The sequence below is a fragment of the Oncorhynchus keta genome, chromosome 13 (assembly GCF_023373465.1).
Source record: "Oncorhynchus keta strain PuntledgeMale-10-30-2019 chromosome 13, Oket_V2, whole genome shotgun sequence".
Taxonomy (NCBI): Eukaryota; Metazoa; Chordata; class Actinopteri; order Salmoniformes; family Salmonidae; genus Oncorhynchus; species Oncorhynchus keta.
This window is the reverse complement of record NC_068433.1, coordinates 41,241,008-41,312,927: the sequence shown is the minus strand read 5'-3', so window position 1 is coordinate 41,312,927 and position 71,920 is coordinate 41,241,008. Positions and strand designations below refer to the sequence as shown.

Sequence of the window (71,920 nt, the reverse complement as noted above, 5' to 3'; positions counted from 1 at the left end):
AGCGATCAATGGGTCTGGGGCTATAACTGCTTCTTGACACATTGCCCGCTTACCCAAAACAAACAGGAGGAAACATCGTGCACCTGGTGACCTTATAAGCGTGCATTGCACCCGGCTGACCACAGGAGTCGCTAGAGCGCAATGGGACATGAACATCCCTGCTGGCCAAACCCTCCCCTAACCCGGACGATGCTGGGTCAATTGTACGTCGCCTAATGAGTCTCCAGGTCACGACCGGCTGCGACAGAGCCTGGACTCGAACCAGGATCTCTAGTGGCACAGCTAGCACTGCCTTAGACCACTGCACCACTCGGGAGACATTGGCTGTCTTTTTGATTGGACTAATATAAATTGTAATCTCATTGATCAACGTCTCAATCAAATATTACCCAATTGTCCACGCAGAAATGACATTGTGTGCCCAGTGGGATGACACTATACGTCTTCTTATTTGTAAGATTTGTACGACCACTACTCCATTCATAATGGTCTGTAACCTAATGTTACGTAACACATCATACATACTAAACAGAGTGTCACATATTTACATACAGAATAATATGAATTTCCCTGACACCACTTTGACCTAAAGCCCATCCTCCATCCTCCTCATTCACAGTAGCCCCTCTCTGTGTGTCATTACACAATTCAATACACTTTATTATCCCCGGGGGAAAAATGCATTGACCACACAATTCTGCTGTACATAGAAATAGATCCACAGAAAGGTATCGTAGGCTCCACATAATTGCCCATTACCTGAAACAGTGTGCACACATCATGCATCAGCACACGTCAAACCCGTTTTGGATATCTGGAATTAGCCACCGACAACAACAACAAGCCCTTTACCAAAAGAGAGTTATCACCCTAGCCTGGCTGACGCAACCCACGTGACCCAGAGCAGGGAGAGCTGTGACATGCTAGTCTGCAAAGGATTGGTTCGCTCAAATGTTGGTTTTTTTCCCCCTCTGGGATTGAGACCTCTTTGTTTGGATTGGAAAATCCAACCGTTGTAATGGGAGGGGGACGGCGCTCTGGGCCTGTGTGTGGCTGTGCCTATGGTTGTTTGAGTGAGTATGACACAGAGTTGAGCCAACCAGTAAAAGCCCCCTTCATTATCGACGCATTGTACCCACAACTTCAAAGAGCCATTCCTCACTTTGAAGTCAGGAGGACTTTGAGAGTTAGGTGTTAGCCAGACTGTTATCACTCGGGCTCATTAGAAGATTTAGACTGACAGAACGGAAGAGCTTCTACAAAGCTCCGTAGATAAACAGACCGTTTTTGTTCCCCAACTAAGTACACATTTTCATTCGTTCAGACAGAGTGGTGACGTATAAAGAGGTCTGATTAAAAGCCCAAAGCCAGCAGTGTATAGCAGAGAGAGATAGAGAACATCCCCACTGCCTTGTCTGCCAGCTCTCAGAAAAGCTCCTCCACTCTACCCTGACAAGCCTAAAATGATAACATAACCCTCTTTTAAATAAGCCCACGGTCGCAATCGTCTATTGTTATTCCCAGTATTTCAGGAACCATTGTACTAAATGAAAGCCCACTAAAAGATACAGCTCTACTTCCACATTATTGCTATATTAGTCTGCTCCATAGAAACATGTTACCATAGAAACCATGTTATCTGTAGTAGTTAATCCCACGGGATGGCCAGTGGTGTCACACAGCAATGTTGAGTGGTGATAGACACTTGAAAAGTGACCATTTCAATACGGCCTACTTCACGCCTATCAGATAAACAACCACTCTGGTCCTTACTAGAGGCATATCTGAAATGACACCCTATTCCTTATGCAGTGCACCACATTTGAACAGAGCCACCTAGGGAAAAGTGTACTATTTGAGACAACATTTATGTCATGGTGTGTGTCTCTGTGTGTCTCTGAGTCTGAATGTCTTTCTATGTCTGTGGGTTTCTCTGTGTGATGTGATGTCCCTCTGTGTGTAAATACGTGTTTAATGTTGCTATGTTTCTCTGTATGTTGGCCACTGTGTTTCTGTTTCTTGTTATGTGACTCTATGACTCGCTCTCTGTCTCTCTTGGGTCCGGTTGGGATTTTTTTTTGGCCACGAACAATGTGGCCGCTGCTGGGATCCGCTGACAGGCCTGACCAGGGCCGCTCTGCTCTCTGAGCTCACATGCTGTTTGTGGCTCTAGTCTATCTCTCTGAGCAGCGCCTCCCAAAAAAAGCACTGTGCATCATGGTCCAACGCTTTGTTGCACCCCACTGATCCCCCTCTTAAGGCCTCTGCAGCAGCTGGAGAGATTAGAAGAGAGGAGAACAGGACACACACACTCACACACACACCACCGACACAGACACCCCAGCTTGGCCCCTTGCACACACCACTGGTACTGTTCTCACTGAAGCAGTAGAGAACAAACAGATCAGGCCGAGACTGAACTTGACAGGACCCACACCTCCAGAAAGACTCCATTCTGACCGGAAACCTATCCCAGAAAGATCCCACCCTGATCGGACTCGTACGGCACGCATAGCCCCATCTACCTGGAGCCCCGTCCAGAGGCCACCCTCTTCAGCAATGAACAGTTTTGGGTACCGTCGGGAGTTGAGTAAGTATGAGGATGTGGATGAGGATGAACTACTGGCTTCTCTCAGCCCAGAGGAGCTAGCAGAGCTGGAGATGGAGCTGGCAGACATAGACCCTGATGCCAACGTGCCCATCGGCCTGAGACAGAGAGACCAGACGGAGAAGACCCCCACTGGCACCTTCAGTAGAGACTCTCTGTTGAAGTACTGGGAGAATGAGACCAAGAGGATACTGGAGGATGAGAGAGGGGAAGCCAGCAGCCCCAAACAGGTCAGTGATCAGGAGAGAGTCTGAACTCAGCTAGCTTGCAACTCTCAGATCTTTATGGATAACCTTAAATTACATTTGACCAATTAAGTAGCTTAATTATTCAATAATGATCACTATCTGGTATAATGGAGAACCAGTTAGGACCTTCACACAAAAACAATACAAATCTTACGTCCCGTTTAGGTCTAACTTTAGACATAATACAGTTAAAAGAGAACATGGCTATGGTGTCGGAGTCAGATTAATGAGAGATTTACACCTTATGTCTAAACAGGATGACGATGATGATGCCGAAAAGAGTGAGGAAGAATGCGTGACAGAAACCAACAGCGAAGCAGAGGAGAAGGATGACGAGAACAAGAAAGAAAATAAAGATTATGAAGAGGAAGAGGAGGAAGAAGAAGAGGAGGAGGAGAGTGAGGAAGAGGAAGCTGCAACAGAGGATGAGGAGGATGAAGAGGAGGATGAAGAGGAGCCAGAAGAGAAGAGGCCTAAAGCAGCGACCCCAAAGGATTCTGGTCCTCCATCACCGCTGTCAGTCGTCATCTCCTCCCCTAGCCTCCTGAGACCCTCAAGGGTGGAGCCTATGAGACTAACCCCGCCCCCACCTCCAATTGACCCCAACGCCGACGGTAACCCAATAGTTGTCGACGAGGCCCTGGAAAGAGTCCTTAATAACGACCCTGAGCTCAAAGAGATCAACCTCAACAACATTGAGGACATCTCACAGGACACTCTAATCCAGTTCGCTGAGGCACTGCGCTCCAACACACACGTGCGTGTCTTTAGCCTGGCCAACACGCATGCCGACGACCCCGTGGCGCTGGCCATTGCCAAGACGCTGTACGAAAACACCTCCATCATCAGCCTGAACATCGAGTCCAACTATGTGACAGGGAAAGGTGTTCTGGCCATGGTCCAGGCTCTGCCTAGCAATAGCACCTTGACTGAGCTACGCTTCCATAACCAGAGACACATGTGTGGAGGACAGGTCAGTCAGTTTGGACTTGGTATTCAGTCTTGATGCTGCTGCTCGACACACATTTTCACACAATGGTAAAAGCACAACCTCACGATCCCAACCCCCCTCTCTTTCTCTCTCTGTCTGTCTGTCTCTCAGGTGGAGATGGAGATGGTGAAGGTTCTGAGGGAGAACCACACCCTGATCAAGCTGGGTTACCAGTTCCACCTGCCAGGCCCCCGGATGAGCATGACAGGCATCCTGACCCGTAACATGGACCATCAGAGACAGAAACGCCTGCAGGAGCAGAGACAGAACCAGCAGGCGGGGCCAGAGGGGGCCGTTAACCCCCGTACGACCGCTCTCTTGAAGGCCACTCCGGGTTCTTCGCCCTATGGTTCCCCGCGGGTGTCTCCTTGGCAATCCCCCAAACTCCCCAAGAAACAGACCCCTCCTGCTCCCCCGCCGCCTCCTCCACCTCCTCCCCCACCCCCCCCAATGCCCTGCCAGCCCCCGGCAGAGAAGAAGAAGCCGACTAGGAAGATAGCGGAGGTGATCAGGCTCCACGAGGAGGTCGTTAAGAAGCAAGGGAAAGGGAAGGGGAAGAAGGGGAAGAAAGGACTGAAAGAGACCAACAGTATCTTGAAGGAGCTGAAGAACGCTCTGCGGCCAGTGGCAGAGACCAGAGACCAGGAGCACAGCAGGCCACCCACTCCACTGCGCTCCTCACACGACCAGCTCATGGATTCCATCCGCAACGCTAGTGTCCGCTCCCTCAGAAAGGTGAGATTGTGTGCATGTGCGTGCATGTACATGCACAGCCAATGAGAGTTAACAAGAGTTTAAGGGTTAAGGTGGTGATGGTGAGACACCACCTATGAGTGTTCATAGTCTCATACATCATCAATTGGGCCCAGAGTTCTTTTCTGGTCAGGTCACATGGCTAGGAAAAAAAATTGGCCCTTACCAACGTGGAGTCTATTCCAGCTGTATCCGGGGCGGGGTATTCCTGGACCGACACTGTATGCTCCAATTCTTCACCACCAGCCCAATAGCCCTGGAAACTAATTAACATGTATCCATCTGGAAAAGTGTTCCTTTCTGTGACATAGCCAGCAGACTGAGACACTATGTCATCTTGGAAAAAGTCAAAGACAACTCATATAAAATGTCTGAGAGAAAGAATCTGGTCTAAACAGTCAAAGATAAATAAGGTTGCTTTGAGAACCTTGGGTGCGTTCTTACCGTCAAAGGGAACACATACCGCCGAGGTCAGTCCGATTTAGACAGGTGACAGAGGAACATCGCTATCTGAGTCATATCCTGTGGTTGACATGTTATTTTACGATGGACGCTGATCATATGACACCTTTCCATCGTCAAGCGCTGTGTTATGTCTGAACAAAGCCAAACACAACACAAGCCATGGTTGAAGTCCCTAACACAGGCTGAGAGAGAGAGAGAGAGAGAGAGAGAGAGAGAGAGAAGGAGAAAGGAGCGGGAGAGCAGTCTCGTCTCTAATGTTTCTGTGGGCCCATTAATGTGTGGTAGCTGCTTGTTATGTTGTTACTGTGGCGAATCCTGGTTGCCCTCAGAAGGCTAGGGTCTAGAGTCTGTGAATGCCTGCCACTTAACTAGAGTTATAAATAGGACTGTTGTACAGCTGCTATGATAAGGGAAACGGGAGAGGCCTCACAGTGCCAGAACGAACTCTGGCAACAGAGTAAATAAGTGCAGAGTCATTTTTGTGATATTTGTGGGCAAAAATGTTCGATACTGCTGCTGCATTTCTGACATTTTGTGATGAGTTTTGCCCAATTTATCATGAAAATGCACTGACGGGGAAAACATTTGTTGACATGTGGCTGAACTTTATGCTGTAAAAGTGTGGTGATTGGTTGAATTTTTTGTGAGAACTTTTTTTATAGTGTGGTGATCGGACAGTTTCGTGCAGTTATATTAGATGATTTGCCTGATATATGCGGTAATAGTGTGGTGATTGATCAAATTTGCAAGCCCTTGCATAATATGTAGGGTATTGTTGATTTTGCAAACAATGTGGCAATTGCAGAATCACAAAATGGAATCTTTTGTTTTCGAGGAACCTAGCATAAGAAAAGTCCTGTTTTATTTAACAGAAATCGGTGTTGTTTTTTTAATTGCAGGTGGAAGTTCCACAGAGGAAGTTTGTCTTTGTCCCTGATGAAGAGACTAGCTGATCTGAAGACACAGGGAACACCCTGAGACTACTGAGGACACATAAACATTCAGATTGAACTGGGATTTCCTCAGAGAGGATACTGGAAATTAACATTGTAATAGCACCTTTACTTTTGGAGTAAAAAAAAATCTGAAATTCATGTTATATTAAATGTAGTTACGGTGTATGCTTTGCAGAAAGGCATTTGGTTGTCTACATTTTTGGGATGATTCATGTATAAATTGTTGTCTAAATTGTTTACTGAGGTAACCTTTGTATAATTGTAAATATTGTATTTGGTGTGTGAGGAATATACTGTATGAATAAAACATGAAGATAAAAGCGACAACACAATTAAGTTTGATGGTGTTTTATTACTGCTTAAACCATGTTACTGTCCAAAAGGCATTGTGACTGTCCAAAAAATTATCTTCAAAATGTAATGTTCAAAAGTTACTGTCCTAAGGCTTTTGTATAAAAGGTTCTGAGGGCCTCCCTTTGCCCTCAGAACAGCCTCAATTCGTTGGGATGGACTCTACAAGGTCGAAAGCGTTCCACAGGGATGCTGGCCCTTGTTAACCCAAATGCTTCCCACTGTTGTGTCAAGTTGGCTGGATGTCCTTTGGGTGGTAGACCATACACAACCCATCTCAATTGTCTCAAGACTTAAAAATCTATCTTTATCCTGTCTCCTCCCCTTCATCTACACTGACTGAAGTGGATTTAACAGGTGACATCAATAAGGGATCAAAGCTTTCACCTGGATTCAGCTGGTCAGTCTATGTCACTGAAAGAGCAGATGTTCTTAATGTTTTTTTTAATACTCTGTGTATGTAGGAGAGGAACACTTAATACTTCCCCTGTGCATTTGTGTGTCTTGGAAGAGTTCTCTGGTATGGTCCTAAATCCACCCCACATATGTTAAAAGCAAACACAACACTGAAATGCTTTTGGCAGCAGCAACAACTGTCCTTGACTAACCATCCTAGCTTCCCACATGGGATTGGGAACTCCGCAAAAACTGACTTGGAGGGAAACAATATTCACCACTTAGACAACACTGGGACTAGCCAATGAGCTTCAGCAGTTTTCGGTATTATCATCAGGTACTGTATATCTGATCTTTCCCTAATGTGTAAACTGGAAGAAAAAACACGCATGGAATCTGATATCTTGAGTTCAGATACGACCACATCCATATGTGGATCTCAATCCTGATAAAATTGTAGTGCTCCATATGCGACCTCAGTCGACCATGGAATTAGAATCATTTAATAAGATCTCAATGGTTTGGACTCTTTTTTTTGCCTCTGAAGTGTTTTTGTTTTTTTACACGACCAGCCATTATCACAAAACTACCCAGGATCACTTGTTTCCATCCACAGTTTTTGTGAGAGTAAAGTCATACCATATAAATAAAAAAAATCACAATAGGTGTGACGTTTTGGTACAATTTTATAAAAATGCAGATATTTGTGTCGGGAAAATTTATTGTGAAATAAATGGCGGTTGAAAAGCCTATACGCGCAAGAATCGTGATATAATAACCATCATATCGAGATAAACAATTCACAGGGTGGAGAAAGTGTACTGCACGGTGATCTTGATGCTCCTTTCCAATAAAAATCGAGGGTCTTATTCTGGTGATGATTTATGAATGACTTCCGTTTGACAAATATTCTCGTTTTTACCTATAATCCACAATGTAGACTAGTCTACACGTACTGTATCTGCGAGCTGTTGGCTAGACTACATGTTGTGTGCACAATGTCATCACGCAATGATTTTTATCCACAACAAGTCTATTTGATGGAAAATTCGAAATGTGTGTTTATGCAGATTTTTTTTGAATATTCGCATGAAAATCTCTCGCCAGTTGGACGAAAACCTAGCTAGTGCCAGGAAATGAGCACTGCATCTGTATGCTACTTCAGAGGCTTTGCACATCAGCGTGAATGTGCAAATCTGACATGGGTAACATATAAAACTGTGTGGAGAGTCAGAAAAACAGATGTGTACAGCCAATGACAGGGTGTAAAATAACTTAATAAAGTGTCTACCGAAAGGTCATTGGAGTTATTTTTCTAATCCCACTGCCCGGCAAACTGTATTCTCATTAATTTAAAACAAAAGCAAAAGCATTCACTCTCTTTCCATCCTTCTATCCAATCATTCCAGCGTAATCTCTTCTACATACACACTACAAAATAATCCATGAGTTATGTCATGTGGACGCGGTCCGACCTCGCAGTTTCACGTGTGGGTTTGGCCAACATGATGAGTACTGGGAACTGAGAGACAAATGGGGCCATAGGCCACACTGAAACCAAGTTAACAGCTGTTAATACTGTCTTTTCCCACTACTTGGTCCAACCCTCCCATCACGCTTCTACAGGCCTCCAGCAAACATGAATGTACTCAGATTTAGTGGCTGTGGTGGACTTTTGGCAAATGTCCACATGTTCCCATTAAGCCGTGTGGTTCCCATGCCACCTGTGCTACAGTAAATCCCCTTGTTGCTATATGTCCATGCTCTGTTTCCAGTGTATTGTCACCAAGGGTGCCCAGCTCACTGCTCAGGTGTAATTCCCATACAATGCTGGGGGTCTGGAACTGTGGAATTTGTATTATTATTTTATTTCACCTTTATTTAACCAGGTAGGCAAGTTGAGAACAAGTTCTCATTTACAATTGCGACCTGGCCAAGATAAAGCAAAGCAGTTCGACACATACTACAACACAGAGTTACACATGGAGTAAAACAAACATGCAGTCAACAATACAGCAGAAACAAGTCTATATATGATGTGAGAAAATTGACTGAGATAAGGGAGGTAAAGGCAAAAAAAAAAGGCCATGGTGGAAAAGTAAATACAATACAGCAAGTAAAATACTTGGATGGTAGATTTGCAGTGGAAGAAAGTGCAAAGTAGAAATAAAAATAATGGGGTGCAAAAGGAGCAAAATAAATAAATAAAATAAATACAGTAGGGAAAGAGGTACAGTGGGGCAAAAAAGTATTTAGTCAGCCACCAATTGTGCAAGTTCTCCCACTTAAAAAGATGAGGCCTGTAACTTTCATCATAGGTACACTTCAACTATGTTAGACAAAATGAGAAAAAAAATCCAGAAAATCACATTGTAGGAGTTTTTATGAATTTATTTGCAAATTATGGTGGAAAATAAGTTTGGTTAGAAAATACTTTTTTGCCCCACTGTATACCTGCTGGAGCGCGTGCTACAGGTGGGTGATGCTATGGTGACCAGCAAGCTGAGATAAGGGGGGACTTTACCCAGCAGGGTCTTGTAGATGACATGGAGCCAGTGGGTTTGGTGACGAGTATGAAGCGAGGGCCAGCCAACGAGAGCGTACAGGTCGCAATGGTGGGTAGTATAAGGGGCGTTGGTGACAAAACAGATGGCACTGTGATAGACTGCATCCTATTTGTTGAGTAGGGTATTGGAGGCTATTTTGTAAATGACATCGCCGAAGTCGAGGATTGGTAGGATGGTCAGTTTTACAAGGGTATGTTTGGCAGCATGAGTGAAGGATGCTTTGTTGCGAAATAGGAAGCCAATTATAGATTTAACTTTGGATTGGAGACGTTTGATGGGGTCTGGAAGGAGAGTTCACAGTCTAACCAGACACCTAGGTATTAGTAGTTGTCCACGTATTCTAAGTCAGAGCCGTCCAGAGTAGTGATGTTGGACAGGCGGGCAGGTGCAGGCAGCGATCGGTTGAAGAGCATGCATTTAGTTTGACTTGTATTTAAGAGCAATTGGAGGCCACGGAAGGAGAGTTGTATGGCATAGAAGCTTGCCTGGAGGGTTGTTTACACAGTATCCAAAGAAGGGCCAGAAGTATACTGAATGGTGTCGTCTGCGTAGAGGTGGATCAGATACTCACCAGCAGCAAGAGCGACGTCATTGATGTATACAGAGAAGAGAGTCGGTCCAAGAATTGAACCCTGAGGCACCCCCATAGAGACTGCCAGAGGTTCGGACGACAGACCCTCCGATTTGACACACTGAACTCTATCAGTGAAGTAGTTGGTGAACCAGGCGAGGCAATCATTTGAGAAACCAAGGCTGTCAAGTCTGCCGATGAGGATGTGGTGATTGACAGAGTCAAAAGCCTTGGCCAGATCAATGAATAAGGCTGCACAGTAATCTTTCTTATCGATGGCGGTTAAGATATCGTTTAGGTCCTTGATCGTGGCTGAGGTGCACCCATGACCAGCTCTGAAACCAGATTGCATAGCAGAGGGTACGGTGAGATTCGAAATGGTCGGTAATCTGTTTGTTGACTTGGCTTTCGAAGACCTTAAAGGCAGGGTAGGATAGATAAAGGTCTGTAGCAGTTTGGGTCAAGAGTGTCCCCCCCTTTGAAGAGGGGGATGACCGCAGCTGCTTTCCAATCTTTGGGAAACTCAGACGACACAAAAGAGAGGTTGAACAGGCTAGTAGTATGGGTGGCAACAATTTCGGCAGATAATTGTAGAAAGGGTCCAGATTGTCTAGCCCGGCTGATTTGTAGGGGTCCAGATTTTGCAGCTCTTTCAGAACATCAGCTGACTGGATTTTGGAGAAGGAGAAATGGGGAAGGCTTGGGCGAGTTACTGTGTGGGGTGCTGTGCTGTTGACCGGGGTAGGGGTAGCCAGGTGGAAAGCATGGCCAGCCGTAAAAAATGCTTATTGAAATTCTCAATTATAGTGGATTTATCAGTGGTGACAGTGTTTCCTATCTTCAATGCAGTGGGCAGCTGGGAGGTGTTCTTATTCTCCATGGACTTTACAGTGTCCCATAACTTTGAGTTATTGTTGCAGGAAACAAATTTCTGCTTGAAAAAGCTAGCCTTGGCTTTTCTAACTGCCTGTGTATATTGGTTTCCAACTTCCCTGAAAAGCTGCATATCACGGGGGCTGTTCGATGCTAATGCAGAACGCCATAGGATGTTTTTGTGTTGGTTAAGGGAAGTCAGGTTTTTTTATATTTTTTTTATTATTTCACCTTTATTTAACCAGGTAGGCTAGTTGAGAACAAGTTCTCATTTGCAACTGCGACCTGGCCAAGATAAAGCATAGCAGTGTGAACAGACAACACAGAGTTACACATGGAGTAAACAATTAACAAGTCAATAACACAGTAGAAAAAAAAGGGGAGTCTATATACAATGTGTGCAAAAGGCATGAGGAGGTAGGCGAATAATTACAATTTTGCAGATTAACACTGGAGTGATAAATGATCAGATGGTCATGTACAGGTAGAGATATTGGTGTGCAAAAGAGCAGAAAAGTAAATAAATAAAAACAGTATGGGGATGAGGTAGGTGAAAATGGGTGGGCTATTTACCAATAGACTATGTACAGCTGCAGAGATCGGTTAGCTGCTCAGATAGCTGATGTTTGAAGTTGGTGAGGGAGATAAGTCTCCAACTTCAGCGATTTTTGCAATTCGTTCCAGTCACAGGCAGTAGAGTACTGGAACATAGGCGGCCAAATGAGGTGTTGGCTTTAGGGATGATCAGTGAGATACACCTGCTGGAGCGCGTGCTATGGATGGGTGTTGCCATCGTGACCAGTGAACTGAGATAAGGCGGAGCTTTACCTAGCATGGACTTGTAGATGACCTGGAGCCAGTGGGTCTGGCGCCGAATATGTAGCGAGGGCCAGCCGACTAGAGCATACAAGTCGCAGTGGTGGGTGGTATAAGGTGCTTTGTGACAAAACGGATGGCACTGTGATAAACTGCATCCAGTTTGCTGAGTAGAGTGTTGGAAGCCATTTTGTAGATGACATCGCCAAAGTCGAGGATCGGTAGGATAGTCAGTTTTACTCGGGTAAGCTCGGCGGCGTGAGTGAAGGAGGCTTTGTTGCGGAATAGAAAGCAGACTCTTGATTTGATTTTCGCTTGGAGATGATATGAGTCTGGAAGGAGAGTTTGCAGTCTAGCCAGACACCTAGGTACTTATAGATGTCCACATATTCAAGGTCGGAACCATCCAGGGTGGTGATGCTAGTCGGGCATGCGGGTGCAGGCAGCGATCGGTTGAAAAGCATGCATTTGGTTTTACTAGCGTTTAAGAGCAGTTGGAGGCCACGGAAGGAGTGTTGTATGGCAGGTCTGGTGAGAACCAAGGGCTATGGTTCTGTTCCTGGTTCTAAATTTATTGAATGGGGCATGCTTATTTAAGATGGTGAGGAAGGCATTCTTTTAAATAACCAGGCATCCTCTACTGACGGGATGAGATCAATATCCTTCCAGGTCGATTAGAAAGGCCTGCTCGCTGAAGTGTTTCAGGGAGCGTTTGACAGTGATGTGTGGAGGTCGTTTGACCGCTGACCCATTACAGATGCAGGCAATGAGGCAGTGATCTTGGTTGAAGACAGCAGAGGTGTATTTAGAGGGCAAGTTGGTTAGGATGATATCTATAAGGGTGCCTGTGTTTACAGCTTTGGGGAGGTACCTGGTAGGTTCATTGATAATTTGTGTGAGATTGAGGGCATCAAGCTTAGATTGTAGGATGGCTGGGGTGTTAAGCATGTTCCAGTTTAGGTAGCCTAGCAGCACGAGCTCTGAAGATAGATGGGGGGAAATCAGTTCACATATGGTGTCCAGAGCACAGCTGGGGGCAGAGGGTGGTCTATAGCAGGCGGCAACGGTGAGAGACTTGTTTTAGAGAGGTGGATTTTTAAAAGTACAAGTTCAAATTGTTTGGGTACAGACCTGGATAGTAGGAAAGAACTCTGCAGGCTATCTTTGCAGTAGATTGCAACACCACCCCCTTTGGCAGTTCTATCTTGTCTGAAAATGTTGTAGTTAGGGATGAACATTTAAGATTTTTTGGGGTCTTCCTAAGCCAGGATTCAGACACGGCTAGAACATCCGGGTGGGTAGAGTGTGCTAAAGCAGTGAATAAAACAAACTTAGGGAGGAGGCTTTAATGTTAACATGCATGAAACCAAGGCTATTATGGTTACAGAAGTCATAAAAGAGAGCGCCTGGGGAATAGGAGTGGAGCTAGGCACTGCAGGGCCTGGATTCACCTCTACATCACCAGAGGAAAAGAGGAGGAGTAGGATAAGGGTACGGCTAAAAGCAATGAGAATTGGTCATCTAGAACGTCTGGGGGGCGATGGGGGGGGGGCGATGAAATAGCTTCAAGGTATAATGTACAGACAAAGGTATGGTAGGATGTGAATACAGTGGAGGTAAACCTAGGTATTGAGTGATGAGGAGAGATATTGTCTCTAAAAAAAGGGTTGAAACCAGGAGATGTCATCGCATGTGTGGGTGGTGGAACTAATAGGTTGGATAAGGTATAGTGAACAAGACTAGAGGCTCTACAGTGAAATAAGCCAATAAACACTAACCAGAACAGCAATGGACAAGGCATATTGACATTGAGAGGCATGCTTAGTCGTGTGATCAAAAGGGTCCAGTGAGTAGTGAGGGGTAACGGCGATTCAGACAGCTAGCCGGGCCATCGGTAGCAAGCTAGCATATGGAGGTCTGCGTTTAGCCACCTCGTGCATTTCCGTCGGTAGGATTAGTGGGGTTCCGTGTGGTAGAGGGGATCAATCCAAGTCGCCAAAAAATATATAGTTATAGAGGCGGAAGAAAAAATAAAATGTCCGATAGATCTATTCAGATAGCAGCCGATAAGACAGCTAACGATTAGCGGGGCGTAGATGGGCGTTCAGGTAACGTCGCAACGGAGGAGCCAGCTGGAAATGTGACATGCCTGCTATAATCGCTTTCGTAAACCCTTCATAGGGGACAGGCTTACCAAGTGCACAAAGGAGCGTGGACACAGAACATATTCTCTGCTGCACCCCCTCCATCTTTGGCATAGCTACACTCACCTAGAACAGATTGCAATAACAACCAACTACTTTTAAAATCTAAATATTAACGCAGGCAGTCTTATTTCAGTCTGTGTGAGCAGACATACCAGGGGGATATTCGGGTATTCAGACATGCCTTAGAACATCACCGGACAGTCAGAAATATTAAGTGTAGATCAGACTCTATATCAGTAGCATATAGATTCAGGTCTTCCATATTCATTCATCTCAATATGTACTGTTCAAAGACCCCATGTGAAGATGGCCAGCTCATCAAATCAGTCATACTAAGCTGCTGGTGATGAGAGCTCTGGTCATCACTCACTACTGATGGAAGGGATGCCAGTGGGCTCAGTGCGCGCACACACACACACACACACACACACACACACACACACACACACACACATCAAAATAGGTAAACACTCAGAAGTTGCTCTCCATCAAACAACCTTAGGCCCAAACAAGCACTTATTGTAAAAAGGTGCATATCCTACACGTCTGTTCATATTTAAACATACTCACATCCATCCCACAGAAAACAGGAGAGCATCTCTGTAAATTATTAACATTTATTTGAGTGTACAATTTAATAGTCCATTATTCTTCCAACCTAATTTCTGAAGGTTTGATGTCCATATATCTTGGTTCCTGAACGCAGTTTCACTCATCGTGAAAACAGACAGAGCGATACTGTAAAGAACAGCATTGGTTCCCTTCCAATGAGAAAGCAGTATCCCCCTGTGTAGAGTCAGGTTAGTGTCAATAGTAGATGTGTTAGTGTAGTTCACTGGTTCTGAGGGACAGTTTGTTAGAGAAACAGATCATCATGGGACACTCGGCTGCAAAATCAGATGTCATTAAATTGACAGACTAATTCATCCTCAAGCGTTGCATCTGCACTGACCCGATTCAAACAAATAAACTGTAGGAGACGGATTGCTACTATAAATTAAAATAAAAAAAAAACATTTGTAATCAATAATGTATTGTAACTATGATGAAAAACCAAAAAACAGAGAAGACAGCTGTGTGTGTGTACTACTCTAGTGTACAGGTTGACAGTGTTGGATTATTTAAGTGATAGCCTTTCAAGCATAACGTTGCAGATACAGCCATGATACTGCTCTGTATTCACGTACTGAGCCTCTTTCAATTCGTGCAAAAATACAAAACTGAGTAGATTTACAATTTGACAGAAAATGGGGCAAAATATTCCAACAGAGCTGATTTCATAAGAAAATAAGAGTGCTAAACTAGGATTTTTGAATAAGTAAAAATAAAGTAAGAGAAGGGTATGAAAATAGTGTTCTCGATTTTTAACAACTAAAATTATTAAGGGCTCTGACAGTTTGTTCATTTGTTCTCTCCAGTCACTGACTGACTTCTTAGATCAAGAGAAACTTGATGTAAAAAGTTTAAATCCAGGAGAGAAGAGAGAGAAGAAAACTTTACAGAAAGATAACATGACAAACCTTTACATATTAAATGAGGTATTGCACAGAATAATCTAGAAAATAAAAAAAAGGCAACAAAAATATACAGCAAATTGATAAAACATTTACATTATAATTTGAATAAGATTTAGAAAAACAATTTAGGAACAATGTAGTGTTGTCATAATCATCCGCGAGGGGGAGGGTCACTAGTCGTCCCACTCATCATCATCCTCAAAGTCTTCTTCCTCGTCATCATCGTCATCATCATCTAGGGAGAGAAAGACAAACACATACAAAACACATTGGTATGAATATAACAGCAAACTCTTATCTCGTGTGTGTGTGTGTGTGTGTGTGTGTGTGTGTGTGTGTGTGTGTGTGTGTGTGTGTGTGTGTGTGTGTGTGTACCTGATGAGTGTATGGCTTTGCTCCTCTTCTGCATCACCTCCATCAGAGCGCCTACGATGCCGGCTGAAGGGGTGGCGGGTCCTCCTGACCCTGGTTCGTCAGTCACCTGGAACATACACAGGAATACACACCAGTGAACACTCTCCAGTATAGGGGACTGTGCGTTTAGTATGTCTAGAGGATAGGGGGAAGTGTGAAGGGCTAGCCTTAAAGGCGCTGCATGGTCAAGCCAACGTCTGCATTGGCCGTACAGCAGTTGCTGCGATACGGCCTCTGTAGAAGCCAGTGCATTCACACTGATTGTGCTTGCGCTTCGCAGAGCTGTTGTGAAGGAAGTTGTCAATCAGGTCAATGTGGAACAATATGGAGCCCTCTGCATTGTTACAAAATTTGGCAAGGTGCACTGCGATGCGGTATGGAGCTCGATTTGGCCTCTACAAGACTCGAGGCTCCACAATTGCATCGCACCCGCAGTACGGAGCTTCCGGATAGCAATGCTAGAGCAATCATAAAATTGGGTTTTAGGGGTTGAGGTTAGGAGCCAGGGTATAAGGACCAGGGGCATAGAGGTTAGGGCAGGGTTCTTCAACCAGGTTTGGCCAATGGACAAGTTTTTTCTGAACCAGTAGTCGGCAGGCCAGAACATAACTAGTACATAATATTAACACCAGTTAATTTGCCTACACTACAATTTGAGCAACATTAACACATCTGATTAGTACATAATACATTCAGTGACAAAATAATCATTTAGATCGGATTACACAAAAATCACCATGTCTCTATTAATGATTTTTGTTGTCTATTTCTCTGTGCGTTGATTGGTGAGGGAAAAACACATCCACGTAGCCTACAGTATTTTTTTTTTAACATCAACATTTGTTCAGAACAATTAGCATGATCGCAAAAACTATCAAAGCTGGATAATGAAAATATACGTTTCAGGCTAGAATGTACAGAGATAAATGTCATCTTTCTAGCTTTTCCCCAATGTCAAGCCAGTGTGTCTTATTTGCAATGAAAATGTCACTGTTTGCAAAAAATGTAATCTCAGACATTATGAATCTAAGCATAGCACTTTCAAAGTGGCCTTCCCGCCCCAGACAGAGGACCGACGCAGAAACACTAAAGCGTTAACTGGGTGGCATTCTCAGAGGAACACAGCACAATCAAGAAACTCACATTTTATGTGCCAACAATGTGTGGCTGGACATACACCTGCGAGTCCTCATTTTCCTCTATGAACGCGGTATAGACTCACGCCAGGAACCGGCTTTCACATAAGTCGATTGAGGACCGCCTGCGCATCACAATCGCATCCATCTCACCCGACATCCACAAGATCGTGTCCCAGGGGAAATGCAACTTTTCCCACTGATTAAACAACTTAGTGGCATATATGACTGTATTTAATAAATAGTAACATTGTGAGTGCTTATTCAGGGATATTTAGGTAACGCTGACAGTATTTTCTAATTGTTCTGTCATTACAGGAGCAGGCTACCCCTATACCGACATTCAGACAGGTCGCCTTTCTTTCAATTATTGTCTTATGTAGGACGCTTCATTTTTGGACAGTTGCAATTGTAAGTAGGCCCTAATTTTAAAAATCCCACTTCTATTTTTCTTGTGAAAAAGCTGTTGAGTCTCAGCCTACGACAGCCAGTTAAGTTATTTTATATAGGCCTCGGCTCTTAAGAAATAGACTCCAATTAAACCCGCTTGTTGTTTGTAAAGTCAAATTAAAATGAAGATCATTGTTGAAATTAATTACTCGACTGGTGTAGTTTCTCAATCTGTTGCTGTGCAACACTTGCATAACAAGTTAGCTATATTTCCAGCACCAGGCGCTGTTCATCTCCTATTGATTGCACTGCGGTTGCAGTTTAAAATTTCAGCACCACAAAATAGTCCACTGCATGCTTTATTATTATTTGAATGTCTCCTGCATTCTCTCTCCCCATGAATGAAGTTAAAATGTAACTTTTGCATTATTTAGGCAAGTTAACTGCCTTCTTGGGACATTGCATTTGGGAGTTTTTGCACCTCGGGTCCGACATTTTTATTTTAAGATGAAACAAATTTTCCTAATTAAATTGGGGGGCTTTGGGGTGACAAATCATTTTGCTGACGGGACAGATTTGGCCCACGGGCCGGCAATTGGGGAACAATGGGTTAGGGAGTAATGTATAAGGAGGTAATGTCCACTCACAGCCTTTAGCTGTTTGCCCTGTCGTATCTGTTCGAGGAGACCGCCTCGGCTGGTGTTGGTGGAAACGGGCTCCACCTTCTTCAGCGGAGCCCCCTCCCTGATCTGGCTCAACAGGGCTGAGGGCTTACCAGCACCCCTACCATCAGCTTCCGGAAGCATGGGTGGGGGAGGAGGGCCGGGAGGTGGCGGGGGAGGAGGAGGAGGTGCTCCGGAACCAATACCTGCTGAGGTGAAGGAGGGAGGTGGGGGAGGAGGTGGGGCATGGGGAGCCAGGGGAGGAGGGGGCAGAAGGCCTCTAGTTGGGGGTGGGGGTGGAGCTCCCATGCCTGTTCTGGAGGGTGGGGGAGGTGGTGGTGCTGAGGTGGGCGCTCTGGAGGGGGGTGGAGGGGGAGGTGCGCCCCTGCCTCTGACCGGTGGGGGCGGGGGTGGGGGGCTGGAGGTCTGGTGTGGGGGAGGGGGTGGGGGTCCGCCTCTGGAAGGAGGGGGTGGAGGGGCTGGACCAGAAAGAGACATAATTTTAGCATGGCATCTACTATTGTACACACTTCACAACATGCTTTAGATTCTAGAAGAACCTCAGAGGAAAGGCAGAAAATAAATACAGCTCAATTGCGGCTAAGACACCATGCAGTAATGACTGTAGCCACTAGGGACAGCTATGCTTCAAGTAATTCTTCTCAACTAACCCAGAAAGTCAGACAAAAGCTTTGTGGTGGGATAAAAGAGTATAGCATTGACTAACATGTGACTCTACAGTCAAGAAAAGGAAAACGTCTCTTCAGCACACTGCAATCGGACTCCTGGTCTGGCCTGTCAAGGTCCATACATGTTAGATCATGCCCAGGGGCGCACAGCTATGGGCTCATATCCACAAAGCATCTGCGAGTAAAAGTGCTGATCTAGGATCTTTCCATATAATTGATTCATTATGATCTTTAAGACAAAACAGAGCCTCGATCAGCATTCTCACTCAGATGCTTCGTGGACACAGACCCTGGTCTTCAAGGGCCTCAGTCCTGAGGAACTCGAGGGCCTGAGGAGTTGTGCACCCCTGTGATAGACCAGGGATTCCCAAACTCGGTCCTGGGGCCCCCCTGGGTGTACCTTTTCGGTTCTTGCCCTAACACTACACAGCTTGATGAGTTGGTGATTTGAATCAGCTGTGTAGTGCTAGGGCAACAAACAAAAAAATAGGTGCACCAAGGAATGAGTTTGGGAAACTCTGTGTTAGACTATTTTGTCCTACAGAGGTCAGAGTTAGTCTATCAGACAGCTCCCAGTCAGACTAATGCCACAACAGCACCATGCAGAGATAAACCAACCTACCACACCACCTTGGAGGTGGAGGACCTGAGGAACACACACTGAACATTAGACTCTAGAGCACTAAACAATCTATATGGACACTACATAGGCTACAAGATAACTTGTTTTTGTAAGTCACCGTGACCAACTATCAATACTCTTCTGACAAACAAACAACCCAAAGGCCCTTAGTTCCCCCCCCACACACACACACACCTTGTCTGCGGAGCTCTATCTTGATTGCCTCCACTCCTCCCTTCTTCTCGATGAAGTCATAGATGACCTTGGAAGTCTCCTTGTCCTTCAGCTGGGCCTCAGAGATGCCACACATGTCAAACAGGTTCTTTAGCTCCGGGTCTAGGTTGTTCACCTGGAGGAGAGAAGAGAACACTGGATTACAGGAAATAGGAGTTCTAACGTTCTATCAGTTAGAACTCCACTCAGTTTTAACCTCAATGAGTTAGAACTAGGGATGCACGAGAAACAGATTTTTTAAAAATACAATAATTTAATAAAAAAAATGTAAATTGTTAAGCATATCGGAATTGGCAGATATTCGCTAAAAATGCCAACGTCGGCATCGGCTCGATGTATAGTTTAACGCCGACGTGCATACCTGTATAACGTAGGTAGATGACGTAATGACACCACGAAAAATACAGCGCTACACGTGCAACGCAGCACATTTACTAACCTGGCCCACAATGTCTGCTTGTGTGGATCTATTTAAGTTTCAAAGGAAGATAACAAAAAGGAAACATTTGTGCTGCTATTATTTATTATATTATTTCCAGAGGGGAAAAAGTGAAATCTTTCAATACCACAAACCTAATTACTCATTTGAAAGTCCATCACCACCAGACGTTCAGTGACTACTAAGTGCACAACTAAACAATTTCAAGAAAATCTCAGCGAGAGACTCAAAAAGGCGAAATTCAATAACGACAGAATTCATTGCCCGTGGCAATCAACCGTTCTCTGTTGTGGACGATGTTGGCTTTCGCCGACTGGTCGAGCACCTCGAGCCCCGCTACACACTACCAAGTAGGCGCTATTTTTCAGATGTAGCCCTACCGGAGTTACACAGAAACGTTGAAAAACGCACATCCACGGGCTACTTGCTATGGACGCCACTGCTATTAACTTCACAACTTGACATTTGGACCAGCGACGTCAGCCCCATGAGCATGTCGAGTCTGACAGCACAGTGAGTCGACGAGGATTCCGTACTGTGGAAAGGACAGACAGAGCTGACACTTCACTGCTCGACATGTACAATAAAATCCTGGTTGAGAATGAAACGACTGAACAACAAAACAGCACAGCAAGTAAGTGAAAGAAATGGATTTTGATTGTTTCACTGGTAATAGGGACATGCGTAAATGCCAACAAAATAACACTTTGGTCAGTGTGTGCGTTTCAACTATTTAAGTGTACTGGAATGCTTAAAAGGCTGATAAAACATTAACTATCCGTTATCGGGATCGGGTTTCTTGGCAAGGGAAGTATTGGATATCGGTCAAAAATGGCATCTGTGCATCTCTAGGTAAAACCTCACTGGGATAAAACATTACTCAGTTAGAACCACATTATGTCAGAGCTGGCGGTCTCATGTTCTGAGATAAACTGTTCTGATGTTGGCACCCCTATTGTAAAACAGCCCCTGCATCACCACCTGGTGGCTGAGGGGAACTGTGCCAGGTTGGCACTGTCCGTTGGCTAACCGGTGGAGTGGATTGAAGGCTGTGAGATTATATTCCCACAGAACTAGATTACACAGGTTTATATCATATCTACTTTAAACCACTACTCTAGCTCTCTGGGCAGAGACACAAACAGCTTAGTTAGTTTGTTTACCTCTATATAATTCAGGTTGTCTTCTAATATAATAATAATAATAATAATAATAATATATCTTCTTTATGTAATGAATTGCAGCTGTAAATAAATTAAATATTGCAGGGTTCTTTCCTGTTTCTGTCGAAACATGTTAAAACATCCTCTCTCATCTCTCGCTCTCCACTTAAGTCCTTGAAAGTATTAAAGCTCAGAAAACGCAAAATCATTGAAATGTTAATTTCAGAAATTTCAACAAATCCTCCGTTTCCCCGTCTGCTCTGTCCGATGTGCATGTAGAACACCACGCAATAATTACTTATCCTTTTTTTTGGAAATGAATGGATGGATTATGCAGAAACAGGTTGATAACGTGAAATCTCCTTGTGTAACACTGGGCTGGCAGTAACTTCTGCAGTGGGCAGAGATGGAGAGATGCGTCATAATATTTAATATTTAGTTCTGAGGAGAATCATGTCCGACGAGCACTACCTCAGAACAAGTTCTGAGCCTGAGGACTGGTAAGGGGGACGAAAACGCAACAACCCCCACCCCCCCACTTCCTTCCCTCCCCTCTTTCTCCCAGTAATACACATCCTCTGAGAGAAACCATCCCACTGTCCAGGCCTACTGGTTTGAGTTAGCAAGAAAGGCATTTCACTGTACTTGTTCATGTGACATTAAAACATCCCATACATTATACGACAGAGGCGAGGTAGACCACCGTGTGAGAAGAGGCAGATCACAGGTCAGATAGGATCTTCCCATACCATTAGAAGTAGGGGGTGAGTCTAATAGCCAGAGGCTACAGTATAGACAACAATATCTCTTCCTCAGTCAGAACCCAGTCAGTCAGTCATACTCACATCGAAGCCTGTGTTGGGGTCCCAGCCGACATGGCCAACGTGCCTAGAAGGAAACACATGATCAGAGAGAGAGAGGAGTACAGAGCCTGAGGGAATGATCCAATCAGTATATAGTAGCCTAACCCTACACTCAGGGGATGAGAGGACACACAGAGGAAGTGTAAACTCTAAAGTCGCCTAACTAGAAAAGGTAACTCCAAGCAAACTTTCGCTAAGAGCAGCCGTTTACCTGGTTAAACAAAAGGTGAGCCATGTGTCGGCAGAAATGTATGTCCAAGTCAAGACACGGCACATGCCACACTGGTAGCCTATTCGCAGGTGCTTTTTCAAAGCCTATGACAGATACACCAGAGTGTCATTTACTCAATATTAGGAGTTGAGAAAAATCAATAGAAACAAGATACTTCTAATTCAAAATGTGTTTATTCTGTTGTTGCTAGCGATATTCATTAAAAAAAACCATTGGAAAATAAATATCCACACAAAAAAACAATGACATATACAGTACCTACTCGCTCAAGGCTTTTTCTTTCATTTTTGCTATTTTCTACATTGTAGAATAACAGTGAAGACGTCAAAACTATGAAACAACACATATGGAATCATGTAGAAAACAAGTGTAAAAAAAAAAAAAAATACATCTAAATATTTTATATTTGAGATTCTTCAAAGTTTGCCTTGATGACAACTTTGCGCACTCTTGGCATTCTCTCAACCAGCTTCATAAGGATAATCACTTGAAATTAATTTCAATTAACAGGTGTGCCTTCAAAAAAAAGTTACTTTTTGAAATGGCTTTCCTTCTTAATGCGTTTGAGCCAATCAGTTGTGTTGTGACATGGTGGGGGTGGTATACAGAAGATGGCCCTATTTGGTAAAAGACCAAGTCCATAAAACGGCAAGAAGAGGTGAAATAAGCAAAGAGCAACAGTCCATTCCGAGAAGACATGAAGGTCAGTCAATACGGAATATTTCAAGAACTTAAAGTTTCTTCAAGTGCTGTCACAAAAAACATTAAGCACTATGACTTAACTGTCTCAGGACCGCCAAAGAAAAGGAAAACCCAGAGTTACCTCTGCTGTAGAGGATAAGTTCATTAGATCTCAGATTGCAGCCCAAATAAATGCTTCAGAGTTCAAGTAACAGACATCTCAACATCAACTGTTCAGAGGAGACAGGCTTTCATGGTTGAATTGCTGCAAAGAAACCACTACTAAAGGACACCAATAAGAGACTTGCGTGGGCCAAGAAACACGAGCAACGGACACCCAAACTCAACCCAATTGAGATGGTTTGGTAATGGGTTAGACCACAGAGAGAAGGAAAAGCAGCCAACAAGTGCTCAGCATATGTGGGAACTCCTTCAAGACTGTTGGAAAAGCATTCCTCATGAAGCTGGTTGGGAGATTGCCAAGAGTGTGCCAAGAGTGTGCAAAGCTGTCATCAAGGCAAAGGGTGGCTACTTTGAAGAATCTCATACATATTTTGATTTGTTTAACACTTTTTTTGGTTACTAGATGACTCCATGTATGTCATTTCATAGTTTTGATATATTCACTATTATTCTACAATGTAGAAAACAGTAAAAGGAAAAACCTTTGTATTTTTACAAGGACAGTGCACATTAATCAACGTTTCATTAAAAGTGCCGGTTTTAGCCAGCCGGCTAATTTTCAACCGCAGTCCCTGGGCAGGTAATGATGAGTAGGTGTCCAAACATTTGACTGCTACTGTATAAATGCATTTATTTTTGCGGATCCCCTGCAATACCTGGGTGCGGACCCCTGGTTAAATACCCCTGGTTTACACTACTTCAGTAACTCAGTAGCATAGTATTGACTACCAGTGTCCAATTCCTAAAAACACAGGACAGATTATCCTCACATCCATCAATCATGCCAGATACATTTTACATGTGATTAGAAATATGTCCAGGATTAAAAAGTCCCATCAACTCTTAGCCTGCACATTAACACATTGCAGTATGGCTAGAGGTTCTCCTCTATACATTAGCTGTGCAATACCCCCCAGTTGACCCAAATGGGCCACATCCTAACTTGACAGCACAGTCAGTAACTAGAAGTGCCAAATATTTAATCTCATGATGGATTCAACCCACACTGAGGGCTTGTGAAAGAGACCCTTACTTCTCAGATGTCACAAATAAGAGCGGAATTTAAAAACACACAACTAAACAGAATAGAACAGAACGGAAAGGAATAAATTGGAAAGAATACTTACTGGAAGTTGCTGGGTGTTCCGATGTCCGCCTTGGTCAGCTTCTTGCCCTTCTTTCCCTTCACCTTCTTCTCCTTCTTGTTGTTGTTGTTGACGCTGCTGCTCACCATGTTGAGCTGAGAGTTGTGGCCGTGGAACCGTGGCGTACTGCTGATCTCTGGATTCTTGATGTCCACCGTGGCCATGGGCAGGGCAGGGCCTAAGGAGGAACAGAAGAGTCAGAACTACAGTACCCACAATGCTACAGTCCAGGAGAGTCTAGGTCTGGGGGAGAGAGACCCGAGTGTCAGAACTAGGTAGTTTAACATACCGATTACAAAATACTTTTGATGTACATTTCATTAATGAGGCCTACTTCCATCATTGACGCGTCCTCCAACAATTAGTTCAATGAGAGGGCACACAGGGTGAGACAGTGGCTTGCCTTTAAACACCTGGACATCAACGTCACAACGCACTACCTGCTACTGTGATCAAATTACAATTTCAGTAAGCACTCCTCGTGTAAAACCATCTCTCTAAAGCCTCCCAGTAGGCTTAGGGCAGTTGGGGTCAGAGAGCTGTCTGCTGGTGGGACCACAGAGATAGACCAACGCACAGCAAACAAGAAAAACAAAGCCACCACTACAACACTGCCTGGATGAGATTCGTGTGGAATCCTCACACTGAATACTATTTACCACTGCCTGCGGCTCACACGTCCTGTGACACCCACATAGTGGTCAATCCAAACTGAATTCTATGGGACATGAGTGTCCTGACTCCCTAGCCACCTACCTCTGTGGCTGGAGTCCCCACGGGGGCTCTTTCTGACCGAGGGTGAGACTGAGGGACTACAGTCACAGGGAGTTCCGTCCCCCTTCCTCCACCCTCTGTCCCGCTTACACTCTCCGGCCGCCGCCATGTTGACGTCCAGCAGCATCTTACCCACCACGCCACAAGCGTGGTCCCCGTGGCGTAGCGAGAGGCGGGTAGCGAGGTCCGAGGGGGGCGCATATAGTTCCTCCTGGGGAAGGATCAGGCAGTGGAGGGTGGAGAGACACCCTCCCGGAAGCATTGCCCCTCCTCCCCCCTCAGATAGGTCCTCAGAGGGAGAGGACAAGAAGGTGGTACAGAACATCATCTTAGAGCAATGGCAGAAGCATGGGGGCAAGACTACGTGGTGCTTAGTCCTGGGCTATAGCTCAGAGAGCCACTGATCCAAAGATCTACAGAATCAGAGAGACATCCCGAGCTATAGAACTAGAGAACCAACTCCAGGCGTTTCCAAAAAACAGATCCAGAGAACCAGGTGGAGGAGTAACCAGAGAGGAGACTGAGCAGGGTATGAACAGATAGTCTGCCTGGCTCTGCCTGCGGTCTAAGACCCTCCGGCTGAGTGAGGTGGATAGGGGTTGGGCAAATGCCACAGCTACAGCTGGCCCCGCCTCCAAACAGAGTGCTCTCTCCTCACCCTCGCAACAGGGAGCACTGCCAGGTCCCAGCTCTACGAGCCACTCTTTCCCATACTCTCTCATCCCCTCCCTTCTGCCTTCCTCCCCTCTCCACCAGCGGGCCAATCCACACCCCCAACTCCAGCCCACCTCTAATCCCAGCAAATCACAGTGCTGCTGGATTTTACATAACCATTAATGCCCACTGCTAATCCACCATAATCCCTGAGATTCTCTTAAACATGATGAATCTACATCAGAGAGAGAGGCTGGCTGGCTGGGAGACGGGACTCAGAGACAGCATGGAGAAAGAAGGAGAGATAGTGAGAAAAAGAGAGCGATAAGGCAACAGAAACTAACATTCTGGGTGAACGCGGTTAATTCCTAATCGGCAGGGTCATTCTCACCTGTCATTATTGCAGACACCGAGACACCACAAACAAACCGCTGTATGGCCACAGGCAGAACACACCATGCCTGCTCGGCCAGAATGTTGTCTGTATGGGCACAGCCCAAGCCATGCCAGTCTGATCAAATCTGTTTACAGGTCACAAAAGGCAAAAATGTCACCAATTCAGCCCCCCCCACAACAACTCCTTCCGTTCCATGGCCAGTGCTGTGAGTGGACTGGGGTAGTGTGAGAGTTGTGAAGTAACTAACGTTAGCAGCTGAATTAAATCCTCTTAGCCTGATTAAGCAGACCAGGAGTTGATTGGGGTGGCACGGTCTGCCCCCCCCAGTAAGACCAGTACAACACTATGGGGAGCCAGGCACAGAGCAAACTAGCTTTGAAGTCCAATAGAATGCACCGCTGATAAGCGATTCCAAGGAGTGCTATGAAAAGTGTGACACTAATGTCCCATCACAGCAAATCAACTTAACCAGTTACCGAGAGCATCTCTGAAAGAGCTTTTGACTGTTATAGTATCTGTAGAGTAAGGAAAGCTCTGGTACTAAATGACATAAATTCAAGAAAAATGCCAATGAACTGTATCACCCCCAGCGTGGCTGGATACTGATGAGAAGAATGACACACCTCTTATACTCTACAAGGTTATATATACAGTTTAAGTGGGAAGTTTACATACACCTTAGCCAAATACATTTAAACTCAGTTGCACAATTCCTGACATTACATCCTAGTAAAAAGTCCCTGTTTTAGGTCAGTTAGAATCACCACTTTATTTTAAGAATGTGAAATGTCAGAATAATAGTAGAGAGAAATATTTATTTCAGCTTTTATTTCTTTCATCACATTCCCAGTGGGTCAGAAGTTGACATACAATTGATTAGTATTTGGTAGCATTGCCTTTAAATTGTTTAACTTGGGTCGAATGTTTTGGATAGCCTTCCACAAGCTTCCCGCAATAAGTTGGGTGAATTTTGGCCCATTCCTCCAGACAGAGCTGATGTAACCGAGTCAGGTTTGTAGGCCTCCTTGCTCGTACATGCCTTTTCCAGGTCTACCCACAAATGTTCTATAGGATTGAGGTCAGGGCTTTGTGATGGCCACTCCACTACCTTGACTTTGTTGTCCTTAAGACTTTTTGCCACAACTTTAGAAGTATGCTTGGGGTCATTATCCATTTGGAAGACCCAGTTGCGACCGAGCTTTAACTTCCTGACTGATGTGGATATATTGAAGCAACATCAAGACATAATTCTCTTTCCTCATGATGCTATCTATTTTGTGAAGTGCACCAGTCCCTCCTGCAGGAAAGCACCCCCACAACATGATGCTGCCACCCCCGTGCTTCAGGGTTGGGATGGTGTTCTTTGGCTTGCAAGCCTCCCATTTTTTCCTCCAAACATAACGATGGTCATTTTGGCCAAACAGTTCTATTTCATCAGACCAGAGGATATTTCTCCAAAAAGTCTGATATTTGTCCCCATGTGCAGTTGCAAACCGTAGTCTGGCTTTTTTATGGCGGTTTTGGAGCAGTGGCTTCTTCCTTGCTGAGCGGCGGTTCAGGTTATGTCAATATAGGACTCGTTTTATTGTGGATATAAATACTTTTGTACCGGTTTCCTCCAGCATCTTCACAAGGTCCTTCGCTGTTGTTCTGGGATTGATTTGCACATTTCGCAAAAAGTACATTCATCTCTAGGAGACAGAAGGTGTCTCCTTCCTGAGCGATATGACGGCTGCGTGGTACCATGGTGTTTATACTTGCGTACTATTGTTTGTACAGATGAATGTGGTACCTTCAGGCATTTGGAGGTATGCTCCCAAGGATGAACCAGACTTGTGTAGGTCTATTTCTTTTGATTTTCCCATGATGTCAAGTAAAGAGGCACTGAGTTTGAAGGTAGGCCTTGAAACACATCCACCGGTACACCTCCAATTGACTCAAATGATGTCAATTAGCCAATCAGAAGCTTCTAAAGCCATGACATTTTTTTAAATTTTCAAGTTGTTTAAAGGCACAGTCAACTTAGTGTATGTAAACTTCTGACCCGCTGGAATTGTGATACAGTGAATTATAAATGAAATAATCTGTCTGTAAACAATTGTTAGAAAAATTACTTACGTCATGCACAAAGCAAATGTCCTTACCGACATGCCAAAACTATAGTTTGTTAACAAGATACTTGTGGAGTGGTTGACAAACAAGTTTGAATGACTCCAACCTGAGGGTATGTAAACCTCCGACTTCCAACTGTAGCCACTTATCTATAGAATGTGTAGGTTGGCTGTTTATTCATATGGCCTGGTTTGGAGTGTGTGATGGAGTGCGAGTGGTGTCACAGGAATAGAATTTTAAGATTGAGGGATCTGCTCAACATCCCTGTAGAACTGGCTTTCTGGAGTGTGTATGCAGGTTACCTAAGCATGTCTGGGAAAGAGGATTTATGGTAGAGCATGGCGCTTGTAACGCCAGGGTAGTGGGTTCGATCCCCGGGACCACCCATACGTAGAATGTATGCACACATGACTGTAAGTCGCTTTGGATAAAAGCGTCTGCTAAATGGCATATATTATTATTATTATGTACATAGAAATTGCTTCTCACCACTGATGCCACAGTCAGATTTACAGTACTTCCATACCCCTTATGGTTAAGATTAAGACTGGGGCGGTAGGGTAGGTAATCTGTTAGTTAGGGGCTTGGGAGAGGTGTTCTCTCTGAGACAACCTGCTTTCAGTGGATTATCCAATGGCTTTACACGTGAACCACTCAATCAAAGCCACGTGGGGACGAGTGTGTTTGTTTACGTGCATGTATATTTTAAGTCAAATCATTTAAGGGTTATTTGATTAAAAACTTAGTGTCTACGTCGATTTCTGGTTAACATCAAAATGATTTTCAAAAAAAAAAAAAAAAAAAAGACTCATGAAGGACCTACCATTTTGACCTACCATTTTGACGTCTGTTTTTCTGTAAAACAAAATATATAGAATTAAACTCCTGTATAGTGCTGTGTGTTAGTGAAAGGTAAGGGATTGGTATGGAGTTACAGGTGAGTACGGATCAAAGAGGAACTCTTCTGTAAGCGGGGGGGTCGGACAGATGGAGTTAGTTTATAAGCAGCATGGATGCGCGTGTGTGTGTGTGGGTTTTGATTGTCAAGCGTACGTGTGCGAGTGATTTACCAGAACGATCACAGACTGACTGACAAGACAGAGCTTAAATCTAAAAAGAGGATCATCCACACAGAAACTGCATCGACTCTTGCTGGTTTGGGACAGAGGACAAACAGTCCTGAACTTGTCATTATAGCAAGCTGGTCTCCATGAGCACTTCAAAAAGAGGCACGGAAGAGCACTCTTGCCCCTGGACAATGATCTTAGCTGATCGGGCACAAGTTTATGTTAGGATTTAGTAGAGGGTGAAGCTGATTCAAGATCTGCTCCCCTTCTACTGGAGCTAAAGCCCTTAACTGTGGGCCAGAGAGAGCGAGAGCTGCCAATTGAACAATCAGGAAGGAGATGGCATAGAAAAGAAGGAGAGATCCATATCTCAAAATTGAGAGGATCTATCCAAACATTAGCAGACCAAGCTAAGGTCAGAGAGGAGAGGAGATGGATCTCTGATATATTAAAACCGAGGTCAGTAGAATCAAAGATGGCATCGGTAGGTAGTAGTCACCAGATTTTCTCTGTCGTCTCCCAAGCAGGTCCTCGACGGCTCCCCGGAAAAGCTTGGCCTCCTCCTCGTTGGCGAAGTTCAGTCCCATCTGGCACGACTACACACACACACACACACACACACACACACAGGAAGTGGAATGTCATAAGAACGAACAACACTGCAGGCTTCAAAAGACAGCACACACAGGTTTTTGCCATAAAGAAAAGGACCATGACATGTGAAAGGACTTGGCTGGAGCAAAGCACATCAAGTACATAGAGAAAGAGATAACTCACGTCTCCTGCGAATGTGAAGAAGTAAGATTTGGGAAAAGTGATCGAGAAGTTGTTGTAGAGCTCCTGCTCTAACATGCTTCTACCCTCCTGTGGCGAGAGAGAGAGAGTGTGTGGATGTAATTATTATTATATACATTGGTTTTAAATCTATGTTGTGTCACACACATCAGATAGGTGTAGTGAAAATGTGTTGTTTTACAGTGTGAACTAAACCCACCTTCATGTCGAAAACCCTGATGAAGTAGGATCGTGCTGGGTTGTCTTTGACCAGACAGGCCACACCACAGCACTTCTTGGTCCAGGCTGAGTTCCTGTCTGCTGAGTATACCTGCACCACCGCTGAACACAGCGACTGCAGGGGAGACAAAGGCACAAGGTGTTAATACAACCGAATGCATTCAACTGAAATGTGTCTTCAGTGTTTAACCCAACCCTTGTGAATCAGAGAGGTGCGGGGGGGGGGCTGCCATAATCGACATCCACTTCTTCGGAGCCCGGGGAACAGTGGGTTAAATGCCTTGCTCAGGGGAAGAACATATTTTTACCTTGTCAGCTCGGGGAATTGATCCAGCAACCTTTCAGTTACTGGCCCAACCCCCACGAACAGTAAGTCGCTCTGGATAAGAGTCGCCTAAATGACTAAAATGTCAAATGGATGTAACAGGGATTTAACTGAGACTCAGACTCTCAGTCTATATTTTACAGTGAAGCAGTGTTGGCCAGGTCTCCCTTTAAAAATATGTATTTGACCTCAATGGAATCAACTTCCTGCTTTAAAAAAGGTAGACTCAAGGATGCAAGTATACACAATAACAGGGCAACTTCCTCAACAACTAAGAGGGTTGAAGCGCGAGGCTAAACTTCTCTGCTGTTTTGGTCCTGTAGAGATCACGCAGTAACAGTGTGAAGCGCACCCGTGCATGTGCGCAGATGCTCTGACCGCGCAACATTTTGCATCGCGCTCATCTCAATATCTGCGGATCTGCTCAGGGCAACCTCATCTCGCCAAGTCGAACTTTAAATAAAAAGGTTAGAAAATAATGTATGCGCAGAAACACTACTACAGAGGTGTGACAGCCCTGGCAGAGTTTAGACTACTGCAGCGCAGTTCATTTCTCAGCAGGACTAAAGTCACCCTGTCCTCGTGTGCCAGTACTGTCCTCTGTATTGCTTACTGACATCTCAGCAGTCTCCTCACGCAGGACGGTAAAGTAGCCTGTCAGGCTGCCAAAAAAGTGGTGAATATACTCTTGTCATTTACTTATAGTAATGTGAGGACAGGAAGGATGGCCTGTCATAACATGTCTTTATTGTTGGCAGCAGTGTGTCTCACCGTAACAGCCTCTACGCCCTTCTCTATAGGACCGAGCTGTCACACCGCTGACTGACTCCGACAGCAGACATGTCAGTAATGCATCTAGACCTCAAAGCTCTAGTCCAGGGCAGCCCAACCCTCTTCCTGGAGTTCTACTGTCCAACCCTAATTTAGCATATCTGAGTAGAATCAGGTGTGTTAAATTAGGGTTGGACTGAAAACCCACAGGACGGTAGATCTCCAGGAAGAGGGTTGGGCAGCCCTGTACTAGGAGGAGGCGGCCATCTCAGGGAACAGAGTGGTTACCAAGTGAAGCTGCTGCAGCAATGCAAACAATGTCCGCAGCTCTTTGAAGATAACTTGTCATAAAGATAAAGGGCCAGCTCAAACAGAGCTAACTGGAGAGTTATTGCCAAGTATCTCATGGTCTTAGACGGATGTGGCCAGGCCTTCCTTCCATGCCCATTATATGTGATCCTGCTGGGTCAGACAGGCCTGCAGCAGGACCCTCTGACTCAGCAGGGCTGGATGTCAGGCTCCACTACACAGACTCAAGATCAGGGCCCGGTTTCCCGATACCGATGGAACGACGCATCGTAAACCTACAACAGCCGAAAGCCAAAAACACCACACGGCAAGAATGTTCGCTAAGTACATCGTTAGACAAATGACAAAGCCCAGTGGTCACCAACCTTCTCTGAGTCAAGATCACTTTGAGTCAACATGCATGCCGAGATCTACCGCTCTGATTTTTTACTAACATGACTTAAAAATGTAAGCCTATGCAACATTAACCAATTAAAAACAGTACTGTAGCAATGAGGTTTGTGCAGCAGGCTATCGGCCCAATACATTATCACTGCATATTGGCTTTGCTTGAATTTACCTGCCAGTGCATTGTTGTTCGGGACATTTAAAAAATATATATTTCCACATTTGTGGCAGGCTATATGATCACACTGGTAATAAATAGATCCATTGTTGTATTACTTGTGAGGCACATTTGAATAATTTGCTTTTAAACTTTACTGGGCTGGTGGTGCCTGCACCTGGTGGTCAGTCTCAGAGAGAGAGCAGCAGACTGAGGGTCCGTCTCTCAACATCCCTCCGCTCTCCCTTTCCTCCACTGACACAAACCAAAAAGGGACAGTCTTCAAGCCGATGACGAAACTCAAGTCGCACCGCATTATTTCTGCCTCATGCACAAATTCATGTTGTTACTCCTATTAACAGAGAAAAGTGAAATATTCCTTGATATTAAAAAAGGCCCAAGCCGCTAATAACAACGCAAGCCTATATATACACACTTTCCTACTAATTCATTGCTGCTGCACTGCTTGTCGCAGCGCTGAGTGGAAATAGGAAGAACGCGGAATATGGGTTATAAAAGTGTTGACTACAAAGTGTTGACAGTTCGGAGTAAGAACTTAAACATGAACTCACTCATAAAAACAGCATCTCTTTGCTGTATTCGTTGACAGTCTCTCTCTAGTCACAGTTTTAAACGTTTTGAAATCTCACCGTATCAATTTTGCCGTAGCTTTCTTTTATGCCTGCTAAATTACTGCAGACTCGGTCATCTGAGCAATCGGATTGGCCAGCAATGGCATAGAGCTCTTGATTTCCTCTCCAGGCCCACCGGGAAGGCAGAGTTTGTACCTTCAGACACATGAAATGGCAACAGTTTGCCTACCTGGCACGCAGGACAGCTGAATTGGCTGCACCTACCACCAACAGCCCGGAACTAATAAAACATTTTTAAAAACCCTGTGTTCTTTTTTTCACAAAAATATTTGGCGATTGACTAGAAATTCCTTGGAGATCAACAAGTGTTTCAGACCGAATTCAAAGTTGACTAAAAGAGATTATTTTTCTCACCCATCTACACACAACACCCCATAATGACAAAAAGCATAATTTTGGGGGGACATTTTTGCAAATGTATTAAACATTTTATACAGAAATATCAAGTATTCACACACCTGAGTGGATCATTTGTAGAAGCCCCTTTGGCAGCATTTACAGCTGTGAGTCTTTCTGAGTAAGTCTCTAAGAGCTTTCCACACCTGGATTGTGCACCATTTGCCCATTATTATTTTCTAAATTCTTCAAGCTCTGTGAAATTAGACAACCATTTTCAGGTCTTGCCATAGATTTTCAAGTAGATTTAAGTCAAACTAACTCAGCCCCTCAGGAACATTCATTGTCTTCTTGGTAAGCAACTAGTGTAGATTTGGCCTTGTGTTTTAGTTATTGTTCTGCTGAAAAGTGAATTCATCTCCCAGCGTCTGGTGGAAAGCAGACTGGAACAGGTTTTCCTCTAGGATTTTACCGGTGCTTAGCTCTATTCAGTTTCCTTTGAACATAAAAAAAACTCCCTAGTCCTTAACGATTACAAGCATACCCATAACATGATGCAGCCATCACAATGCTTGAAAGTGGTACTCAGTAATGTATTAGATTTGCCCATCACATAACACTTTGTATTATGAACAAAGTTAATTGCTTTGCCATATTTTTTGCAGTGTTACTTTAGTGCCTTGTTTCAAACAAGACGCATGTTTTAGAAAATGTTTATTCTGTACAGGCTTCCTTCTTTTCACTCTGTCAATTAGGTTGGTATTGTGGAGTAACTACAATGTTGTTCATCCATTCTCAGTTCTCCCATCACAGCCATTAAACTCTTAACTTAAAAAAAAAAAAAAAATGTAAACCTTTATTTAACCAGGCAGTTAAGAACACATTCTTATTTTCAATGACGGCCTGGGAAGAGTGGGTTAACTGCCTGTTCAGGGGCAGAACGACAGATTTGTACCTTGTCAGCTCGGGGGTTTGAACTCGCAACCTTCCAGTTACTAGTCCGGTTACTAGTCCAACGCTCTAACCACTAGGCTACCCTGCCGCCATTGGCCTCATGGTGAAATCACTGAGCGGTTTCTTTCCTCTCAGGCAACTGAGTTAGGAAGGACGCCGGTATCTTTGTAGTGACTGGTTGTATTGACACACCATCCACAGTGTAATCAATAACTTCACCATGCTATTGATGATATTCAAGATCTGCTTTTTATCTACCTTCTTTGCAAGGCACTGGAAACCCTCCCTAGTCTGTGGTTAAATCTGTGTATGCAATTCCCTGCTTGACTAAGGGACCTTACAGATAAGTGTATGTTTGGGGTATAGAGATGAGATAGTCATTCAAAAAATCACGTTAAACACTATTACTTCACACAGAGGGAGTCCATTCAACTTATTACGACACTTGTTAAGAAAATGTTTACTCCTGTACTTATTTTGGCTTGCCATGACAAAGGGGTTGAATACTTACTGACATTTTAAAACATAATTCCACTTTGACATTATGGGGTATTGTGCGTAGGCCAGTGTAAAAAAAATAAATAAAAATACATTTAATCCATTTTAAATTCAGGCTGTAACAAAATGTGGAAAAAGTCAAAGGGTGGGAATACTTTCTGAAGGCACAGAATGTACATAGCATCCTCAGTTACCTCGTACCCCTGAATTCAACTCTGTACTGGTAAGTCCCTGTCTCACTGCCATGTTATTTTTACTCACTGTGTATTTATTCCTCATGTCACCATTTTTATTTGATCTTTAACTCTGCATTGTTGGAAAAGGACCCGTAAATAAGCATTTCACTATTAGTCTACACCTGTTGTTTACGAAGCATGTGACAAATATATATTTGCAGTCAAATTGTATGTACACGTTGTCTATTTACACTATATATCCAGAGTATGTGGACATCCCTTCAAATTGGTGGGTTTGGCCATTTTAGGCACATCAATTGCTGATAGGTGTATAACATCAAGCACAGTCATGCAATCTCCATAGACAAACCATGGCAGTAGAATGGTCTTACTGAAGAACTGTGATATTCAACGTGGCACCATCATAGGATACCACCTTTCCTACAAGTCAGTTGATCAAATTTCTGCCCTGCTAGAGCTATGCCAGTCAACTGTACATGCTGTTATTGTGAAGTGGAAACGTTTAGGAGCAACAACGGCTCAGCGGCAAAGTGGTAGGCCACACAACTTTATAGAACGGGACCATCGAGTGCTGAAGCACGCAAAAATCAGCTGACATTGGTTGCAACACTCACTACAGAGATCCAAACTACCTCTGGAAGCAACGGCAAAACGATAACTTTTCGTCAGAGCTGAAATGGGTTTCCATGGCCGAGCAGCCGAACAAAAGCTTAAGATCACCATGCAATGTCAAGTGTTGGCCGGAGTGGTGGAAAGCTCGCCGCCATTGGATTCTGGAGCAGTGGAAAATAATCTGGTTTTGGCGGATGCCAGGAGAACACTACCTGCCCAATGCCAACTGTAAAGTTAAGCGGAGTAGGAATAATGGTCTGGGTCTGCAGGGTAGCCTAGTGGTTAGAGCGTTGGCCTAGTAACCAAAAAGTTGCAAGTTCAAATCCCCCAGCTGACAAGGTACAAATCTGTCATTCTGCCCCTGTTCCTAGGCTGTCATTGAAAATAAGAATTTGTTCTTAACCGACTTGTCTAGTTAAATAAAGGTTACATTTTCTTTTAAAGGTTTGAACTAGGCCTAGAATTACATTCCAGATGATTCTGTGCTTTGCGGCAACAGTTTGGAGAAGGTCCGTTACTGTTTCAGGATGACAATGCCCTCATGTACAAAGTGAGGTCCACACAAAAATAGTTTGTTGAGATTGATGTGGAAGAATTTGACTGGCCTGCACAGAGCCCTGACCTCAACCCCATCGAACACCTTTGGGATGAATTAGAACGCAGACTGTGAGCCAGGCCCAAATCGCCCAACATCAGTGCCCGACCTCACTAATGCTCTTGTGGCTGAATGGAAGCAAGTTCCAGCAGCACTGTTCCAACATCTAGCGGAAAGCCTTCCTTGAAGAGTGGAGGCTGTTATATCAACAAAGAGCAGGATGACCACCCCCATATAAATGCTCATGATTTTGGAATGAGATGTTTGATGAGCAAGTGTCCACATACATTACCAAAAGTATATTTTAATGCAGTCATCTCGGGTTACATTTTAAGCTTTTTACGCTTCACTTGTTTGTAACAATTGCAAATATTTTGGCAACTTTGTAGGCCTGTGTGTAGACAACTTTGTTCGAAAGTTGTTGGTCACAGTCAGACAGAAACATCTTGATCTTCGGTGAATGAAGTGACGCAGAAAGGTTTTTAAAAAAGCAGCTCACAAAACACTTAGCTGTTTTACAAGTGGTCTTAGGCAGTGGGTAAATAACAAGCGCTTTCCAGTGAAACTTTAGTAAAAACGGTTTTGGGAAACAGCACAGAGATTTACCGATGCTCCTATGAAGGTTCTAAAGATGAACTTAGCCTTAAAATGTTATTGGAAAACGGGACCCAGGTTCTTCCCCAAGTTCACTAGCCTCCTCTCAGAGGGGTTCAGGCCAATTACCCTGCAGATGAAAGGCAGGCCAGAGCAGAAAGTGGTAAAGCAAGTTCACGAGAACGCCTAGTAGCTAACTACACACAGATGGGTAAGAGCTGTGCAGTGTCTGGGGAACATGAAGCTTTCTAGCCTAGACTACATTTCAAAGAAAGCAATATATGTCTGTGCTCATCTAGCTGGCTCTGCCCACAACGGGACAAAGATAGTGAGGTCACAGAGAGCTGAGCGATTTCATCTATCAGACTCTCGAGCTCTGATCACAAGTGGCAGCCTCAACGAGCCCCACCGGCCACAGGAAGCACCCAGTCCCAGTGACATCATCAAAGCTCGCCATGGCACCACTCACCAGGCTGCTGGTGCTACTACACACTACAGCCAGTAGGACTGTAGAGGGCTCACAGGGAAAACGAACAAACAGGATGTTGAATGTACGGTAAGTGTGCATCATTCATCCATGTCCTGACAGTATTTCCCATGAGCCTAAAAAGTGGGATTGGGTAGGAATGGCTAAGGTTGGGAAGGACAGAAAGAGAGGGGGGAAAGTCAGAGTATAGTTGGGAAGGAGTAGAGACTGGAGAGTAGTAGGAAATACAGAGACTGGTGTTGGGAGGCAGAGGCCCAGAGTAGGGGTGGTAAAGGGGAGGCCAAAGTGGGGAAAGTGGGAACAGGGAAGAGGTTGGGAAGGAGAGTATGAGGTAAAGATCAAAAGGCACATTTTCGCCACTCCAGCACAAAACACTGAAGGAGGTTGACCACTGCACTTCCTGCTGGAGAGGACTGCTGATCAGGCAGTTTCTGTGTCTCTGTCTCACTCACACAGAATGCGAATTGGATAGCTTCCACCTCTAGCCCGGTGCTGATAGTAAAAAGTGAAGCAGTAGGAATACCAATGAGTTGAATGTCAGTGAAGCCACATCAACACAGGCTGAACCTCTCACATATGTGATTCATCATCTGGCAGGGCCTGCGTTTCAGAGTGTGCTGCTCACTGTTTGTATGTATGAATCACTGAAAGAGAGTGGAGTGACAGAGTGATAGAGACCGAGATAGAAACACAGAGAGAGGCCCTGAGCTGAGAAACACAGAGAGAGGCCCTGAGCTGAGAAACACAGAGAGAGGCCCTGAGCTGAGAAACACAGAGAGAGGCCCTGAGCTGAGAAACACAGAGAGAGGCCCTGAGCTGAGAAACACAGAGAGAGGCCCTGAGCTGAAATCCACTGACACAGCTCTGGCTCTGGTTCCAACTAGCACATAACATCCATGTCTCAACAGGCAACAGGTATTAGACATTAGCTTCTGGCTCAGCTAGCATAACTTGCCTTCAACAACTGGAATAAGCCAAAGGTTAAACACAGAAGCAGGGGCTGTTCAGTGTTCAGTTCTCTGTGGAGGAAGAGAAAAGACAGCAGCTTCCTACATTTTCTTCTCTAGCTACACGAGACCATTCCATAACAAGCAATCACTCACTTCTCACAGATTTTAACAAGAGCGTTTTCATGAGGAGAGCAGGGCAGGCCTGGGCTGTCTCACATGGTGAGTGACATGGCCTGGATGTCTGTGGAATGATGTCATTGGCTGTGTATGCAGGTGTACAACAGGTGCAGAGACACACCTGGGACAGGTATGACTGTGACAGACAGGTAGGAGGCGAGACTCTTCTGGCCCACCACGTGAGAAAGAGGAAGTAAGCGAAGACGACTTCCTCAACGCCATCTTAGCCTACTTTGTGAACATGACAAAAGGTGACATGACTCAAAGCCAGATGATATGGGGAAGTAGCAAAGGGTGCGGTAACGTGGCATGGGAAAGTTACTACCGAGACAAAACTATCAACGCACCTACTCTGGAGAAACTGTAGGCTCAACCACTGTAGGGAAAGTGTGCGAGCAGTATTGGACTTCACACTGGGTAGAAACCTACCAACTTAGTATCAAACATTACACAACACAGCCTTGACCCATAACCATGAGGAAATCTGATTAAACCACATTCCTGATGAACTGATAAACAGCCTTAAATGGCATCCAATTGTATCAACCAACCTGGTGTTTACAGGTAGCTCATACCTGCATGTATTGTAAATAAGGGGGGGTACATTCTCTCGCTGAACTGACCTCTACCATCCAAGGTAGATCAAGATGACACACTGGGGTGTAAAAATAGAAAATAGATACTGTATACCTATTTTGTTGACATAAGTCTAGGCCTTTACAATGCTATTATTGTACATTACACCAACTTAAATACCCGAGGTTAAAGGGCGCAATCAATGCACATCACGTTTCAAGAGGACACATTGTTTCTATTGAAATATAATTTCCTGGCCGGGTCAAATGATAACAAAACGCGTTATATAATATCATTTCTCAAGCGGTCACATTAAATAGAGTCCCTGCCCATCAGAGCTAATTTGCTACAGTGATACACTAACGCTACATTGGACACATTCTTCACTGATTGCATCTCAAAAAAACGAGGAGAGCAATCAACTGAACTGAATTGTGTGATTGCCTATGACAAAGTATTGTGTGGACAACAGAACAATGCATGCCAGACAGATTGTTCAGAACACACAGGCTGTTCTGAGCACACAGGCTGCTTCCGAAATCAGCCAAGACATTATGCAACTTCAGTACGAAAAAAATATTCGTAGTCAGGTTGATGAGTTTAGCAGATCCGAACACTGGCCCAGGTCTAGGGCCAACAAAACCGAGCAGCACATTCTTGTTAACAGTGGTTTGGTTCATCTGGGTGCTATGCAGGTGTGTCAGGGAACACCCGAAGCCTCGGGGCTTGACTGAAACTTTCTACCGCCCAAATGTCACTATGTCCCGGGATATCAAGACTGACTTTTCCCTACCCCTGTTCCACCAATCTAGCCAGTGCCATTGGCGAGAGTTGTTTTCCTTCGATTGTTATATCAAACATATTGAGGAATCAATTACAGAGGCTTCAATTAATCCTGAAACGGCTAAACATCATTCACGAGCAATTAGTAAAGAAAGTATAACAACTGATAAACTTACGGTGCATTTTCTGCCGAGGTAATTGAAGAGACAGTCGTTCTCTTGTGGGGTTAGCAGTTTGGATGCACAGTTAGCGGGCCGCCGTTGCGGCAGATGGCCACTCATTATTGACAATCAACCAAAAAGTGTGTTACGATTCCGATTCGACGTTGTAAGAAACCCAAACAAACAGTCATTGATCTCCCGTGGCCTGGAACCGGACCCTCACATCGATGCACGTTTGTTCACTTCCCGATAGAAACAGCTTTAGTGTGATATTGTCTTCGTTAGTCCCAAACACAACGTAAGGTCCTCCTTCACTCCAAATTATGAGAACATTCCTGCAACGTCTTGCATATGGTAGATACTAAACTTTAATCAGAACTCCAGCGCAAGTAGCGGCAGATTTGTGACTCAATCCAACATGGCAGTCTATGGGAATAAACCAAAAACATAACAGGGGGAGTGCGCACTTTTGAAATGCACGACTAGATCACTTTGACAGCATTAATCGGTTGTTAAACAACATTTATGACATAAATGTATTATATTTATAATAAAATTAAAATACATGAAAATATGTCAAAAGAAGCACAATTAAATTATTTTTTGAGAGAATGGTACAATCCAGCCAATGTTTATACCAAAGATTCTTATAACTAAACCCAAATTAGACCAGAGCGTGTCGTATGAAATGGGAACAAAATAATCATATTGGCCAAAACGAGCAAAGAGGTGGGGCGAGGCAGGCACGAACTCGTGAAATCCTATTGGCGCGTTCTAGCATTTATTTACATATTTCCTTTAGGGAACGCCTACTATGTGAAGTGCGCATGTGCAATAACGCTATTCGACCCATGCATTCCTTCGAAACAACCATTTTTTAAACCTTGGCAAAGGGTAAAGTCTGCAAAACGCAGTCCACTCTGTTTGTTACAGATTCTGGTTCTGAAAACAGAAAACTGTATGGGAGGTCAAATGTTAAATTGATGACAAAATTTGCAGAATTTTACCAAAATTCGTCTCACTCCTCCCAATTCCGGTCACTGGGCTTCCTCTCATCACCATATTTGGTAGTGAGTGGAAATGCCAACCAGAGGCTTCACATTTATACATCTGGTGAAATATCTGGTTTATACTATCTCGCTTTACTGGAATTCAGCGAAGTGGACACGTGCAAAACGGAGCAGAGACAGAAAGCGCGGATTGTCAAATTGATGCTATGGTATTTATGCCGCATTCTGCTACTAGTCTGAACTAGGAAACCCGGACATTTCCAACTTGCTAACAGCTTGTACACATGCTGCGTTCAATCAGTTATTAAATCGGAAATGTCAGAGTTTCCTAGTTCAGACTAGAAAGTGAACACAGCATTACCATGAGGATAAGTATGAAATTAGGCTATGGTGGAGTAGGCCTAGGCCCAATGACTGTGTATGACTGGACAAATCGAAGTTTATTAACACAAATTTGCAGATGATGTTATCACAGGTACAGTGAAATGCGTGTGTTTCTAGGTTAACATTGCAGTAATAATACATAGACAACAATTTGCACATAATCCATGTCAGATTCCAGAATATAAATATATAGGCTATATGCCTTCGGAAAGTATTCCGACCTCTTCACTCCACATTATATTACATTACAACCTTATTCTAAAATTGATTAACTAAACTATTTTACTCAGCAATCTACACACAATACCCCATAATGCCCAAGCGAAAACAGGTGTTAATACATTTTTGCTAATTTATACAAAAAAATACAAAACACAAATAACTAATTTACATAAGTATTCAGACCCTTTCCTATTTTTTTAAATTTATTTCACCTTTATTTAACCAGGTAAGCTAGTTGAGAACAAGTTCTCATTTGCAACTGCGACCTGGACAAGATAAAGCATAGCAGTGTGAACAGACAACACAGAGTTATACATGGAGTAAACAATTAACAGGTCAATAACACAGTAGAAAAAAAAGTCTACATTGTGTGCAAAAGGCATGAGGAGGTAGGCGAATAATTACAATTGTACAGATTAACACTGGAGTGATACATGATCAGATGGTCATGTACAGGTAGAGATATAGGTGTGCAAAAGAGCAGAAAAGTAAATAAATAAAAACAGTATGGGGATGAGGTAGGTAAAAATGGGTGGGCTATTTACCGATAGACTATGTACAGCTGCAGCGATCGGTTAGCTGCTCAGATAGCAGATGTTTGAAGTTGGTGAGGGAGATAAAAGTCTCCAACTTCAGCGACTTTTGCAATTCGTTCCAGTCAGAGGCAGCAGAGAACTGGAACGAAAGGTGGCCAAATGAGGTGTTGGCTTTAGGGATGATCAGTGAGATACACCTGCTGGAGCGCGTGCTACGGGTGGGTGTTGCCATCGTGACCAGCGAACTGAGATAAGGCCTAGCATGGACTTGTAGATGACCTGGAGCCAGTGGGTCTGGCAACGAATATGTAGCGAGGGCCAGCCGACTAGAGCATACAGGTCGCAGTGGTGGGTGGTATAAGGTGCTTTAGTGACAAAACGGATGGCACTGTGATAAACTGCATCCAGTTTGCTGAGTAGAGTGTTGGAAGCTATTTTGTAGATAACATCGCCGAAGTCGAGGATCGGTAGGATAGTCAGTTTTACTAGGGTAAGTGAGTGAAGGAGTGAAGCGTGAGTGAAGGAGGCTTTGTTGCTGAATAGAAAGCCGACTCTAGATTTGATTTTCGATTGGGTATGTTTGATATGAGTCTGGAAGGAGAGTTTACAGTCTGGCCAGACACCTAGGTACTTATAGATGTCCACATATTCAAGGTCGGAACCATCCAGGGTGGTGATGCTAGTCGGGCGTGCGGGTGCAGGCAGAACGGTTGAAAAGCATGCATTTGGTTTTACTAGCGTTTAAGAGCAGTTGGAGGCCACGGAAGGAGTGTTGTATGGCATTGAAGCTCGTTTGGAGGTTAGATAGCACAGTGTCCAAGGACGGGCCGGAAGTATACAGAATGGTGTCGTCTGTGTAGAGGTGGATCAGGGAATCGCCCGCAGCAAGAGCAACATCATTGATATATACAGAGAAAAAAGTCAGCCCGAGAATTGAACCCTGTGGCACCTCCATAGAGACTGCCAGAGGACCGGACAGCATGCCCTCCGATTTGACACACTGAACTCTGTCTGCAAAGTAGTTGGTGAACCATGCAAGGCAGTCATCAGAAAAACCGAGGCTACTGAGTCTGCCGATAAGAATATGGTGATTGACCAAGTCGAAAGCCTTGGCAAGGTCGATGAAGACGGCTGCACAGTACTGTCTTTTATCGATGGCGGTTATGATATCGTTTAGTACCTTGAGCGTGGCTGAGGTGCACCCGTGACCGGCTCGGAAACCAGATTGCACAGCGGAGAAGGTACGGTGGGATTCGAGATAGTCAGTGACCTGTTTGTTGACTTGGCTTTCGAAGACCTTAGATAGGCAGGGCAGGATGGATATAGGTCTGTAACAGTTTGGGTCCAGGGTGTCTCCCCCTTTGAAGAGGGGGATGACTGCGGCAGCTTTCCAATCCTTGGGGATCTCAGACGATATGAAAGAGAGGTTGAACAGGCTGGTGATAGGGGTTGCGACAATGGCGGCGGATAGTTTCAGAAATAGAGGGTCCAGATTGTCAATCCCAGCTGATTTGTACGGGTCCAGGTTTTGCAGCTCTTTCAGAACATCTGCTATTTGGATTTGGGTAAATGAGAACCTGGAGAAGCTTGGGCGAGTAGCTGCGGGCTGGGCGGAGCTGTTGGCCGAGGTTGGAGTAGCCAGGCGGAAGGCATGGCCAGCCGTTGAGAAATGCTTGTTGAAGTTTTCGATAATCATGGATTTATCGGTGAGACTCGAAATTGAGCTCAGGTGCATCCTGTTTCCATTGATCATCCTTGAAATGTTTCTACAAGTCCACCTTGTAAATTAAATTGATTGGACATGATTTGGAAAGGCACACACTGTTCTATATAAGGTCCCACAGTTGACAGTGCATGTCAGAGCAAAATCCAAGCCATGAGGATGAAGGAATTGTGTGTAGAGCTCCGAGACAGGACTGTGTCGAGGCACAGATCTGTGGAAGGGTACCAAAAACATTCTGCAGCATTGAAGGGCCCCAAGAACACAGTGGCCTCCATCATTATTAAATGGAAGATGTTTGGAACCACCAAGACTCTTCCTAGAGCTGGCCACCTACCAAAACTGAGCAATCAGGGGAGAAGGGCCTTGGTCAGGGAGGTGACCAAGAACCTGATGATCACTCTGACAGAGCTCTAAAGTTCCTCTGTGGAGATGGGAGAACTTTCCAGAAGGACAACCATTTCTGCAGCACTCCACCAATCAGGCCTTTATGGTAATGGCCAGAGGAAGCCACTCCTCAGTAAAAGGCACATGACAGCTCGCTTGGAGTTTGCCAAACGGCACCTAAATAACTCTCAGACCATGAGAAACAAGATTCTCTGGTCTGATGAAACCAAGATTGAACTCTTTGGCCTGAATGCCAAGCGTCACATCTGGAGGAAACCTGGCACCATCCCTACAGTGAAGCATGGTGGCATAATGCTGTGTCAATACTTTTCAGTGGCAGGGACTGGGAGACTAGTCAGGATCGGGGCAAAGATGAACTTAGCAAAGTACAGAAAGATCCTTGATGAAAAACATGCTCCAGAGCACTCAGGACCTCAGACTGGAATGAAGGTTCACCTTCCAACAGGACAATGACCCTAAGCACACAGCCAAGGCAATGCAGGGGTGGCTTTGGTGCAAGTCTCTGAATGTTCTCGAGTGACCCAGTCAGAGTCTGGACTTAAACACGATCAAGCATCTCTGGAGAGACCTGATAATAGCTGTGCAGCAACGCTCCCCATCCAACCTGACAGAGATTGAGAGGATCTGCAGAGAAGAATGGGAGAAACTTCCCAAATACAGGTGTGCCAGGCTTGTAGCGTCATACCCAAGAAGAATTGATGCTGTAATTGCTGCCGAAGGTGTGTCAACAAAGTACTGAGTAAAGTGTCTGAATACTTCTGTAAATTATTTTTTAAATCTTAACCTGTTTTTGCTTTGTCATTATGAGGTATTGTGTCTAGATCGATTACGAGAAAAAAAACCCGATTTAAATCAGTTTTACAATTAAGGTTGTAATGTAACAAAATGTGGAAAAGTCAAGTGGTCTGAATACTGACTACCAAACATTAGGGGAACACCTTTCTAATATTGAGCTGCACCCACCCCTTTTGCCCTCAGAACAGCATCAATCATCTGGGCATGGACTCCACAAGGTGTCGAAAGAATTCCACAGGGATGCTGGCCAATGTTGACTCCAATGCTTCCCGTAGTTTTGTCAATGTCACGCCTTGACCTTAGAGATCCTTATTATCCTCTATGTTTGGTTAGGTCAGGGTGTGACTCGGGTGGAAAATTCTAGGTTTTCTGTTTCTTTGTTTTTGGCCGAGTGTGGTTCCCAATCAGAGGCAACTGTCTATCGTCTCTGATTGGGGCTCATACTTAGGCAACCCTTTTTCCCACCATTAGGTTGTGGGATCTTGTTTTCTGTTGAGTTTCTGTAGCCTGACAGAACTGTGCGCTTTCGTTTTTTGACTGGTGTATTTTGTTTGGTGTGATCAATAAGGATACGATGTACGCCTACCACGCTGCGCCTTGGTCTCCTTCTACCAACGAGAGCCGTTTACAGTCAAGTTGGCTGGATGTCCTTTAGATGGTGGACCATTCTTGATACACATGGGAAACTGTTGAGTGTGAAAAACCCAGTAGCGTTGCAGATCTTGACACAAACCGGTGCGCATGGCACCTACTACCATACCCAGTTCAAAGGCACTTAACATGTTTTGCTTGCCCATTCACCCTCTGAATGGCACACAATCAATGTCTCAATTGATTGCTTACAAATCCTTCAAGCCTGTCTTCTTCCCTTCATTTACACTGAAGTGGATTTAACAAGTGAAATCGATAACGGATCATAACTTTCACCTGGCCAATCTATGTCAAGGAAAGAGCAGGTGTTATTCATGTCATGTATACTCAGAGTATACAGTGGATTTGGAAAGTATTCAGACCATTTGACTCTTTCCACTTTGTGATGTTACAGCCTTATTCTAAAATTGATTTAATCATTTTTTCCCTCATCAATCTGCACACAATATCCCATAATGACAAAGCAAAAACAGGTTTTTAGAACATTTTGATAATGTATTAAACAAACTGAAATATCACATTTACATACAGTACTAGTCAAAAGTTTGGACACCCCTACTAATTCAAGGGGTTTTCTTTACTTTGACTATTTTCTACATTGTAAAATAATAGTGAAGTCATCAAAACTATGACATAACACATACGGAATCATGTAGTAACCAAAAAAGTGTTAAACAAATCAAAATGTATATTTTTGTCATGCCCTGACCGTAGATTGCTTTGTATGTTTCTATTTTTAGTTTGGTCAGGGTGTGATGTGGGTGGGTATTCTATGTTTTGTTTTATGTTTGTATTTCTATGTGTTTGGCTTGGTATGGTTCCCAATCAGAGACAGCTGTCAATCGTTGTCTCTGATTGAGAACCATACTTAGGCAGCCTGGTTTCGCCCTTGAGTTGTGGGTAGTTGTTTGTTTTGTGTGTATCACATGACAGAACTACAACATGAACACTTACCACGCTGCACCTTGGTGCTCTCCTTCTTCCACCTACAACGACCGTTACAGAACTACCCACCAAAAAAGGACCAAGCAGCGTTGTAACCTGGAGCAGAGGGTTCTGGACTCCAGGACTTGAGATGAGATTTTGGACGGTAAGGGACCCCGCCCCAGGGAAGAGCTGGAGGCAGCTAAAGCCGAGCGGTGGCGATATGAGGAGTTAGCACGGCAGCGCAACAGGGACGAGAAGCAGCCCCAAACATTTCTTGGGGGAGGGCACACAGGGAGTGTGGCTAAGTCAGGTAGGAGACCTGAGCCAACTCCCCGTACTTACCGTGGAGAGAGGTTGACAGGGCAGGCACTGTGTTATGCGGTGAGGCGCATGGTGTCCCCAGTGCGCACGCATAGCCCGGTGCGCTACATCGCAGCTCCTCGTATAGGCCGGGCTAGAGTGGGAATCGAGCCAGGAGGAATGAAGCCGGCTCAGCGCATCTGGTCTCCAGTGCGTCTCCTCGGCCCGGGTTATATGGAACCAGCCCTACGCACGGTGTCCCCGGTTTGCCAGCACAGCCCAGTGCGGTCTGTTCCACCCCGCCGCTCTTGCCGGGCTACAGAGGGTATCCAGCCAGGACATGTTGTGCAGGCTCGGTGCTCGAGACCTCCAGTGCACCTCCACGGTCCGGTCCATCTGGTGCCTCCTCCACGCACCAGGCCTCCTGTGGCAGCCCCACTCACCAGGCTGTCTCTCTGTCTCCTCCCTCCAGGTGCTCCCGCCTGTCCGGCGCTTCCAGAGTCTCCCTCCTGTCCGGCGCTTCCAGAGCCTCCCTCCTGTCCGGCGCTTCCAGAGCCGCCCGTCAGTCAGGAGCTGCCAGAGCCGCCCGTCAGTCAGGAGCTGCCAGAGCCGCCCGTCAGTCAGGAGCTGCCAGAGCCGCCCGTCAGTCAGGAGCTGCCAGAGCCGCCCGTCAGTCAGGAGCTGCCAGAGCCGCCCGTCAGTCAGGAGCTGCCAGAGTCGCCCGTCAGTCAGGAGCTGCCAGAGTCGCCCGTCAGTCAGGAGCTGCCAGAGTCGCCCGTCAGTCAGGAGCTGCCAGAGTCGCCCGTCAGTCAGGAGCTGCCAGAGTCGCCCGTCAGTCAGGCGCTGCCAGAGTCGCCCTTCACGCCGGTGCTGCCGGAGTCTCCCTTCTATTCGGGGCCCGCTGCAAGGGTCCCCAGTCTGAGGCCGGCGGCGAGGGTCGCCGCTCCAAAGGCGCCACTTAAGTGGGCCAAGACTATGGTGGAGTGGGGTCCACGTCCCGCGCCCGAGCCGCCACCTCGGACAGATGCCCACCCAGACCCTCCCCTATGGGTTTAGGTTTTGCGCCTTTGGGGGGGGTACTGTCACGCCCTGACCATAGATTGCTTTGTATGTTTCTATTTTTAGTTTGGTCAGGGTGTTATGTGGGTGGGTATTCTATTTTTTGTTCTATGTTTGTATTTCTATGTGTTTGGCCTGGTATGGTTCCCAATCAGAGGCAGCTGTCAATCGTTGTGTCATACTTAGGCAGCCTGCTACTTAGGCAGCCTGGTTTCGCCCTTGAGTTGTGGTTAGTTGTTTTCTGTTTATCACCTGACAGAACTGTTTCGTTCTCGTTAGTCCTCATTGTTATTTTGTTTAGTGTTCAGTTTTGATTAAATTTACAACATGAACACTTACCATGCTACACCTTGGTCCTCTCCTTCTTCCACCTACGACGACCGTTACAATTTTCTTCAAAGTAGCCACCATTTGCCTTGATGACAGCTTTGCACATTCCTGGCATTCTCTCAACCAGCATCATGAGGAATGATTTTCAAACAATCTTGAAAGAGTTCCCACATATGCTGAGCACTTGTTGGCTGCTTTTCCTTCAGTCTGCGGTCCAACTCATCCCAAACCATCTCAATTGGTTTGAGGTTGGGTGAATGTGGAGGCCAGATCATCTGAGGAAGCACACCATCACTCTCCTTCTTGGTCAAATAGCCCTTACACAGCCTGGACGTGTGTTGGGTCATTGTCCTATTGAAAAACAAATGAGAGTCCCACTAAGCTCAAAGTAGATGGGATGGTGTATCACTGCAGAATAATGTGGTAGCCATGCTGGTTAAGTGTGCCTTGACTTCTAAATAAATCACAGACAGTGTCCCCAGCAAAGCACCCCCATAACATCACACCTCCTCCTCCATGCTTCACGGTGGGAACCACACATGCAGAGATCATTCGTTCACCTACTCTGCGTCTCATAAAAACACGGCGGTTAGAATCAGAAATCTCAAATTTGAACTCGTCAGACCAAAGGACAGATTCTAATGTCCATTGCTCATGTTTCTTGGGCCAAGCAAGTCTCTTCTTCTTATTCATACCCTTTAGTAGTGGTTTCTTTGCAGCAATTCGACCATGAAGGCTTGATTCACGCAGTCTCCTTTGAACAGTTGATGTTAAGATGTGTTTGTTACTTGAGCTCTGTGAAGCATTTACTTGGGCTGCAATCTGATGTGCAGTTAACGCTAATGAACTTATCCTCTACAGCAGAGGTAACTCTGGATCCTCCTTTCCTGTGGCGGTCCTCATGAAAGCTAGTATCATCATAGCGCTTAATGATTGGCACAAACGCATTAAGAAGGATAGCAATTAGATAAATTAACTTTTAAGATTTTTATAATTAGTAGGCTGGCACACTTTCATAATATTTCCCCTAATGTTCCCCTTTCTCTCTCTCAATTGTTGTTTCATCCCTTCCAACAGTTAAATTAAATACGTTTTGTCCTAATCATCATCATTGTAATGACATGTCTGAATAATACAGGACTAGAAAAGATGCAGAAGACTTTCACTTCTCTTCACGATGATTGAATGGTTATGGGTCTGAGTAAATAACTGTTAAAACCTACCACCATCCCACATTAGCTCTTCTTTTAAACTCCCTGTGAGTTCTATTGTTAGCTGCTGTATTTAACATTCAGCAAACAAGAGCTTGCATCCCTCTATAAATAGTCTATTAGTACAAGAAATGCTAAAGGCTGTTGGCTGGGCTCCCTGCCTGTGCCATTAAACCCCTACAACTCATCCAGAACGCCGCAGCCCGTCTGGTGTTCAACCTTCCCAAGTTCTCTCACGTCACCCCGCTCCTCCGCTCTCTCCACTGGCTTCCAGTTGAAGCTCGCATCCGCTACAAGACCATGGTGCTTGCCTACGGAGCTGTGAGGGGAACGGCACCTCAGTACCTCCAGGCTCTGATCAGGCCCTACACCCAAACAAGGGCACTGCGTTCATCCACCTCTGGCCTGCTCGCCTCCCTACCACTGAGGAAGTACAGTTCCCGCTCAGCCCAGTCAAAACTGTTCGCTGCTCTGGCCCCCCAATGGTGGAACAAACTCCCTCACGACGCCAGGACAGCGGAGTCAATCACCACCTTCCGGAGACACCTGAAACCCCACCTCTTTAAGGAATACCTATGATAGGATAAAGTAATCCTTCTCAACCCCCCCTTAAAAGATTTAGATGCACTATTGTAAAGTGGCTGTTCCACTGGATGTCATAAGGTGAATGCACCAATTTGTAAGTCGCTCTGGATAAGAGCGTCTGCTAAATGACTTAAATGTAATGTATGTAATGTATGTAAAGAAAAAATGTCCAGCAAGCTATTACAGTCCAGGTTTTTTCTTATTATTGCTAAATACTGTACAATTTAAACACTTGCCCCCCAATGACCTCATCCCCAAAACACATATTGGACTATACATTGTGACCTCCTGTATTAAATGTATGATAAAATGTGTATTATATTCTACGGCATCATTTACTTAGTTCGTATTCCTTTCTTTTATTATTTATTATTGTCGATAAGGAACCTGCAAGTAAGCATTTTGTTGGGCGGTGTATACCATGTGTATCCCATATATAAGGACTATTGAAAAAACTTGAACCACACACTCCCCTTGCCGTACCGGTGCTCTCCTTACAAAAAGAGAGATGGGAAGTGAGGGGGAAGTAAATGCAGTAACCCGGTCAGTTCCTCAAATGCCCACAGAACATAAATAATAGATTATGTAACTTAATGAATAAAGAGGCAGGGAGGGGGGGATCAGAGGGAGGGGGAGATAGAGAGAGACAGAGAGAGACAGAGCGATCAGAGATAGGAAATATAACTGTACCACAAGAGGGCGGTATATACTAGACAGAAGTAAAGATCATGCAATATATCCCTTATATTTTCCCTTTTCCACTCATTCACTCATTCAACAGCACAAGGTAACACTAAAAGGACTCAAGAGTGGCATAGTGGTCTAAGACACTGCAGAGCTTGAGGCGCCACTACAGATCCGGGTTCGATTCCATGAGGCGACGCACAATTGGCTTAGCGTCGTCTGGGTTAAGGGAGGGTTTGGCAGGCCCGGGATGTCCTTGTCCCATCTCTCTCTAGCGACTCCTGTGGCGGGCCGGGCACACGCACGCTGACACGCTTGCCAGTTGTATGTTTTTTTCCTCCGGATACATTGGTGCGGCTGGCACCAGTGTGGCAGGGTCGTGTTTCGGGAAGACGCATGGCTCTCGACCTTTGCCCCTCCTGAGTCCATACGGGAGTTGCAGCGATAGGAGAAGGCTAACTACCAATTGGAAAATTGGGTCATAAACCCCCCCCCCCCAAAAAAAGTAATACTAACAGGTATAAAAGGGACATTTACAGGAAAAGGCTGAAAGATGAACCTGTGAAAATATCATTGCAATGGAAAGAATAAAACAAGAAAAAGATTCCACCCTTGTCAAAGCTTGTCAGGGCTTGTCAGAGCTTGTCAGAGCTTGTCAAAGCTTGTCAGAGCTTGTCAAAGCTTGTCAGAGCTTGTCAGGGCTTGTCAGAGCTTGTCAGGGCTTGTCAGAGCTTGTCAGGGCTTGTCAGGGCTTGTCAGAGCTTGTCAGAGCTTGGGCAACTCTGATGGAGGTGGGGTCCACACAAAAAAAATCTGAACTCACCCTGAGGGGCTGCAGTGGCTCACGGTTCTATATGCAGTCAGAGCCAGCACAAGCCTTATTGGGGGCATAAGAATGATTTGGTTCCATTTTACAATTTTATAACAATTCTCCTGCAATTCTACACATTCTGCCATTGGGTGGAGAGAAATGTTTGCCGTTTTTAATATGATATCTGAGTGAGAGTGACTAACAAAATCAATGGAGTCCCCCAGTCTTTAATTAGACCATAATTACTACAAGTTTATATAGCTGGCTAGACTACCAATCTAAAACATGTTAGCTGACATGGACTAATTGAGTTACTGTCAGTAACTGACATGACAAGAGAAAAACTGCTGATGCACAAACACATTTCAAAATGGCACCTTGTGTATTCTACTATTCTAACTCCAAACAGTACGTTTTGGAAATGGATCTGAGGGCCTACCAAAGGGGCGAGCTGACAGGTTCTCATCCTTGGTTTATATTGTATATTTTTATGTGCGACGACCCCCCCCCCCCAACTGAAGGGGAAGACCATTAAAATGTCTACAGGCTCCAAGGCCTGTTGATAAAAGGATATTAGAAGGGTGAGCCGGTTAAGGATCGATTCAGACAAGGTGTTAAAATTGTACGACAAGCGACAGTTTATTCAGAGTGAGAATATCTGGTACACGTAAATACGGCTCTCCCATTCGCTCGCACAGAACAGCAGGAAAAAGAGAAAGAGTGAACCGTTACAATACAATTTATACAAAACAGAAAGTAGGTTGATTCTGGAAGTTCGATTCTTCGGATTGGTTCACACTGGAGGTAGTCTTCTTGCATTGGCTCAGCTGGGCCGTCCGTCACTCTAGAATCCCGCCGTCACACAATGTTCAGCTAAAGGGGGAAATTTGGTGTGTGCGCTGGCCTAGCAGTTATGTGTGTGTGTGCGTGAGTTATCCTGTAGGGGGCCCCACATCCTTTACTGTGAGAATATGTTGCTATGTGTTGTCTCAGCCATAACAATGCAATAGCAGTATGCTGGTCATTTACATAAGAAATAGCACTTCCTAACAGGCCTAGGAATCAGTTGTACAACTGAATGCATTCAACTGAAATGTGTCTTCCACATTTAGCCCAACCCCTCTGAATCAGAGAGGTGCGGTGGGCTGCCTTAAATCGACATCCACGTCTTCGGAGTGACTGGATTGGCAGCACACAGTCTTTTGACCCAACCATGCACGTTGTTTGTTTGTTTGTTTGATTTTTCATAACATTTTCGTAACAAGAAAAACGACAAATAAATGGATTCTTATTTTTTCAACTTGAATCAAACTCTGGACTTTGGATTTGTTTGAATAACAACGAACATTTCACCTCTCTCCATTACGGCGGAAAGATTAGGATGGAAATTGTATTGGGACAACGATATTGGACAATTTAGCCACTAGGTGGCAGGTAGCCTAGTGGTTAGAGTGTTGGGCCAGTAACCGAAAGGTTGCTAGATCGAATCCCTTAATTAACTGACAAGGCAAAAATCTGTTGTTCTGCCCCTGAACAAGGCAGTTAACCCACTGTTTCTATGCTGTCATTGTAAATAAGAATTTGTTCTTAACTGACTTGCCTAGTTAAACAAAGGTTAAATTAAACAAATAATAAAAACCCTATTCATATGTAATATCAGGGGCACCATCTTGTGGTTGGATTTGAAAATGTACTGGAATGTCACTTGTGCAAATTCTCTCAGACTGTCTTCTCAAAAGACAATGTCAACAATATATTTCATGTGCAACAATCATTCCATGGAAGTCCTAGTGTCTGTGGATTTTGGATTTTTCCTGTCAATTAAGACCCAGACAACCAGGTGAGGGGAGTTCTTTACTAATTACTGACCTTAATTCATCAATCAAGCACAAGGGAGGAGTGAAAACCTGCAGCCACTCGGCCCTCCGTGGAATGGGTTTGGCACATGTGCTCTTTAACATCATACAATGTCATTGTATTTCTGACCTCCCCACCGCCACCTCCCCTCCCCCATCAGCACCCTGTGCCTGTGGCCCTGGCCTGTGTCCTCCCCCATTACCATCACCACCGTCCACACCCCAGCACCATGACTGTAATCCCATATTAAGCCAGTATTACCAGGTCAGAGGTCAAGTCAGAGAGAACATGAGGTGTGCTGCCAGTGCTATGTCCTCAATGGATTCATAGGAATTTAGTCTATCATGATTCATAAAGTACAGCCCTTCTTCATTTCAAAATGAGTGTGTTGTTGTTTTACTATCATTTCATATTGTACTAACTAAATTAAATACTTAACACTACATTTAAGACTCTGCATTCAAGCCCTGGCTATTTTGTCTGATGATTTATGGTTTATTATGGTTTCTCAGCTCTATGTGAACTCTCCAGCCTGTATGTCTGCCTTATATTTAACCTCACAATAATGTATCGTAAACTGCAGAGACCTTGCAATTCCTCCCACCCTCTCCCAGCTTGCCCTTTCCATGCTTGAAAGAAGTATGCATTCATCAGTGTCTGAATCCCATTGTTGTGTTGGAGGCCAAGGAGGAAAAACATGTCTGTTCCCACAAACACCCCGGACTACAGTAGTGTTGCTGCTAGTGAGTATCTAAGCAACATTCAGTGTAGGATCCATTACGTAACAGTCCTCTCTCCTGTCACTGAGGTGTGAGATGGGCTGCATAGACAACTAGTCTGGCCAGAGCGGAGCGCTGCACAGACAACCAATGTTCCCATCGAGCTGCATACTGGAGATGACCAAACCAATGTGCTCTGAACCAGATAATAGAATATTACAATTGTTATAAGCTCTTCCTCAGACTGTCAGGTTCAGGAAGTCTCATTGATTTAGAGTCCTACACAGCTACACTGCTTGGATAACCAGCCCGGTTTCATAACCGGAACCCCTGTGCGGTTGACTGTGACATATGACACCTCTATGTTACGGTGGCTTTGATTCAGCGCAGTGTAAAGGCAATCAAATCAGAATCCCCTTACCAATCTCTCCATCGATCACAATCCCCATCCCCTGCCGAACCCCCATACCCCAGCCTAACCTAGCCCCATATGCTGCCCCAGCCCATCCTTTAACTGATCCGTACTTACTCCAGGCCAAGAGCCTGCCCCCGGTCCCAGTCTGCTTGCTACATTACAGAGGTTAAAACAGTACACGCTCCACAACCTCACACCCAGGTGTCTCATCCTCTCTTGCTCCAAGACCAACTTAGCTGGTGCAGACCATAACAAGTTATTCTCGATAGACAAACATGCAGTGGTGGGTGCATCCTTATGCACAGCTCGGCCCAGCTTTCTCCTCTCTCCGGTTGGTCTGTGTAGGAAATAGGTCTAGTCTCCTCTGTTTAGGAGAACAGAAGGCTCTCTCTCTCTCTCCCCCTCACTTCCCCTTTAGATAAGGAGGTCCATTTAAGCACGTGGGGAAAGGGATTGAGAAGATTGTTGAGATGATACAAATCTGTCCATGAAACAAATTTTCTCCAAAATCAAACGTGTCTTTGTTGGACTCCAGTTCTAAATGACTACAAGTTCAAAATGATCAAGTTCAAAATGCTGTGGTCAAAAGACCTGATGACTGAAGTTTTAAATGTCCAGTTTTAAATGTACCGTGTACACGTTTTGTCGTTTGTCTTGTACCTTGTTTTTATGTCCATCTGTGGTTTTATTCTAAATGGCAAGGCTAAAGGGATAGGATACAAGTTCAAAATGATTATCAAATGGAAGCTCCAAAATGGCAGTTCTTCCATACAAGCGCTACAGCCATCTTTAAATGGCCATCTTTGAGGCTGGCACTCAGCGGCTAGTTTTGTCTAGCATTCTGACAAGGCTACAAGTTTTAAATGACTCAAGTTCAAAATGACTCTCAAAATGACCCCTCACTTCAAAATGACCCTTTAGATAAGGTTCAAAATGGTCCAGTTTTAAGCACGTGGGGAAAGGGACTACAAGAAGATACAAGTTTTAAAGATGAGTTACAAATCTGTCCATGAAACAAATTAATGTCTGTAGAATGAAAGTTCTAAATGACTACACGTTCTAAATGACTACAAGTTCTAAATGACTACACGTTCTAAATGACTACACGTTCTAAATGACTACACGTTCAAAATGACTACAAGTTCTAAATGACTACAAGTTTTAAATGACTACAAGTTTTAAATGACTACAAGTTTTAAATGACTACAAGTTTTAAATGACTACACGTTCAAAATGACTACAAGTTCTAAATGACTACAAGTTTTAAATGACTACACGTTCAAAATGACTACAAGTTCTAAATGACTACAAGTTCTAAATGACTACACGTTCTAAATGACTACACATTCAAAATGACTACAAGTTTAAAATGACTACAAGTTCTAAATGACTACACGTTCTAAATGACTGGAAGTTCTAAATGACTAAATTCTAAATGACTGTAAATTCTAAATAACTAAGACAAACAGCCATCTGTACATTATATACAGTTGAAGTCAGAAGTTTACATACACTTACGTTGGAGTCATGAAAACTCAATTTTTTCAACCACATCACAAATGTCTTGTTAAGAAACTATAGTTTTGGCAAGTCGGTTCGGACATCTACTTTGTGCATGACACAAGTCATTTTTCCATAAATTGGTAACAGACAGATAATAATTCACTGTATCACAATTCCAGGGGGTCAAACGTTTACATACACTAAGTTGACTGTGCCTTTAAATAGCTTGGAAAATTCCAGAAATGATGTCATGGCTTTAGAAGCTTCTGATAGGCTAATTGACATAATTTTAATCAATTGGAGGTGTGCCTGTGGATGTATTTCAAGGCCTACCTCAGTGCCTCTAACTCAGTGCCTCTTTGCTTGACATCATGGGAAAATCAAAAGAAATAGACCTCCACAAGTCTGGTTCATCCTTGGGAGCAATTTTCAAATGCCTGAAGGTACCACGTTCATCTGTACAAACAATAGTATGCAAGTATAAACACCATGGGACCATGCAGCCGTCATACCGCTCAGGAAGGAGACGCGTTCTGTCTCCTAGAGATGAAAGTACTTTGGTGCGAAAAGTGCAAATAAATCCCAGAACAACAGCAAAGGACCTTGTGAAGCTGCTGGAGAAACGGGTACAAAAATATTTATATCCACAGTAAAACGAGACCTATTGTAAAGGTTTTCTTGTGTCGAAGGAGAGGCGGACCAAAATGCAGCGTGGTTATTTCGATTCAATTTTAATAAAAGATAAACACGAACAATACAAAACAATAAACGTAACGTGAAAACCTAAACAGCCTTATTTTTTTTTATTTTTTCATAAAAAATAATTTATTATCTTCAATACCATTCATTCTTTACAACTCATAATTTACATACATACTCAAATAATGGTATTTTAATTAAACTAATTAAACTAAACATAAACCCCAAACAAAACCTCAGGGGAGCATCTTCCCTCCCCGTCACCCTACAAAATACCTTTCCCTATCTCCCCGTCCCTAATCTATCCTCTTACAAATCCTCTTACAAAAAATCTAAATGACACCCAGCCCTAAACCCCCCTTCCACCTCTCCCGAGCAGCATGCTGCCCCCATTTCCTCTCCTCCCTCTTCATCCTCCCCCTCAAATCTCCTTCCACCCTCCTCACTATCCCTTCCACCCCCCCAATCTCTCCCTGTCTTCACCATGTTCTGCCTTGCTTCCCACAGCCCCCGTTTAAAGAGACTCATGAGAAGCCAGAGCAGAAACCTGTCCCTATCCGTCCCTCTCGCTCTCCCTACACCCCTCTCTAACCTGGCCCACGTCAATACAAAATCCCCTTTACCAAACCTAACAACACCCGTGCCCTAACCCATACTACTCCGGCAAAGGCACAGTCCCAAAAGACATGGCGCACAGTCTCCTCCATGCCACAAGAGGATCTTGGACAGGTGGGGGATTGCACCAAACTATACCGGTACAGGATGGAACGTACCGGCAAGCACTTATGGAGGCTCAACCAATTCAGGTCCTTGAGCCTGTTGTCCAGACCCCGCGCCTGCACTCCCTCCCAGACCACTTCCGAGATGCCCACTACAGGCGCCGGACTCCCTGCCTTTCTGACCTCCTCGCACAGGTGCCTGTGATCTAAACCTACTCGGGCAACTTTAACCTCAGGGTGCGCACGCAGCCACTTGACCAAAGTGCCATGGCAGCTGTTCCGCCCGAGGACCCGTGTTAGACCACACCATTACGTTTCTCGCCTGATACGAGAAGAACACCCTCAGGAGGTAACCGGACGGGTGTATCACTGGCTGAGAAAGCTCCGTTAACAAGAAGAAAACAAAAATTGTGTCCAGCTTGAGGGGGAAATGTGGTACCCCCCTACCTCCCTCCCCGATGGGACAGATCATGCGTGCCCTGGCGACCCACTCGCACCTGCCACTCCACATAAACTGAAACACAAGCCTCACTAGAGGCCTCCTCAGACAAGCCGGCAATGGGTAGATGTATGCCAAATACAAAAGAGACGGCAACACATCCACCTTTAGGACCAGGACTTTGCCCATAAAAGACAAATACCTAGCTTTCCACATTGCTAGCTTCCTCTGTACCACTGCTATACGCATGTTCCAGTTTAGCGTCGCTGAGCCGGGAGGTCTCAAAATGGACCCCGAGAATCCTCAGGGCCCCTCACAGAGAGATAACTCCCCAGGCACATCCGTTCTACCGCGCCATCTTCCGAAAAACTTGACGGAAGACTTTGCATGGTTCAGAACTGCTCCCGACGCTCGGGTGAAATCCCCAAAGATGGCAAGGGACCTTGTCAGGCACGAGTCCTTGCACAACAGCAAGGAAGTGTCGTCGGCGTACTGCGTCATCTTAACACGCAGCCCACCACTTCCAGGGATCAGCAAGCCTTCCACCCCTGTGTCTGCCCTAATGGCAGCCCCCAGAGGCTCCATGTACAGAACGAAGAGGAGAACCGAGAGTGGGCACCCCTGCCTGACCCCAGACGAGAGGTCAAAACGTCACCCAAGTGACTATTTACACTAACTCGGCGCCCCGCTCCGACATATAATGTACGAATCCATCCTATAAACTTCTCCCCAAATCCTAATCGACCTAACACTCTGAATAAAAAGGATCTATTCACGCGATCAAAGGCTTTCGCCTGATCTAGCGCTGCTACCATTAAAGGCAGTCCTCTATCTTCAACCCAAGCGATGGAGTCCCTGATTAACTGTAGGTTCCATCTAATAGAGCGGCCCTCTACCCCGCACGTCTGATCCTCATGAACGACGTAGGGAAGGGCTGTGCGCAACCGGTCTGCTAAAACCTTTGCAAGTAGCTTGTAATCTACACACAGCATGGTCAACGGCCACCAGTTGCCAAGGTCTGTTACTTCCCCCTTCTTATATAAAAGTGACAGCACACCAACAGCCATTGATCCCCCCGGGACCCCCGTCTCAAGGATGGCCTTCAAGACTTCGAGGACCACTGGTCCAAGTATACCCCAAAACTTGAGATAAAACTCAGCCGGCAGCCCATCCATCCCAGGCACCTTCCCTTTTCCCATCCTCCTAAGAGCGCTCTCAACCTCTTCTAGTGAGATCTGGGCCTCCATCACTTCTCTAATGTCCTCCGGCAACCGCCTGGACAAGTGTTCTAAAAACACATTTCCCTGCTCTACATCTATTTCCCTTTCCTTAAATAAACCTTGGAAATGATCAGTTGTCACCCTGACCATATCCTCTGGTTCTCTAACTATACTACCATTTTCTTCCCTAACACCATGCATTACCTTCCTCTCTGTCTGGCCCTAACCAACTTAAAGAACATAGCAGAACAAGTCTCATTATGTTCTAGAAAGCCACTATGCGCACGCTCCAGGAAAGCTCGAGCCTTCCGCTCCTGCAACTCCCTGAGCTGCGCCTTTAGGGTTGCGGATCTCTCCCAGTCAAACGACCCGCCGAGGTTGCCTGCCTCGTATTCGAGTTCAATTAACCTTTGGATACGATCCACCTCCCTCCTCTCCTCCCTTTTTTCCTCTTGCAATACCCTATTATAAAAGCCCTAATCCTCACCTTAACTAATTCCCACCACTCTAACACCCCCTCGCACATGGACCGGAGGCCCTCAAGCCTCCAAAAGAAACCATAAAACCCGTCAACAAAAGCCTGCTCCTCCAGCACATCCCGATCTAGCTTCCAGTACCCCCTACCAAAGAGGCAGACTGGCGACCCCACCTGCAGGAGCACCCCGTCATGATCCGAAAAGAAAACAGGCAACAGCCGCCCAGACAAAGATACCCAGACAACTTACCCAGGGTACAAAAATATAGCTGAGCCTCCGCTCAGCCCCTGGAGTTGCGCCATGTAGGACCGTCCATTTTCAGAGGTGTGCAGACCACCATCTACCAGACCATGGCAAGCCATTAGCCTGGCAATGGCGCCTGCACTGCTATCCCCCCTCTTCATAAATCTGTATTAATATCCCCCTATCACTAATTTCCTATTTGTGACACACAGGGGCGTCAGACAGTCCACCATCTCCCTCCTGTCTGCCACCACCTGTGGCCCATACACCACCACTAATCTAAATTTACAATCCCTTATCGTGACATCCACCCCTATAACCCTCCCCTGCATTACCACAAAAGAATCCTCCACTTTTATCTCCCTGTGCCCACACAAAATCCCTACCCCGATGAGTGCACCCCCAACACCCCAAACCGACTCCCCTTGTCCCACTCCCTCTTAAACCTACTAACATCCCCTCCATCCCTCAGGTGAACCTCCTGTAAAAACAAAAATCAAACCCCACACCCTCCAAATAACTAAAAACCACCCTCCTCTTAACAAACTCCTTAAACCCCTTACATTTAAACTAACAAAAGTAAAATTAGACCCCATGAAAAATAAAAACATGTAATACACTCAAATTCTAAACCCAGACAGAAAAAAACAAAAACAGGAGACTCACCCGATGCTCCCTGCTCCATATCTACCGGTGAGAACACCATCTGTACTCCCGACATCCCCCCTCTTCCTCCATCTCACCATCCCAGGATGCAGGAATAGTGTTTGGCTCCGGGGTGCCCTGCACCCTGGGTCTACCCCACAATCCTCCCCCTCCCCAGTGTTGCAGCTGGTTTGGAAAAAAAAATCGGGGAGGCTGAGTCCCCAAACAAAAAACTCCCCACCTCCTCCTGTACCCAGTCCTGAGTCTTGTTAGGTGTGTCCCCACCCAAAAAACAGAAGTTGAGGGCCTGGGGAAACCAGCAGCAACCCAGAGGTTTCTCCCACCCCCATCACTCTCTTGGCCATCCCCTCCCTCTCACTGTCGGCCAATCGCACCCTCCTCTTCATTCTCTTCTTTGGTGATGACGGCAGTGGAGAGATACCACCCCCCGCCAGCTCCTCCACCATACCACTCATCTCTTCCACCAGGCACTTTCCCCCAGTCCACTTGCTCTTCCACCGTCTCCTTCTCCACCACTCCTCCCTCGCTTTCTTCTCTCACATGCTCCTCCACTCGGTTGCCTTCTTCCGCCGCTTTTCCTGGTTCTCCTACTCCCGTGCCTTCCGTTTCCTTCTCTCTTCCATCCGCCGCTTCTTGCTCCTCCTCCTTCCTTGTGGCCTTCCCCTCTGGACCTGTACTCTGGTCATGAGGCGTGCTTCCTTCCCCTCCTCTTCTTCCCCCATCCCCCGCTCCTGCTCCCCCAGCCGCAGACATATGACCTCTGACGGGCCGGGCACCCCCACACAGGTGTGCTGACGAGCCACACCCATGGCACGTCTTAGGCTTGTCACAATCCCTCGCCTCGTGTTCCTCAGATCCACAAAATCTGCATTTTCTTGTACTGCACGAGGCGGATATGTGACCGTAGGCCATACAGCGCCTGCAAAATGGGGGCTGACGCCCTAGGGAGAACATAGCAGGAGGATGGAGGTAGCCACCATGTCCCTTTGGGTCCTCTCTGAGGAGGGCCTGGAAGCCTCTCCTCCCATTCCAAAACCCAAGGGAGTCTTTGAGGTGCCTTGCTGAGGAGACGTTATCCATGTGGCACATCGGCCTCTCACCTCCCACTGCTCTTGCCCTTCTCAGGATATCATCATGTTTTTCCTATGTATATAGTGCCACGTCGTATGCTCCCTCCAACGAGTTGCCTTGGAAACAAAACACGTCCTTCACCGTCAGCTTTAGAATCCCCATCAATATTATCCTTCCAAAAGTTGTGTCCTAAAGGTTCCAACTCCTTTTCCTTCCAAGCAAACCGAATCGTGTTGGCCAGCCCAATCCCAGGGACCGACCGTGTTGATGTATTTAGCACCATCTCCGCAAGGAGAATGGCGCTCGTTCTCTTCTCTTCCAAAACAAGTAAAAAAGAAAAACCAAAATGACCGAGCCTATCTGGTGAAACTACACAGAGACAAGAACAAATCACCCACAAACCCCAACACCAATCAGGCTACCTAAATATGGTTCCCAATCAGAGACAATGACTAACACCTGCCTCTGATTGAGAACCATATCAGGCCAAACACAGAAACAGACAAACTAGACACACAACATAGAATGCCCACTCAGATCACACCCTGACCAAACAAAACACAGAAACATACAAAGCAAACTATGGTCAGGGTGTGACACCTATATCGACATAACCTGAAAGGCCGCTCAGCAAGGAAGAAGCCACCGCTCCAAAACCGCCAGACTACGGTTTGTAACTGCACATGGGGACAAAGATCGTACTTTCTGGAGAAATGTCCTCTGGTCTGATGAAACAAAAATAGAACGGTTTGGCCATAATGACCATCGTTATGTTTGGAGGAAAAAGGGGGAGGATTGCAAGCTGAAGAACACCATCCCAACCATGAAGCACGGGGGTGGCAGCATCATGCTGTGGGGGTGTTTTGCTGCAGGAGGGACAGGTGCACTTCACAAAATAGATGGCATCATGAGGAAAGAAAATTACGTGGATATATTGAAGCAACATCTCAAGACATCAGTCAGGAAGTTAAAGCTTGGTCGCAAATGGGTCTTCCAAATGAACAATGACCCCAATTATACTTCCAGAGTTGTGGCAAAATGGCTTAAGGACAACAAAGTCAAGGTATTGGAGTGGCCATCACAAAGCCCTGGCCTGAATCCTATAGACAATTTGTGGGCTGACCTGAAAAAGCGTGTGTGAGCAAGGAGGCCTACAAACCTGTCTCAGTTACACCAGCTCTGTCAGGAGGAATGGGACTAAATTCACCCAACTTATTGTGGGAAACTTGTGGAAGGCTACCTCAAATGTTTGACCCAAGTTAAACAATTTAAAGGCAATGCTACCAGATACTTATTGAGTGTATGTAAACGTCTGACCCACTGGAAATGTGATGAAATAAATAAAAGCTGAAATAAATCATTCTCTCTACTATTATTCTGACATTTTACATTCTTAAAATAAAGTGGTGATCCTAACTGACCTAAGACAGGGAATTATTACTAGGATTGAATGTCAGGAATTGTGAAAAACTGAGTTTAAATGTATTTGGCTATGGTGCATGTAAACTTCCGACTTCAACTGTATGTTCTATATGCAGTACACTTCATACTGACAGTTTGTTGTCTGTTTGCTGAATGTTTTTCCTCCACAGGAGAAAGGATGGGTTGGTACATCCAGAAGAGCAGGGGCATTGTACGGCTGCTGTCCGCCCTCACCCTCTCTCTCCTGGGTGTCATCAGCTCCACTACCCTCCTACCTCCAACAACCTCCAGCCCTTCTCTTACACTTATCAATACCTCTCCTCTCTCCCACCCTCTTCCCCAAAACCTCCACATTCTCCCAGCCCCAAAATCAAATTTCCTTTACCACCTTAACCCTTCCTCTCTCTCCACTCCTCTGCCCTACATCAACATCCCACTCCTCTCCAAAACCACTGTTCCTCCTCTTCCCAAAACCTCCGATGCTACTGTACCTTATACAAAACTTTGCGCCTTCAACTTCCCCATGCCACACGCCTCCCCCAAAACCCCTCCCGCCCTCATCTCCCCAAAACTTCCCTTCCTCCTCCTCTCTATATGACCAGTCCCTTCACCCAAATATCCCGTCAGCGTCTCCCCAAACCATTGTCCCTCCTGTCTCTCATTCCTCGCCTGCTCCTCTCTCTTACATCACCTCCACCCTTCTCCTCTCCACAACTGCCCTTCCATTCCCCAAAACCTTCCCTCCTCCTGTCCCCAATACCTCACCTCCCTTACCCAAAACCTACCGCGCTCGTCTCCCCAAAACATCCCCTTCTCTTCTCCACGACACAACCAGTCCCCTTCCAAAACACTCCAACCCTCGTCTCCCCAAAACCTCCCTCCCTCATCTCCCCAAAACTACCAACCCTCCCTTACCCAAAACCTCCTCTTCTCTTCCTTCTCCTCTCCCCATTCCACCAGTCCCTTCCCCAAAACTTCCCATCCACGTCCCAAAATGACCACCCCTCCTTTCTCTCAGTTCTCCACCCCTCCTCTCTCCAGAACTACTGTCCCTTATCTTCCCAAAACAACAATCGCTCCTCTTCCCTCTACCACCCGTCCCTTACCCAAAACCTCCACTCCTCGTCCACCCCAAACCTCTCCCCATCCTCTCCACCACACTGCTCCCCCTCTGTTTGACTGTGAGCCCTTCATAGTGACCCAGAACATCCCAGACCTAGTGTGTAACAGGTACAATATCTCCCTGTACACCTCCCCCTACAGAGGTGTGGCCACACCTGCCAAGGTAAGAAACAATACATATATTTCTCTTGGATAAATGGTAACATGTTAGAAAATGAATGACCCTAAAACAATCATATACTTCAATGTTCTAACAGGGATTTATTGCGAGAACGTTACTGTGTTTCCTTCCTCCCTGCTTTTAAGTGCCAGGTCAGTTCCTGTCTCTGTTCTATACTGACCGACTGGGCCTCTACCCCCAAGTGAACCTGCTATCCAGGCAGCAGTTCTACGGAGGCATCCCCCAGAGAGGAAACCTTAGGGCCAGCTTGGCCAAAGCCCGCGCTAACATTGACTACTACATCCCCTCCAAGTACTGATCTAAAATCAGCACCAAAATCCTAACCTTAATGATTAACCATCAGGTCAACACTATGGGGAAACTACAACTGCTACTCTACTGCAGATCAATGTTTAGTCCACCATGTTCAAACATTAACCTTAACCATTAAGGGAGACTTGGGGACACAAAACTGACCTTAGATCAGTGCATAATAAGGGTATAACTTTACTGCTCCACCTCCCTCCAGGACAGCCGGTGTCCTGGCTGTGATCGACTGGGAGGACTGGCGCCCCCTGTGGGCCAGGAACTGGGGCTCCAAGTGGATCTACAGAACCCTTTCAGTGACCCATGCCCGCCAGAGGGACCACTCCCTCACAGCATGGTGGGCCACGACTACAGCCAAGAAGCAGTTCCAGGCAGAAACCTGCAGCTACATGGCAGAGACTCTGTCCTTGGGTAGCCGGCTCAGGCCCAACTACCAGTGGGGATTCTACCTGTTCCCCAACTGTTATAACCATGGATGGATGGAGCCAGGATACACAGGGAGATGTACCAAGGAGGTGATGGGGCAGAACGATGAGCTGCTCTGGCTGTGGGAGGCTAGTTCTGCACTATACCCATCTATATACCTGCAGGTAAAGGATGTTTTTTTGGGGGGTGGGGTGGGGCAGGATATGACTAATTCATAATCTAACATCTACCCCTAGTCTGGTAGCCAGATGTGTTTTGGTTTTGCCATCTCCTGTGTAGCCTGGCAGGCTATACTAAAAGTCTAGTGCTTCCTAGTTTGTAGGTAAGGTGAGAGAGACTAACTCCCATGGGGTTGTTGTGCTTCTTTTAGGCGTCTCTAGGGGACAGGCATAGCGCAACCCTGATGGTAAGGAACTGAGTCCAGGATGCGCTGAGGGTGTCTGCCCTGCCCGCCAAGCCCCTCACCGCACCCGTCTACGTGGAAACACGACCTGTCTTCATCGACCAGAACAGACGCTTCCTCAGCCAGGTGAGAAATATGCTTCTTACAAAGGCCTTTGACCAATCCTAAATGAGTCTCTAGCTAGCCCCTACCCGCTAGACACACGAAGCAGGGTGATGGTGGGGATCCGAGATTAGAGAAATGTTGTCCTGAGGTGCAGTTTACCTTTGTCACACCCCCTACCACTATAATAATAACCCTTCTCTGCGTTAACTGTGTGATGGTCTCCAGGGGGATCTGGGACCATCGGGGAGAGTGCTGCTGTGGAGGCCTCAGGAGCCATTCTGTGGGGGGCCAGTGCCAACTACGATGACAAGGTTAGGTGATACTCTAGCCCCGTTTATACCTGGTTCTAAAATGGATCCTTTGTCCTGATCTTGTCCACATCCTGATGGTAACCACATTTTCAGACAGGTGTACTATATGTAGACAATCAAAAGATGCATTGTGATCAGATCTTCCTCACCACCTCAAATCAAAATAAATTGTATTGGTCACATACACATGGTTAGCAGATGTTAATGCAAGTGTAGCTAAATGCTTGGGCTTCTAGTTCCAACAGTGCAGTAATATCTAACAATTCCACAACAACTACCTAATACACGCAAATCTAAGTAAAGGGATGGAATAAGAATATGTACATATAAATATATGGATGAGCGATGACCGAGCGGCATAGACAAAATGCAATAGATGGTATAGAATACAGTATATACATATGAGGAGTAATGCAAGATATGTAAACATTTTTAAAGTGGCATTATTAATGTGAATAGTGATGCATTTATTAAAGTGGCCAATGATTTTGAGTCTGTATGTAGGCAGCAGCCTCTGTGTTAGTGATGGCTGTTTAACAGTATGATGGCCTTGCGATAGAAGCTGTTTTTCAGTCTCTCGATCCCAGCTTTGATGCACCTGTACTGACCTCGCCTTCTTGATTGTAGCGGGGTGAACATGCAGTGGCTCGTGTGGTTGTTGTCCTTGATGATCTTATTGGCCTTCCTGTGACATCGGGTGCTGTAGGTGCCCTGGAGGGCAGGCAGTTTGCCCCGGCGATGCGTTGTGCAGACCGCACCACCCTCTGAAGAACCTTGCGGTTGTGGGCGGTTCAGTTGCCGTACCAGGCAGTGATACAGCCTGATAAGATGCTCTCAATTGTGCATCTCTAAAAGTTTGTGAGGGTTTTAGGTGACAAGCCAAATTACTTCAGCCTCCTGAGGTTGAAGAGGCGCTGTTGCACCTTCTTTAACACACTGTCTGTGTGGGTGGACCATTTCAGTTAGTAATATAATAATAATATATGCCATTTAGCAGACGCTTTTATCCAAAGCGACTTACAGTCATGTGTGCATACATTCTACGTATGGGTGGTCGCGGGGATTGAACCCACTACCCTGGCGTTACAAGCGCCATGCTCTACCAACTGAGCTACAGAACATAGGCCGAGGACCTCAAAACTGTCCAGCTTCTCCACTGCTGTTCCGTCGATGTGGATAGGGGGGAGTGCTCCCTCTGCTGTTTCCTGAAGTCCACGATCATCTCCTGTGTTTTGTTGACGTTGTGTGAGAGGTTGTTTTCCTGACACCACACTCCGAATGCCCTCACCTCCTCCTTACAAGTGCACATGGATCTGGACAGTGAAGCCGTTTAAATCATCCTTACCCTGCCTTCTAAAATCATTGACAGGTGGCACCATTAACTTATGGCATCAATAAAATAAAATAAATAAATATGCATACAGGGAGGGACCAGGAAACCAGGAAATCTGTTCACAGTGCGGACACAATGGACGGATATGAGTCACATGTTAATACATGTTAATACCAAAGCCTCACATAGTTCTGAAAATGTGGGCAAAATCAGAATGTAGACCAGATCAGAACAAAGGCCGCATGCTAGAGCCAGGTATAAACAAGGCTGACACACATACACACTCAAGGTGATACTCCCCAATCACACTGAACGCAAAATACCACTGACATTTTTAGGGTGCCATTTGAGACACATAATATTGTTTTAAGAAACAAAACTATTCAAAAGCAGAAAAAAAAGTATTCTCACCATGAATAGAATATTACCATAAATAGAATATTACCATAAATAGAATACTACTCCAGCACATATGAATCCACTCAAACTTTCTTTGATGTATTGTTCCCTCCCTCCACCCTCCCTTCCCACAGGCATCCTGTGAGGCTCACCAGGCGTATCTCAGCCCTACACATAAACATGAAGTGTTATCATTTCCTCCTACTTTCTCTCTCTCCCTCTCCACAGGCGTCTTGTGAAGCTCTTTCCTTGTACCTCACCACCACGCTCAACCCCTACGTCAACAACGAGACGGCCGCCGCCCGGCAACTTCCTGTGCCAGGGGAACGGGCACTGCGTCCGGAAGCACTACGAGTCGGACCACTACCTCCACCTGTCCTCAGGGAACTTCCGTATCCTGCGGGCCAGGGGCACGTACATGGTCACTGGGACTCCCAGTCTAGCTGACCTGACTCTCTTCTCTAGGAAGTTCACCTGTCAATGCTATGCAGGACAGACATGTTTCCCCAAGCTGCCCATACACCTGTCTAAAGCACTGGCGTTTAGACTGAAGCATCAGGGTCTGTCAGACAAAACTAAGACACTGAATAAAGTGATCGCTGATATGGAACAATCGACCATTAAAAGAGAACTTGAAAAAAACCCCACAAACACTGATGGATGGATCAACTGGACTGTCCTGTGTGACATACTCAAGGTGGCACAAGTCTCTGGTTTGACCTTCATAATAATACTGTAAAAATAATCAGAGGTAAGTACTTGAACGGCTCATGCAGATGATGGTTTTCGGGTGATATGTTGATGGCACAGAAGGACAAACTACAGTGTATGCCATGCAGTACTGTACAGCCTGGGTGTTTCAGGTCACTGTTTTCTCTGTGCTTTAATAAGGTTCACCCTGCAGTAATGATGAAGCTCCATACGTCTACTGATTCCATTCAGCAGGAAATAGCCTAAAGACATTGACATGCTGTGACAGGAACAAAGAAGAGTTGATTGCAAGTAGAGATGGTTTACCTGTGACAACAGTTTTCCTCCAGTTATTTGTATATCATTGGAGTGTATATGGTTGTCTATTGCACTACTGATCCTCACAGTGTTGATGTTGTGAAGACAGGCACCTATTAGACCTGTTATTATAAATATTTTATTAATTGACATTGACCAGAGGTGCTAATAGTTTATTCTCGGTAGAGCCCAAAGCCTTATTAAGCATTCAAGTAGATTACTGTAGACATTTGGCATTTAAGCGTTAGCCTGCTTTACTCTGTAGAGAATTACCTTGAATTTTAGCCAGACTTCTGAAGTTAGGCCCACAACCCTATTAAGAGTTTGAGGGTGTGCAGGTGTTATAACTGGAAATAGAGAAGTGATACCTCAGAGAGCCAGGAGTGAAGCAGTTAACATCAACACTAAATGCTGTGTTAGTATCAGTGTTCTATTGTTGTAACAAATAGAGGAAGTCTGCGGGGAGATAATGAGTCCAGAAGGAGAAGTGAATGATGGGAGTCATCTGGCCAATTAGATAAGCCATTGTTGTCCCTAGATGTTTATGGCCAATCAGATTGGCTGGTGGTGCTGTGTCCCTGGGTATCAGATATATGGGAACATAAATAACAGGTCCCTACAGTAACAATCCAGCTCTTCTTACCTCTCTAACCCCCTCCAACCTCGCTGAATGGTCTCCTTGACAACTTTCCATGGGTAACCTAGCCTAAACACACACACACACACACACAAACAAACAGTGCAGAGGTGGAAAAACCAGACTCATCATCTCTGCCTCTCATGCCGAATCAATCTGACACCAGGCACAGATATGAGTCATTTAGTATCTCTTGATCCAGTCGCAGAGCAGTGTTGACTTTATATATTTGAGGTGCGGTTTCCTGTAAAGGTCAGACATTTTCAGTTGGTTTACGACATTGTTCAACTTTCCTAGGAAGCTGATCTGAGAGAAGCACAGACAACCTGTAAATACAAGCAATGTAGTGAGAGCACGATGTCAATCAAGACAACATGAACTGGGACAACCTTAGTGGTTCAACATGGAGATTTAATGTAGTTATAAGTAATGTACAGTATGCAGGCTACACTATATCCATACAGTGATTGATTCAATTCAATTCCACCATGGACATACTGTAGCAAGAATATTTGAGTCTTTCCTCATGTATAACCTAAAATAAACATGATTTTACTTACTCATTGTGAGCTATATAGTACATGATTGTTCTGTATTACTAAATACAGTTGGTCAATGATTTCCAAACATCAATTTTTAAAAGAAAAATGATGATTAAGATCACAACTTTACCAGGGACAGAAGGTTCTCCCCAACCACATACAGTGGCTTGTGAAAGTATTCACCCCCCGAGGCATTTTTCTTTTTCTGTTGCCTTACAACCTGGAATTGATTTTTGGAGGGGTTGTAATCGTTTCATATTTACAACATGCCTACTACTTTGAAGATGCAAAATATTTTTTATTGTGAAACAGACAAAAAATAAGACAAAAAAAACGGAAATCTTTAGCGTGCATAACTATTCACCCCCCATAGTCAATATTTGGTAGAGGAACCAATTGCAGCAATTACACCTGCATGTCTCTTGGGGTATGTCTCTATAAGCGTGGCACATTTAGCCACTGGGATTTTTGCCCGTTCTTCAAGGCAAAACTGCTCCAGCTCCTTCAAGTTGGATGGGTTCCGCTGGTGTACAGCAATCTTTAAGTCATACCACAAATTTCTCAATTGGATTGAGGTCTGGGCTTTGACTAGGCCATTCCAATACATTTAAATGTTTCCCCTTAAATCACTTGAGTGTTGCTTTAGCATTATGCTTAGGTTCATTGTCCTGCTGGAAGGTGAACCTCTGTCCCAGTCTCAAATCTCTGGAAGACTGAAACAGGTTCCCCTCAAGAATGTCCCTGTATTTAGCGCCATCCGTCATTCCTTCAATTCTGACCAGTTTCCCAGTCCCTGCCGATGAAAAACAGCCCCACAGCATAATGCTGCCACCACCGTGCTTATAGTGCTCTCAGGGTGATGAGAGGTGTTGGGCTTGCACCAGACATAGCATTTTCCTTGATGGTCAAAAAGCTCAATTTTAGTCTTATCTGACCAGAGTACCTTTTTCCATATGTTTGGGGAGTCTCCCACATGCCTTTTGGCAAACACCAAATGTATTTGCTTACTTTTTTCTTCAAGCAATGGCTTTTTTTCCGGCCACTCTTCCATAAAACCCAGCTCTGTGAAGTGTACGGCTTAAAGTGGTCCTATCTCCACTGTGGAGCTTTGCTGCTCCTTCAGGGTTATCTTTGATCTCTTTGTTGCCTCTCTGATTAATGCCCTTCTTGTCTGATCTGTGAGCTTTGGTGGACAGCCCTCTCTTGGCAGGTTTGTTGTGGTGCCATATTCTTTCAATTTTATTAATAATATATTTAATAGTGCTCCCTGGGATGTTCAAAGTTTCAGATATTTATTTAAAACCCAACACTGATCTGTACTTATCCAAAACTTTTTCCCTGACCTGTTTGGAGAGCTCTTTGGTCTTCATGGTGCCGCTTGCTTGGTGGTGTTGCAGACACTGGGGCCTTTCAGAACAGGTGTATATATACTGAGATGATGTAACAGATCATGTGACAGATTACACACAGGTGGACTTTATTTAACTAATTATGTGACTTCTGAAGGTAATTGGTTGCACCAGATCTTATTTAGGGGCTTCATAGCGAAGGGGGTGAATACATATGCACACACCACCTTTGTTTTTTTGAAACAAGTAATTTTTTTCATTTCACTTCACCAATTTGGACTATTTTGAAATCCAAATAAAAATGAATTTAAATAACAGGTTGTAATGCAACAAAATAGGAAAAATGCCAAGGGGGTTGAATACTTTTGCAAAGCACTGTAACCAGGAAAGAAACTCCTGTTCCTATTCATCATCACTGAGGCAGTAACTGTTGGCCCATGTGTATCCTTCTTTTGCATCGTCCACAGCAAAAGCCCACCATTTTGAAATGACAAACCACAAGGAAAATAATCTTGTTATTTCAATCAGTCCAGTGTCAGTCTCCAGAAGAGTGGAAGGTAATTATTTGTTTGAGGAGGCAAGGGAAACTCTCACGGCATGACATATTCGTAATCATCTGACAAAAATCAACATGTGTAAAAGTTGAAATATTTCAATAACATCATGTTATAAGATATTTCCCTGCACTAGTATTACTCATCAGTACCAGCTTTCAGTTACCTCCAACCTTAGTTTCACGGAATCCCCAGGACTGACGACAGCAGGCAATAAAATGCATTAAAAACATGCTAGATAATCATAAAATCAGTAGAGCTAAAACTATACGTTTCCAAACGGAGAGAGTATAAAACAGAAAGAGAATAATGTTGGAACAGGTTGCTAGTGAAGTCACAGTGCCAGGTATTCACACATACTGTATGTGTTTGGTCCCTCAGAGAGAACATGGTGACTTTACCGTGTGGTACAAGTGCAAACAAGGAAATAAAACAGGCAGAAAGATCAAT

The 71,920-nt window shown here is 45.0% G+C and overlaps 3 protein-coding genes and 1 pseudogene across 4 annotated transcripts in view; 2 read left to right on the top strand and 2 right to left on the bottom strand.

Annotated features, from left to right (window-relative positions):
* Positions 1-2,251: 2,251 nt before the first annotated feature.
* LOC118392348 (leiomodin-2-like) lies at positions 2,252-6,347 on the top strand. Its single transcript, XM_035784261.2, has 4 exons — positions 2,252-2,838; positions 3,113-3,829; positions 3,959-4,582; positions 5,965-6,347. Exons 1-4 carry the CDS (start codon positions 2,560-2,562, stop codon positions 6,016-6,018), a joined length of 1,674 nt encoding a protein of 557 aa, XP_035640154.1. The 5' UTR covers positions 2,252-2,559; the 3' UTR covers positions 6,019-6,347.
* An 8,056-nt stretch (positions 6,348-14,403) lies between these two features.
* On the bottom strand, positions 14,404-40,159 carry LOC118392347 (actin nucleation-promoting factor WASL-like). 2 transcript variants are annotated; one of them, XM_052460167.1, is made up of 10 exons: positions 39,728-40,159; positions 30,171-30,305; positions 29,954-30,040; positions 29,676-29,772; positions 24,155-24,350; positions 21,914-21,956; positions 19,428-19,581; positions 17,907-18,400; positions 15,695-15,800; positions 14,404-15,554 (listed from the first exon to the last, which is right to left on the bottom strand). In XM_052460167.1, exons 1-10 carry the CDS (start codon positions 39,830-39,832, stop codon positions 15,493-15,495), a joined length of 1,479 nt encoding a protein of 492 aa, XP_052316127.1. In that variant the 5' UTR covers positions 39,833-40,159; the 3' UTR covers positions 14,404-15,492. The 2 variants fall into 2 exon arrangements, with proteins under 2 accessions (XP_052316127.1, XP_052316128.1); XM_052460168.1 differs by lacking the exons at positions 29,676-29,772; positions 29,954-30,040; positions 30,171-30,305; positions 39,728-40,159 and adding an exon at positions 24,929-25,295.
* A 23,629-nt stretch (positions 40,160-63,788) lies between these two features.
* Positions 63,789-68,119, top strand: LOC118392558 (hyaluronidase PH-20-like; annotated as a pseudogene).
* A 1,296-nt stretch (positions 68,120-69,415) lies between these two features.
* LOC118392346 (transmembrane protein 229A-like) overlaps positions 69,416-71,920 on the bottom strand; it is a 5,324-nt gene continuing 2,819 nt past the window's right edge. Inside the window, exon 2 of the mRNA XM_035784260.2 lies at positions 69,416-71,920. This exon is cut by the window's right edge and continues 2,235 nt beyond it. The gene's annotated coding sequence lies outside the window, so the exon portion shown is untranslated.

What these genes read in the sequence shown, in the direction of transcription:
- LOC118392348 (XM_035784261.2), top strand. Translation starts at nt 2,560, where the DNA reads ATGAACAGTTTTGGGTACCGTCGGGAGTTGAGTAAGTATGAGGATGTG. An exon ending in GACACATGTGTGGAGGACAG is followed by an intron (nt 3,830 to 3,958) that starts GTCAGTCAGTTT and finishes TCTGTCTCTCAG; the next exon opens with GTGGAGATGGAGATGGTGAA. An exon ending in GTGTCCGCTCCCTCAGAAAG is followed by an intron (nt 4,583 to 5,964) that starts GTGAGATTGTGT and finishes TTTTAATTGCAG; the next exon opens with GTGGAAGTTCCACAGAGGAA.
- LOC118392347 (XM_052460167.1), bottom strand. Translation starts at nt 39,832, where the DNA reads ATGAGTGGCCATCTGCCGCAACGGCGGCCCGCTAACTGTGCATCCAAA. An exon ending in TCAGGGTTTTCGACATGAAG is followed by an intron (nt 30,041 to 30,170) that starts GTGGGTTTAGTT and finishes CTCTCGCCACAG; the next exon opens with GAGGGTAGAAGCATGTTAGA. An exon ending in ACCCCAACACAGGCTTCGAT is followed by an intron (nt 19,582 to 21,913) that starts GTGAGTATGACT and finishes TCTCTCCTCCAG; the next exon opens with GTGAACAACCTAGACCCGGA.